Source organism: Myxocyprinus asiaticus, chromosome 28 (genome assembly GCF_019703515.2).
Source record: "Myxocyprinus asiaticus isolate MX2 ecotype Aquarium Trade chromosome 28, UBuf_Myxa_2, whole genome shotgun sequence".
Classification (NCBI taxonomy): Eukaryota; Metazoa; Chordata; class Actinopteri; order Cypriniformes; family Catostomidae; genus Myxocyprinus; species Myxocyprinus asiaticus.
The window spans coordinates 6,692,693-6,764,781 of NC_059371.1; the positions used below are offsets into that span (position 1 = coordinate 6,692,693).

Here is a 72,089-nt window from a genome sequence, read left to right on the forward strand (position 1 = left end):
GAGAAATAAAAGGCTAAAAATTACATTAAGAGCCCCAACATTTATTATATAGGCTATGCTGAGGTCAACTTTAGCACCATAAGGAGGAAAATTAAATTCAGCTTCTTTATTAAAGGTGCACTAATTGCCTGTGTGGTTGTGGACTATAAATATCCACTTTCGCATTCACATTCTTCTTCTTTGTTTTTGGTGATTGGCATTCTTCTTGCATATCACCACTAACTGGACAGGGAAGATAATTTATTGTAAAAATATTGACCTGTTTCTCACCCTCACCAACCATATCACTTCTGAAGAATGTGAAGATATATCTTCACATACAATGCAAGTGAATGGTGGCCAGAACTTTGAAGCTCCAGAAAGCACATAAAGGCAGCATAAAAGTAATCCATATGGATTACTTTTATGCTGCCTTTATGTGCTTTTTGGAGCTTCAAAGTTCTGGCCACCATTCACTAGCATTGTATGGACTAACAGAGCTATTATTCTAAATATCTTCATTTGTGTTCAGCAGAAGAAAGAAAGTCATACACATCTGGGATGGCATGAGGATGAGTAAACGATGAGGTCGTTTTCATTTTTGGGTAAACTATTGCTTTAAAGATGCTACTGTAGAAATCACAATTGGCAGTCAGCCATGATTAATTTGATCCATGAGTGAAAGTGTTCAATAACAGGGTGTTACTGAGATTAAGCGAGTTGTATTCCAGAGCCCTTCTTCCAGGTGAACCTACAAGTTTAGCATAAAATAGCATAACGCGGCGCTCCCGCAGACATTCTATCACGGTACACTGACAAGGAGACCAGAGGACGTTCTTTTTGAATGGATGTCTATGGAGGTGATGCTTGAGTGTGCTGAATAAACTGCTTTTGTGAGGAAACAGCTCATCACTTAATTAATTGACTGTCTGTATGCTAATCTTCAACATGTTTTACACTAAACAATCCTTTTGGAATGAACAATGTGTGGAGTTTACTATGATAAAATTGCTGTTTTTAAGAGAAGTAATGACGATTTTGCGACAAGTAAGTGTCAGTATACGGCTCGGCTCAACCCATTCATTTGTATGGTATCCGCAAACGGTGACTTACTGTCGTAACGCGCTTTGTTGACCGTTGTGCTCTCACCTATGGGAAAAGAGCAGGTTGTCATTTTTGTCTGGAAGATCTCTATATTCAGCCGTTCATGTGATCCTAACATGGCCGCCCCAATGAGGGGACCGTCTCCATGTAGAATAAAATAGCTTTTATGAGGTTACTCATATGGCTCTTTTGAGTAGTCATCATATACACGTTTCAAAATTACTATTAATTTCTCTGGAAGCATAATTATTTATTTATTTATTTATTTATTTTTTAATAAAGAGAAATTACTGATTGCACCTTTAACAACAATTAGAACACGATCAGTCATCAAACATCCCAATTAAACAAAGCTATACCAAACATCATAAAACCTATTATAATAAATGCAACATTTAACAATTAGCTTTTAGTGAAATGACTCCGGATGAAGGTGTACAGCAGATGAGCAGTTCCTGTCAGACACAAAGTCTGTCAGCAAACGGTTCATTTTTCCAATTCCAAACTTGTGATAGGCTTTTATTTTCAGGAAAATGACTTGTTCAAATCTTTCGTTAAGGAAAGAAACACTGTGTGTGGATCGATTCTCGCAGTAAAACATCATCATCGGAAGTCGATCCGCCCATTCCAACAGAAGAACACAGCAGCACTTCACATCAGTGAATAGAAGACAATCAGTACATTTATTTACGGGGATCAAACAGGGTTTGCGCTCATAAAGCCTCTATATTGCTGGTTGTAGTGACTAGAAATGAAGGTAAAGCTTGAGGCGGACGCTGATTCGCCTTCACAGAGTTTCTCAAACAGTGGTGAGGGCAGTGAAGCAAACAACCTCTCCGACAGTGATTTTGTCGTTGTCAAGCTTGAAGATGAAGATGAAGATCAAGCATCTGAAACCGAAATGGATCTGAGTATTTTCGCTCCTGTCGAGTCCGAGTGTGAGGAAGATGAACTTTCAGACTCGGATTCATCCGGTGTTTCCACATGGAGAAGAAAACACCACGAAGAGCAGCAAGGTTTCACCTACATCTAATTCATTTAATATGTGTGTTTATTTGTTAAGTTTGTGTCAGTCTGTAAACACTAACAAAATATCAAAGCTGTATGAAGTCAGTTCCCCTGAGTAACTAACCACAGGTGTAGTTCATCACATTAACTTTGAACATGTTCCTCTAACGTTTGACAACCAGAAAGCGTCCGATTACATTTTGTCTCAAGGTATGTAGGGGAGCCTGGGGCTAGTCGTCACACTTTTTCCTCCAGGGAATATTTCTCTGGATCGGTTTATTTTTGAAAGTACTTTTTCTGAGTTGCCACATTCCTTAAAGTTTTGGTTACAAAAAAAGCAATTGAACATTTCCCCCGTTTTTGCTCTGGAAAAAAGTTAAAATTCATTGAACGCATGTTGATATTTTTTTGACAACATGCCCAAAAAGCACCACAAAATCTATGCCTCACAAAAAAAGTAACTCTTGGCTTAACTTAATTCAACTGTGGACAGTGGTTCCACATATTTGAAACGAGTTTTCTTAACTTAAAATTAATATGTAACCTCAACTCAAATATGTCCTGTAGATGGAACCTAAATTAATTGGGTAAATACAACAAAGTTAGACATGACAATGTAACACAAATAAAAAAAGGGATTTTTCCCCTTTTTCTCCCAATTTGTAATGCCCAATTCCCAATTTGCTCTAAGTCCTCGTGGTTGCACAGTGATTCGCCTCAGTCCGGGTGGTGGAGTACGAATCCCAGTTGCCTCCTCGTCTGAGACAGTCAACCTGCGCATCTTATCACGTGGCTTGTTGAACGCGTTGCCACGGAGACATAGCGCGTGTAGCGCGTGTTCAAGCCATCCACCGCGGCAACCACGCTCAATTCACCATGCGCCCCACCGAGAACAAACCACATTATAGCGACCACGAGGAGGTTACCCCATGTGACTCTACCCTCCCTAGCAACCGGGCCAATTTGGTTGCTTACCTGGCTGGAGTCACTCAGCACTCCCTGGGATTCAAACTAGCGAACTCCAGGGGTGGTAGCCAGCGTATTTTACCACTGAGCTACCCAGGCCGCCCACTCAAATTAATTTCTTTAATTTCTTTATATGTTGGCTAGTGATAATTCATGTTATTAACATGCTAAATACATGTTGGTGGTGAGCACTACAGAGTGCAGTGTGGTAGCTATGCTATGGTAAGTACAGCAATTCCTCAAAACTGAAAGTATGTGAACATACCTGTTCTCATCCTAAGCTCAAGCTCCACTCCACCATATAATGGTAACCGCCAAAACTCAAACACAACACAAGCTCTTCTAAATCTCAACATAAAACATTACACTAACAAGTGTCCCCTTTATATTCATCTTGCACAAAAATGCATAAAATAACACTTCATTTTAACATTTACTCTCCCTATCGAGTCCAAGGCAAATCATGCTTGAAACTAGAAATCCCCAGACCAGTTTCATCAGTGCTACATTAACACCACAAAAAGTATTCACATTGCCCCAACTCCTTTTTTGAGTGTATGCCTGCATTAAACAACCTATTCTAGACTATTCTGCAAAGTTTAAAAAGAAAAACCATTACGAGGCACAAAACCATTCATGAAACAACAAAATGGAGAAAGTTGCGAACATAAATACCATACCATTGTTTTGGCCAACAAATACAAATTGTATCAAACGTTACAACCTGCCCCAGTAACAATGTGACAACATGCCCTGACCTGATTTTTATTAAAAATATGTTTTGGTGCATATATGCCTTTGTCATTAACAATTTTTATTGATTCCATACTCAAATTAACACAAATAGTACATGAAAACACGGAATCAACATTTATCTATATATGCCCCCCCTCCCGTCACCCAACATACAAATCAGTGGTCAGACATTGTATAACTACAGACACATATATAAACAGATAGTCCAAAGAAAATACTCTGACATAAATAGACAAAATTAACAAACAAATAAGAAAAAGGGTACCGCATATGAATTAATTTACATATATATATATATATAAAACCATTTAAACTATAAGTCTCTCTCCACTGCTCCTCCACAAGAGCCCTCCAAAAAGGCCAAATAGTTGCCCCACTTTTTATCAAACAACCCCTGGTTGCTTAGCCTTCTATACGACACCTCCTCAAATGCCGCCACCCTGCCCATCTCTGTGCACCACTCCTGAAATGAGGGCGCTCCAGCCGACTTCCATGCTCTAAGGATGACCTGCCCTTCAATCATAACACTGGCTAGGACCCAATTATTTATTAACTTATCCCCTATATTAATGACTGCCCCATTGCCTAAAATACAGAGTCTGGGCAAAATGAAATTTGAGTGCCCAATACGTCACACATAAAACTCTGAACCTTCAACCAAAATTCTTGGATCTTAACACACCACCAAAAAACATGGGTTGTGTCTCCATCTTCTGATGGGTATCGCCAACAGATAGGTGTGTCTTTAAGACCAAGTCTATACAATCTAGAGGGGGTCCAATAGAATTTATGTAAAATCTTGAATTGCATAAGGCGCACCCTTGCATCTCTAGATGTAGACTTGATGTTTTTTAGAATCCTAGCCCACACTCCCTCCTCCAATACCAAGTTTAAATCTTTCTCCCAAAATCTCGAGAGAAGTTGAAGCTCCATCTCCCAGACTCTGCATTAGCAGAGAGTGATACACTGATGCCTCATGGCCTTTTCCAAAAGCAGTAATCACCACTTCCAGAGGATCTGCCCCTTTAGGGGGTTGTGTGCTACTCCCAAAAAACAGTACAGAGTAGGTGGCGCTGCTGTAAATACCTAAAGAATTGAGATCTGGGAATGCCAAAATGTTAAAACATATTTTCAAAGGATCTCAACACTCCACTCTCATATAGGTCACCGAGCGTATTAACTTCCCTCACAATCCACTCTGTCTAGCATATTAATACATAATACACATCAGCCATATGCTTGAAGCAACATTTAAATAAATGTCTGAATTAAACACTCTGGACACATTTGTCCATATCACGTGCAAATGCAAGATAATGGGGTGTAACTTAACTTCTCTGATTAGTATGATAGGCTTTGCAATGGCGAAATAGGAGCAAGAACTTCCTGTTCAATACAAAACCAGGGAGAGGCTATCTCAGGTGGAAGCGACCAATGAGCCAAATGTCTGAGACCGAATGCATAATAATAAAACAAAATCTTGGGTAGGCCTAGCCCACCTTTGTCAATCGGCCTATGCAACTTACTGAAGTGTAAACTGGGACGTTTACCATTCCAAATGAAGGACTTCGCTATGTTATCAAATTGCTTGAAATAAGTGAGGGGGACATCTATAGGGAGAGACTGTAGCAGGTAGTTGAATTTTGGAATACAATTCATTTTAATAACATTAACCTTCCCAATCATAGATAAATGTAATGAAGCCCACCTGCCCACATCGCTCGAAAACATTTTTATTAAAGGGTCAAAATTAACTCTAACTAAATCACACAAATTTGCTGGGAATAAAATACCCAAATACTTAATGCCCTGTTTGTGCCACTAGAAGGCGCCCGGCTGAAAAGCCGTCACCTGGCAGTACGCTGTCAGAGCCAAAGCTTCGGATTTACACCAATTCATTCTGTAACGAGAACTTAGAAAAGGAATTAATAATTCTGTGGAGGCAAGGCATAGATCTAATGGGGTCGGAGACGAATAATAAAATATAATCTGCGTAAAGCAAAAGCTTATGCGCCACACCTCCTGCCATCACTCCTGGAAAATCATCCTCCTTTCTTATCGCAGCTGCTAATGGTTCCAGGGCAAGACAGAACAATAATGAGGAAAGAGGGCAACCCTGCCGTGTGCCCCTATCCAGAGTAAAATAATCTGAAATTAATCCATTTGTTTGTACCGCCGCTACCGGGTGTCTATAAAGTAACGTAATCCATCCAATAAAAGTATTGCCGAACCCATACATTTCCAAAATCTTAAAAAGATAATCCCATTCTACCATATCAAACGCCTTTTCGGCATCAAGTGATCCGGCCACTGAGAACCACCTCAAGTGCCTCCTAAGCCATGCCCACAGAGGATACTGAGGACCAGTTGGTCTCCATATAAACATTGATTTCAGCCTTTAGCATTTGTTGGAATTCAGGATTTTGCAAAAGGGAAACATTAATGCGACAACTATATGATTTCTTTTTCTCCATATGTGCAACACTTCTAAACACACCAGGGCATAATCTAAGACTAAGATGTTTCCAATTGAGCAATCAACAACATATGAAATGAGGGACTTATATATATATAAAACAAAATCTATTCTAGAGTAAATCTTATTGACCTGATGAAAAAAAATGTATAGTCCCTACCAGATGGGTTCAAAAGTCTCCAAATAACTGTAAGACCAAGATATTTACACATCTTGTGAAGCGTTACTGTTGCACTATCCCTTCAAGATCTATAAAAAAGCCCTGATCATCAACGTTAGGTGCATAAATATTAGCCAAAATAAGACTTTGTCCCTGAATTTCAGTTAAAACAATAATAACTCTTCCTAATTTATCTTTACTCTGTTTGAGACATTTGAATTGTAGATATTTACTTATCAGTGTAATGACTCCCCTGCTCTCACTCGAGCCAGTACTATAAAAAAATACCCACCACATATCTTTCCAACTTTTTCAGCTTCCTGCAGAGAAAGGTGCATTTCTTGAAGAAACACTATCATATTTATATGCTTAAGAAGAGAAATAACCTTCTTTTTATGGGGTGCCCCAACCTATTCACATTCCACATGGAGAGAGACAATCCACTCATATAAACATTTGACATTTTGACATATAATAAAAAATAGATTGTGTATCAAAGACATATAAACTTGACACGTCAAAGATTATAAAGACCACATTCCAACATTAGTGCAACAATCAAACCCCAAACATCCCCTAGAACAAAAAAAACAAAAAACAGAAAAAAGAAAAACATGCACATTAACCCCGCGCACGACAGCGCCAAGTGGCGTCCATCCCTCCAAACTCAAACAGTCCATGCAAGCCTACGAGAGCCCCCGTGACAACCTTGCCATCGGATTGCTCAAGTCCAGTGTTTCAGTACAAATTTTGTGAGGCAGAATTACATAACAGAAAATAATCTATAAAACAAACTCCAGCCAATAGGCAGAATAAACACAAAGAGCATGTAGATTCATGCACAAAACTGTCCTGAAGGTGTGTTATTCTACAAAATAAACTCCAGCCGATAGGCGGAGCCAGCACAAACATAGCACGCAGATTCTTCAAACAGTCAAGTGAATGTTCAGTGAGCCGGTCCACTCGGTGGCAGCATGAGTGCAAGCAAATGACGTACTCCAATGACTTTGCAAGAAATACTCCACAAAATATACTCCAGTCGATAGGCGGAACCAGCACAAAAAGCATGCGCAGATTCTTCAAATAGTCAAGCGAATGTTCAGTGAGCCGGTCCACACGGCTGCAACATGAGTAACATAAGATGACTTGCTCCATTGACTTTATGAAGGACATCGCTTGTTGTGGGCATGTGAATGTTTTACGTCCATCCTTAGCATCTGTTCTCAATTTGGCCTGGAATATCAGTGCAAAAGCGACCTTCCGTTGATGTAAAAGTTTCTTGCATTCCTTGAATCGATCACGTTTCTCTCTTGTCGAGTTTGTAAAGTCTGGGACCAAGAAAATGCTGTGGTTCTTCCAAGAAAGCCTACCTTTACTCCTCGCCTCGCGTAACACAAGATCTTTATTGGATGATCTCAGAAATTTGATCGGGGCCTGTCTCCCTCCGCGGATCGCCGAGCCGGAACCCTGTGAGCTCGCTCGATTTCCAGCTTATGGCCTGCCATGTCGAGCAGACTTGGAAAGAGCCCATCCAGGAATTCCACCATATCCTATCCCTCCACTCCCTCCGGGACTCCCACGATATGGACGTTATTCCGCTGGCTACAGTTTTCCATGTCCTTCAACTTCTCCCAGACACACTCTGGAGTGAGAAAATCTGCACCAAAAAAAGCTAAATATCATGCAGGGGTTGCTGTCAGAAACCACATAGATGGTCTGCATCAAGCCAACTGTAGCTGTACTGAAGTTTACAAGACCCTAAAGGCAGATAAAAACCCTATTTCTCTATCAGTGATTTAGAGAATAGGTCAACGCTTTGAAACAACAGGTGATGTTTCCAGAAAGAAAGGATCTGTAAGGCCCAAAGCCTCTTCTTGCAGGGATGACCACCTGCTGAAATTGACAGTTCTCAAAGACAAGCAAAAAAGCCTACAACAACTGTCAGCAGAATTCAAGACCTCAGAAAACAAGACTCTTTCCAGAAGAACGATAACCAGAAGGTTATCTAAAGCAGGTTTTGTTTCTTTCTAGAAGATGTGTTAAAAAGCCATCTCAAAAAAACCTCAAAGACAGAATTACGTTTTTGGAAAGTTTGATACAGAGTGGTTCAGCAGAGTTATGTGGAGTGATTTTAAATGTAATTTTTCTCATAGACTCCCTAATTTCTGTCTCAGATAACCAGGAGGATTCTGCGACCCCTGAGAATCAGTCTTCCAGCAGGAGTCTTAAAGGATGCCAAGAAACGAGCAAGAACTTGGTGGCTAAGCAAAGACGAAAGCAGAATCCAGTATGCAGTGCAGAAAACAGGGTATTATGATTGTTCATTTTAATTTTCAGAACTTCAACGACCTACTGTGGAGTCTTATATGTGAGGAATGTTATATAGAAGACTGTGAGACATTGAGCATTGCACATGTTAGGTCAGTTTAAGGATCATTTCCTTTTAAGAAGAAATAAATCAAAGACTCTTTGATTCGTCTTCATCAGTATTATGTTCTCATTTTTAAAAGTTGGAAAAGGAAAGTTTTGTAGGATTGTCTAATAATTGATAGTGCATATCTTATTTGAGCATCCGGTGCTCATGCCAGGAGAGCAGAACAGTGAGCATTGCTCAGTTGGCCTTGCTTTCAGATAGCAAATACACTTCTGTGTTCTATTCCATTCAATACTGTTTGTCTTTTAAAGGAATATTCTGGGTTCAATACAAGTTGAGCTCAATCGACAGCATTTGTGGCATAATTTTGATTACCACAAAAATTTATATTGACTTGCCCCTCCTTTTCTTTAAACAATGCAAAAATCTGGGTTCCAGTGAGGCACTTACAATGGAAGAGAATGGGGCCAATCCTGAAACATTAAAATACTCACTTTTTCAAAAGTATAGTCAGAAAACATAAACAATATGTGTTAACATGATTTTAGTGTGATAAAATCACTTGCTAACCTTTTATCTGTGTAAAGTTATAGCCAATTTTACAACTTTGTCGCCATGATAATGTAATGACAACAAACCCTAAAATAACTGTAAAAATGACAATTTATACAACTTTACCGTTCAAACAATAAACACGTATTAACAAAAGAATGAAAGTGCTTTTATAAAATAAGCTTCATATTTCTGCCTTTATACTATCTAAAAATGGGCCTCATTCACTTCCATTGTAAGTGCCTCACTGTAACCTTTTTTTAAAGGAGGTACGAGTCGAAATAAATTTTTGTGATATAATTATGCCACAAATGCTGTCGATTGAGCTTAACTTGTATTGAACCTGGAAAATTCCTTTAAATCTTTATATTCTATGATTCATGTTAGATTTTGTTCTAAAAACATCCTATCCATATATGATAAAGTCATGTATATTTTTTTCTTGTTTATCATTTAAACTATTCTTTTTATTCATTTACTTGCGTTACTTTGATATATATTGATATTTTACATGCGTCATTGATAAATATGGTTTTCTGAGGTGATAAAAATAAGAAATATTTGAAAAATCTAGTTTAAAACACATGTCAGGTTAGTAGGACCATGGACTATGTCCATGTTGGTTTCACAATGTTTGAAAAAACATTTTTGGTTTAATGATAATTTTAACTTAATATCATTTTTGTGTAACTATCAAGTAAAAGGTATTAAAATGCTTCCCTTGTGGCTTGAATATATGAGTGTGCCTAACTAAACCATTACTTTAAATTAATGTCTACAAATATTTTTCAAGGAAAAACCAGAACCCTTCTAATAGGGGAGCCATCAAGTCAAGTCAAATTTATTTGTATAGCACTTTTCACAACAGACGTTTGTTTCAAAGCAGCTGCACAGGAAATTACACTAGAACAGAAAATGAATTAATATAATGCCAATATTAGTTATTTATGTTTAGAACTATTAGTGGTTAAAATTAGTAAACTAAGTAAGTGTTGTGGGTCAATGGTTAAACAAAATTATTTTGTATGAATTATACGTTTTTGTGTTAAAGCCCTTGAAGTCATCCCAAATGAACTGAGGAAATACACGTAGATGCACTAGTCCATTAATTCATTTTCTATGTAGTTCACTTTTTAAGAGAGTGTTTTCCCTCCTTTGATCAAGTTGATATAGGTATCATTCAGTGAGGAGCATTGCAGTCCGGATGGAAACTTATGGCAGGTCATTTTGGTGAACTCCACCTGAGCCCATGCTTCAGACAGTGGCTCATGAAGAATTCCATGTCTTTAAGTTTGCATCAATTCATCCTCTGTGAAGTCTGTCTTAGTAGACTGAAGTGAACTCTGGCTGGCTCATGCTGCAGTTGGTCATCACTCAGCGACACAGTGGAAATCGGACATCAGGCAGGACCGGAGATGGATCTGGCAGGCTCTGGTTTAGACGGAAAGAAATAGAATAAAATGAGCATAGATGCCATTCACTTTAAAGCAGGGTTAAAGAATAAGAGAAGTGTTTTTGGTTCCGACAGGCCTAACTAAAGTAGCATAACTATGAATTGAGGGATAAATTAGGTGTATGCCTGGCTGACTAGAGAAGTCTTTAGTCTAGATTTAATCTGAGCGAGTGTGTCTGAGTTCCTGACTCTGCTAGGGAGACTATTCCATAGTTTAGGAGACAAATATGAAAATGATCTCCCTCCTTTTGTGAATTTTGATATTCTTGGTATTGTTAACAGGCCGGAGTTTTGCGATCGTAGTGAGCGTGATGGATTATAGTGTGATAGAAGGTCACTTAAGTACTTTGGAGCTAGACCTTAACCTACAAGCTTAGCCTAAAATAGCATAACACGGCGCTCCCGTAGACATTCTGTGGTGGTACACTGGTAAGGAATCCAGATGATGTTATTTTTAAATGGGTGTTTATGGAGGAGATGCCTCAGTGTGCTGAATAAACTGTTTTTGTGAGGAAACAGCACATCATTTAATGAATTGACCGCCTGTCTGCTATTCTTCAACATGTTTTACACAAAACAATCCTTTTGGAATGAACTATGTGTGCAGTTTACTATGATAAATTGCCTTTTTTTAGAAGTCGCAGACGATTTTGCAACGGGTAGGTGTCACTTTACGGCTCTCCCCATTTATTTGTATGGTGTCCACAAATGGTGACTTGCTGTCGTAACATGCAAGTTGACCGTTATGCTCTCTTGTATTTTAGAGCCGCAGAGGTTGTTATCTCCATATATATAAAATAAACTCTGATAAAACGTATTTGTTTATACAAATATCATGTACTTTACACCAAATTACCTTTTTATAAATCAGATACACGATCAGCCACAACATTAAAACCACCTTCCTAATATAGGTCCCCCGTGGTTATCATGCCACAGTCATGCCACAGTCCAGATCACTGAGATCACATTTTTTCCTCATTCTGATGGCTGATGTGAACATTAACTGAAGCTCCTGACCCGTATCTGCATGATTTTATGCACTGCTGCCACACGATTGGCTGATTAATAGCATGTATGATGGTTGGTGTCAGATGGGCTGGTTTGAGTATTTCTGTAACTGCTGATCTCCTGGGATTTTCATGCACAACAGTCTCTAGAATTTACTCTGAATGGTGCCAAAAACAAAAAACATCCAGTGAGCGGCAGTTCTGTGGACAGAAATGTCTTGTTGATGAGAGAGGTCAACAGAGAATGGCCAGACTGGTTTGAACTGACAAAGTCTACAGTAACTCAGATAACCGCTCTGTACAATTGTGGTGAGAAGAATATCATCTTAGAATGCTATTCTGAGATGCGGGTTGGTGCTGTTTTGGCGGCACAAGGGGGGACCTACACAATATTAGGCACTTTTTTTTCATACTGTTTCCAAATGGTTACATCACATGACATTTTTATTATTTTGATTGATTTTCATGACCGTAATTGTTTTGTGTGAATTGAATTTGAGAAAAAATTGTGTCATGTCTCACATGACCCACATTCCTATTTCCCCCCCTTAATATATGCTTTAATGTAGTTGTAATAAGTACCATGTTCAGGTTTGTTTCTTCTGGTGCAAGGGAAAGTTTCTGCATTATCTTCAAGTGTAAGGGACAGACTTTACCCTTTGGGACTTTTTCAAATACCTAACTAACTTGGAGTATCAGATAAATAATGTTTTGTTCAGTAAACAAAGAGCAGAGTTCTCTTAGCATTAACAATGTTTTTCTCTTTCAAAGGGCGTGAATTTAGGACTCCCACCTGAGGATCTCGCATGTTACCAAGCTGTGCCTCTATCAGATTCAGCCCGAGCTCCTGCAGAGATGTCTGGACTGGATACTGCAATCAGCCCTCTCGCTGCCATGGAACCGCCTGTATTTCCAAACACACCAGTTCTGGTTTGTTGAATCGCTTATGTTTCGATAAGCGTTGAAGTGGACACCGGTCAATGATCATTTCATATTTGTATCCACAAAATAGTCATGTTTATTTCATGGCTCTCTGGAATACTTGATTCTGTGTGGTCAATAGCAGTATTGCGCAGTCAAATATTTTTGCAGAAAAATTCTGGATGGAAACACCAAGATGCAATTATAATCTCCAAAATGCGCATAAAACGTATATGCTCACTGGAGGCAGATGTATTTTTTTTATTCGATGATAAGACATGCATAGCTCCTCAAATGTTGGTCTGTTTATTCTCAAATGTCAATATAATATCTTAGGTATCCTCTATTACCTCCCAGAACTGTGTGGCACGCTTTCGAGACGTAAGGCTTCTGCTGCTGAACGTTAGCAAACATGAAGTTTGACAGAGGGTTTTGTCTGCGTGCTCTAAACCACAAGTCATTTTTTTACATTTAATAAAAGAGCCACAGTGGCTTCAATTTCCATTTTCATTTCTATTTTGCTCCAGTTTCCCCAGTGATGATTTTGTTCTCTGCTTTAAGTGCAAAATCTTAATATCGCAAAAACAGTGTGCAAATAAATTAAAATCAGAATCTGACTTAATGAATCTGAAAGTATCCTCCTACTGTGTTCTGCGGAGCTGTGCTTGAGTTCTGTCTCTCCGTGGTCTCTAAAAGTAAGCTAATAAAATAGTTTAAACTACAATCAATATTTTATACCCGTGTATATATTTATTTGGTATATATTTATTTAGCCGTGTAATAAGCGAGATATTGTACAGTCAGCTGGTCATTTTCACAAATGAAACACTGGCAGGTTAATCAGAACTCTTCAAAGCCAAAGTGTGTCTTCTTTCATAATAAAATAATTTCCAATCAAATCAGTATTCATGTTCATTTATTTATTTGGCAAGTAGACATGTAATGACTGGGATGATGTACAGTCAGGTCAATATCGCAAAATACACCCATTTAGGGTGATACAAGTCCTGATTACCTATTTTGTAATTTTTTTTATTTTTTTTTTAGCAATAATGAATATAGTATAGTATATAATAAATCCTTATAATAATGTTGTACATATCAGTGTGTTTTCACTTTAATTTCCTATTTTTCTTCTAATTCAGAGCAAATCTGTTGTTGGCGAGGATCAGCAGAACATATTGCTTGAAGTCCTGAATCATTGTAGAGTAAGAGCTCAGTTTCAGCTTTTTTCTTTTTCTAAAACACATTCTGATTCCTATTTAGAAAATGTTGTGTTAAAGTGAACATGAAACAACATTCACAACCAATTTTACTTCCATAATGTAATGTGACATATCAGAGTAAAACTGAACATTAAATTTGTCAGAATTGTTTGGATTGTGAAAGAGATGTCATCCCATCCGAGAATTTGCATGTAATTGTTGAGAAATACTCCCCTTCTGAAACACCACTGGCACTTATTGTTTGAAACGTGTGCTACCTTGATGTTGGAGCAAGTTATTGCAAAGAAAGATTACAAAAACAGGTTTTTTTCTTTAGAATAGTGTGCACTGATAAATCATGCACAATAAGGACAAGAAATGTGTATTACGAGAGTAAATGGGTCCATTTTGGACTTTTTGGATTTTTTAATGTAATATGCAGGCAATGGAACTAGTAGCTGATTTTATATGTTAAATGTACCGATTTCCTGACCCAAAATCATTGTTTGTGACTTGCAGTACCTGCATGAAGCAGTGCAGAGGCTTGAACAGAAGGTTGACAGACAAATGGCAAATGAGGTGCAGTAAAGATTGACTTTTATTTGCTTTAAACTGAGTGACACACTGAATATCATTATTCAAGCTATCTTTCTTTTACTGGTGCTATCACTGACGGTATGCTTCAGTGGCTGTACAACAATATCAGGAACATTGTTCGTCCTTTTAATTTAATGAAGCACTTGGATTATTTAAGGTTTATTTAATTCACTTGGTTTATTTCTCTTCCACTTAAAGCCACCCTATCAAAGGAGCTCAGCAAAGCAGAAAAATGGCCCAAAGGTTTGTCTACTTTACTGTTTATTTTCCACTTTTAGTTACAGTGTATATATTCCCCATAGTAATCTCCCCACCCTGTCACTCTACTTTTGCACAGAATCTCAATTGATTTCATTTGTTTTCTTTCCAAAACCATTTCTGCAAACACAAATCTTATTCATAGAAATTCACAAATTCAGTTCATCAAGAGTTTAATGATTAATTAGCATAATTGTGTGTGTATAAGATCTGAACAATAAAGTCGTACAATAGGGTAAGAGTGGGTAAATGTTAAGGAGAGGGATAAAGACATTTTATAATTTAGGAATCTGTTTCGTACACTTCTTTTGGCCTAACTTTTCCAGTGATATGAATTCAAATTTTTTGTAAGCGCATCTACATAAAATCATAATTCAGATATATTTAATAATTTCCAAACTGAAATTTCTTTCCTGTACACAAATGAGGATAAACAGAAGCATAAAATACCTTCATGTACAGTTTATGAAAGTCTACAAATAGAACATAAATATTAAATAACCTAAATAATCTGTACTGTTGTTACATATACTGTTGAGACAAAGTTAAAAAAATAAGATTTGAACAAAAATAACCTGATCCAAGACACCATATTTTCTAATTATAATTTATACATAATTGATGTCGGCCAGTCAAACATGCTGCACACCAAAACACATGCCATGCTTACACACAAACAGATGACATCAGTCGTAGAGACGGTAGTGTAGCGTTTTCAAGTTCCCTATTTAGAATATTTAGATTTACAAATGTTTTTATGCAGCCAGTTTAAATATTCTGTCCCATCATAACATTATTATTCTAACAAAGACCACACTGTCAAACGCAACTTCTCACATGCCCACAGAATGACATTTCATCATATTTGTATTAAAAACATTCAGTCAGTGAACCGGATAATTGCAAGTATCAAAAATATCCACAGATAGACCGTTGCTAATAGTAATGAATGAATAGAATACAACAGGCATATTGTTTTACTCACTGACTAAAAACTGTTTATTTGTACAGTATACAGCATAAAGTTACAAAGAGATTTGTAGATCCTGAGGAGGGATGCACCGATATCACTTTTTCTTCCGATCCGATTCGATACCTGAAATTTCAATATTGGCCGATACCGATCCCAATCCGATACCAGAGTATAACTAAAAATTATTTCAATATAAATGTATAGCCTATTAAGAAAAACTTAAACATGTCTGCTGGATAATGTAGCAGCAAAATTAACAGTAAATCCAGTGTAAGACATCAGTAGAAATGATGCATGATTTTCTGGGCTTTTAAAGAATTTAAATCTCTTTTTATTCACTTTAGTTGTAAGATATTAGTCCACTTTTCATTCACACTGTTATTTTTTGGCACCCAGTCAACTTAAATATTGTTGTAATTTGTATACAAATAATAATGATACAAATGATAAATTAGTATTGTTGACTTTTAGATTTTATAATACAATATATATTTAAGTTGTGCACCTTTAAATGTAAAACTCTCAGGCTCTTATTTTGACAGTTGGAACACTCCAGGAAGTCCTGTAAGTGTCTGTATGTGAGCTAGTTCACAGTAGTTTAACTTCTTATTCAAAATTTGGTGAAATGCTCCTGCGGTGCCATTCTACAGTGCATCCGGAAAGTATTCACAGCGCTTTACTTTTTCCACATTTTATTATGTTACAGCCTTATTCCAAAATGGATTAAATTCATTATTTTCCTCAAAATTCTACAAATAATACCCCATAATGACAATGTGAAAGAAGTTTGTTTGAAATCTTTGCAAATGTATTAAAAATAAAAAATGAAAAAAAAAATCACATGTACATAAATATTCACAGCCTTTGCCATGACACTCAAAATTGAGCTCAGGTGCATCCTGTTTCCACTGATCATCCTTGAGATGTTTCTACAACTTGATTGGAGTCCACCTGTGGTAAATTCAGTTGATTGGACATGATTTGGAAAGGTACACACCTGTCTATATAAGGTCCCACAGTTAACAGTGCATGTCAGAGCACAAACCAAGCCATGAAGTCCAAGGAATTGTCTTTAGACCTCCGAGACAGGATTGTATCGAGGCACAGATCTGGGGAAGGGTACAGAAAAATTTCTGCAGCATTGAAGGTCCCAATGAGCACAGTGGCCTCCATCATCCATAAATGGAAGAAGTTTGGAACCACCAGGACTCTTCCTAGAGCTGGCCGCCTGGCCAAACTGAGCGATCATGGGGGAGAAGGGCCTTGGTCAGGGAGGTGACCAAGAACCCGATGGTCACTCTGACAAAGCTCCAGCATTTCTCTGAGGAGAGAGGAGAACCTTCCAGAAGAACAACCATCTCTGCAGCACTCCACAAAGCAGGCCTGTATGGTAGAGTGGCCAGAAGGAAGCCACTCCTCAGCAAAAGGCACCTGAAGGACTCTCAGACCATGAGAAACAAAGATTGAACTCTTTGGCCTGAATGGCAAGCATCATGTCTGGAGGAAACCAGGCACCGCTCATCACCTGGCCAATACCATCCCTACAGTGAAGCATGGTGGTGGCAGCATCATGCTGTGGGGATGTTTTTCAGCGGCAGGAACTGGGAGACTAGTCAGGATCGAGGGAAAGATGAATGCAGCAATGTACAGAGACATCCTTGATGAAAATCTGCTCCAGAGCACTCTGGACCTCAGACTGGGGCGAAGGTTCATCTTCCAACAGGACAATGACCCTGAGCACACAGCCAAGATAACAAAGGAGTGGCTACGGGACAACTCTGTGAATGTCCTTGAGTGGCCCAGCCAGAGCCCAGACTTGAAACCCGATTGAACATCTCTGGAGAGATCTGAAAATGGCTGTGCACCGACGCTCCCCATCCAACCTGATGGAGCTTGAGAGGTCCTGCAAAGAAGAATGGGAGAAACTGCCCAAAAATATGTGTGCCAAGCTTGTAGCATCATATTCAAAAAGACTTGAGGCTGTAATTGGTGCCAAAGGTGCTTCAACAAAGTATTTAGCAAAGGCTGTGAATACTTATGTACATGTGATTTTTTTTTATTTTTAATAAATTTCAAACAAACTTCTTTCACGTTGTCATTATGGGGTATTGTTTGTAGAATTTTGAGGAAAATAATGAATTTAATCCATTTTGGAATAAGGCTGTAACATAACAAAATGTGGAAAAAGTGAAGCGCTGTGAATACTTTCCGGATGCACTGTAAATGCATGTTATAAGCAAACCGAACTATTGAGCATCTACATCTGAGATTTTTTTTGGGTGTGGCGCTCAAACATTGTGCATCACTCTGAGAGTTGAAAGTAGCCGTGTGCACATCACCAGCCTACGGGTGCTATGTACTGTATGTGTGTCAACAGTGCCGGATCATTCAATAACGCGCTGCGCATGCAGACTGTATATTTACTTATTAAACAGCCTTTTGCAATTCACAAAGCTATCACATATTTTCACATGGCTTTGAATAAATTGAACAAGTCATATGGACTACTTTAATGGTGCTTTATGGTTCTTTGTCATTTTTGGAGATTGACAGTAACGAACATGACTAACACACAGTATTGAATTTGGTTCTGGCTTGTCAGACCGATACCCAATCCATCTAAAAATGTCACTATCAGTAAACTTCCTACCAATTCTGTAAGCATAAAACTTAGGATTCCAGAAAAGTTTTTTTTTCCTCTTGTTCCTTAAACAACATTATCTGATTAGGTCCCAAGCATCGTGTCATCTGGAGTTTACTTATGCAATCTACCCAACAGCAGATTACATTTCTAACCTATTACTGAGGTATTCACATAGCTGGTATTTATAAATGTTTGGGTTCTCACGCTCATGGAAACTGGAAATATGGAAATACTGGAACTCATGGAAATATCAGTGAATTTTAAAATTGTGATTTTAATGCATGGAAAAGCCATGGCAATTGATAAAATCTTAAAAGTCATGGTAATTTCTATAGTGAAAGTACATTTTTCTAGTCTTCCTCTGCTCTGAAAATATCTCATCAGCTAAATGTTGCTCATCTGTAGACTAAGGGGCCATGCAGAACGAACATGATCTTGCGCTTCTAAAAAGGCTAGACGCAGCTCACAGAATAGAACAGAACACAGGTGTCTCGAGGCGTGTTTTTAAAAGTTGACGTTCTTTTTAAAAAAACGCAGTGCTGCAGTGCGAGACGCTGAAAAAAAGATGTCTATCTAGCACGTTTACAAAGAAAAACAATAAAACGGGGCAGTCGGATGGAAAAACGCGCTCTGTGTGCCCCTAAAACTTGCTCGCAAGTTGATTTGTGAGAGAAACGTTCTTTTGGGTCAGTGATGGGTCAAAGCGACTTACAAATCATCGCTAATCATTAGTGAATTGGTGTGAATCAGAATTATTAAAAAAATATATTTTTCTAGTAATCACAAATTCCTGGAAAAGTCACGGAATTTCATTGATCAAAAAGTTTTGGTCTTTTATATAAGTTAATATGTGTCTCACATCTCTTAGAGACAGGCGTCTCTACCTGTTGAAGAAGAGCAGCTGTCCTGGTCTTTGACCCAGCGTCTTGGTCCACCAGTCCAGAGAAACCCACAGTGGATCCCTCCCTGGAAACTGAGCAGTGCTGAGAGAGGCCCGGGCAGAGCAGATCTTCAACAGCTTGACAACTACAGCCAACAGTTGGCCAAACCCCCTGGTGGTGGGCGAGGGAGAGGCAGGGGTAGAGGACGTGGTTGTCGGGGGCACAACAGCAGATCCAAACCTCAATCTCAGACTCCTCATCTTGCTCAGCTCACGTCAAATCCTATCGAAGATGGAATCTCTACAGGAGAAATGGAGGATCCACAACCATCCAAAGTAATGAAGAAAGACTCTCGGCATAACACGGGGTCAAAGGGTCAGCAGAAAAAGAGGAAAAACTTGGCTCAGGTGGACGGGGCTGAAGTTGAAACAAAGATGGTGTCCAACAAAAAAAAAGTCACACCTCAAGTTGACCTGGACACTAAAGGTAGGATGCAGGCTAAATTCCACATTAAATCAGAATTGACTTGGGCTGGGTAAAAAAACTGATTTTCTGATGCATCGTGATCTTCACTTCAACAATCAGTAGTGATTCTTAAATACCAAGATCAATCTTTTGCGCTATGTGGTAACCCTCCACAATGTGCGTAAATCACTCATAATGTGACCAAATTTCATGCTGTGCGACTTAAAATGTCTGTGATTAGCCACTAGCTGGTACACTGCCCAAATTTACTCACCAGTGATTGTATAGTAGTGGCGAAGAACTTCACAGAGATCCTTTCACAGCAAGTTGAAAGTTAAAGTTTGGTTTGATGTGATCCGTGTAATGTGAGTCCAAAGATGAGATCCACGCAATCTGTTTGTCATTGAATAATCTCTCTTTTAATACCCTTTCTGTTCTTTACAGTCAGTTGTTGACCAATATAAAGAAAACTGGAATCAGTTTATTCTAATCATATATATAATTTGAATCCTCTCTTGTTAATGTGCGCTCAGCCAAAACATTCGAGTCCTCTTATAAGAACTAAACGAAATAAAACAGGGAAACACAGAGGGGAAAAAACATCAAAATCACATCACATCTGTCCGCTGTGTACATATTTTTTGTTTACAATTTCTGCAAGTGTCTAGCCAGAGGCTAAATTTCTTAACTTGCATGTGGCATTGCTATGCAGTCCGGTTAAACCCTCAAGCCTTTATTTTGATGGAAAATGGAGGGAAATGAAGTTTCTGTTGTTTGTAGTTGAGTTGACAACAGCCCTTTTAATACAGTGAAATGCTTTCATCTCCCTTTCTGTCCACAAAAGCCCGGTGTCATGGGGTTAAAGGTGCACTCAGTACGTTTTTGTTAATTAAAAGAATTTTACACACAGACATGAATAGCATTTTTTATTATTATTATTATTTGATGAAAATTAAGCACACACAGATTAGATGAAAACTCCAGTCATGTCAGTAACCTAATAAAAGCTGTTTAATTTTACATGGAGTGGGTCGCCCACTCATGGAGTCTCCCATGTTGACAGCACATGACCCTGTGTCATGCAACTGAGTTACTACCACTAATAATGGTAATAATAACATGTTTACTTTATATAACGCTTTCAGCTAATGGTCAAACATAAAAGTACATGTAAACAAGACAAGCAAAAACAAAACAAACACAAAATTCTTACTACGGAGACTGACTCAACAGTATAGTCCTGAGTGATGGTATGGTATTGATAAAAAGGATTGTAATCCACCAGACAGTCCGGAAAGAATGAGTGCAGGTAAAAACAAAACGTCCAAACAAGAGGTCCCTGCAGGAGTCATGAAACAAACCGCTACTACCTGCAGCTGTCATGGCAGGGATCACAGATAAACGGAGCAACCAGAACCCTTCTTATAGGGGAGCCTACTAGGGATGGGCATTTTTGTAATTTTGTCTACTCGAGTACTCTGTTAATTACTCGAGTACTTGTCGAGTACTCGAGGGGCGATTACATGTTATTATATATACAGTTATGAACATATCTGACAAACGTCTATGGCTGCTGCATTGTGCCTTGGTGTTCTAGTGTATCGTCTATTCATTATTATAGGCTGTTATAAAATAATATGTTACAAAATGTACAAAAGGTTCAAAATATAGTGCATCATATATTATCATTATGTGAAGATTCGCTGACCAAATCTGAAAGAATGTGCCCAACGCACGTCTGTCTGTTCTTCCTTCAGGTTACCGTAGTAATCTTAGTAAGCACGCACCAGTTTTTTTAGTGACTGTCTGAACCGTCTATTTTCTAATAACAGGAGACGCCATAACCATTGCGTTTTAATATGCGTGTTAAATTGAAGTTCAGTTTGAAGACGCTGCATTGTGTTCCATTTAGCTGTGCTCTATCTAGCTGTTTGAAACACTCGCCTGCTGTATATGCGTTGCTTCCGCATGTTGAGTCCACTGCTACACGCGCTCGGTGTGTGTGTGTGTCCCCAAATGCTCGCTCTTGTGAGGAAATCCGCGATGCTATGTATTGTTGTTGCTGTGATTCATGAAGCATTCCATTCAACTCGGAGAGTTTGAATTTCCACCTTTCAACTGGGGAAAGTGCAATGGAATGACACTTTATATTGGACATCTAACTTGGAAACTCGTGCAGAAATCTTCAACTCCCATTTCGTTGAGATGCAGGTGCGTGTTACTTCACGCAGGGCAGGGAGGTTTACGGTCAGTGACACATTTACTTTTATTAAATAATATCCATGAAATGAGATCTTACATGAAATGAAGCAAACGTGTTTAGCAAACGTTTTGCAGAGACGGGTTCAAAACACGGTTAATTACACTCTTTTGATTATCGTAACGATAGCATTGCAGTGTTGTAGCAGTTTGGTTGTTATGAGACGTTTCTGACAATCAATGTACCCCTCAAAACCACAATGTAATCAATCTCAAAATGAAAAATAAGCTCCCTCTTTGTTTGTGTGTTTAGTTGTCAGGTAATTGTCACTGGATTTAGAATTAAGTGAAAAGTCACATCATGCATGATCACTATTGATCATCGTTTTCATGATCGATCATTGCTGCCACGTCCGAGTACTTGAGTACTCATGCCCATCCCTAGAGCCTACAAGTTTAGCATAAAATAGCATAACACAGTGCTCCTGTTGACATTCTATGGCAGTACACTGGGGAGGAGACAAGAGGACGTTCTTTTCGAATGGATGTCTATGGAGGAGATGCTTGTGTATGCTGAATAAACTGCTTTTGTGAGGAAGCAGCTCATCATTTAATGAATTGACTGTCTGTCTGCTAATCCTCAACATGTTTTACAGTAAACAATCCTTTTAGAATGAACAATGTGTGGAGTTTACTACGATAAATTGCTGTTTTATAAGAGAAGACACGGACGATTTCGGGACAGGTGGGGTCACTTTACGAATCTCCCCACTTATTTATATGGTATCTGCAAACAGTTAGTTAACTGCTGTAACCCGCTAGCTGACCGTTAGTCAGTAGTATTGCCAAGTACTACTGTGACTGACAGGACAAATAAGAGCCATCTAAAAACTTGCCGAGTGCACCTTTAAAAGGAATATTCTGGGTTCAATACAAGTTAAGCTCAGTCGACAGCAATTGTGGCATAATGTTGATTACCACAAAAATTAATTTCGACTCGTCCCTCCTTTTCTTCCTTTTTTTCTCCCCAATTTGGAATGCCCAATTCCCAAAGCGCTCCAAGTCCTCGTGGTGGCGTAGTGACTCGCCTCAATCCAGGTGGCAGAGGACTAATCTCAGTTGCCTTCGCATCTGAGACAGTCAATCCGTGCATCTTATCACGTGGCTTGTTGAGCGCGTTACCGCGGAGACGTAGTGCGTGTGGAGGCTTCACGCTATTCTCCGTGGCATCCATGCACAACTTACCACGCACCCCACCGAGAGCGAGAACCACACATTACAGCGACCACGAGGAGGTTACCGCATGTGACTCTACCCTCCCTAGCAACCAGGCCAATTTGGTTGCTTAAGAGACCTGGCTGGAGTCACTCAGCACGCCCTGGATTCCAACTCGTGACTCCAGGGGTGATAGTCAGTGTCGATACTCGCTGAGCTACCCAGGCCTCCTCGTCCCTCCTTTTCTTAGAAAAAAAAAAAAAAAACAAAAAAAGCATAAATCTGGGTTACAGTTTGGCACTTACAATGGAAGTGAATGGGGGCCAATCTGTAAATGTTAAAATACTCACGCCACAAGACATAAACAGTATGTATGTTAACATGATTGCAGTGTGATAAAATCACTTATTAACCTTTTCTGTGTAAAGTTATAGCCAATTTTACAACTTCATTGCCTTAAATGTAATGTCAACAATTCTTAAAACCCTAAAATGACTAAAACATTACAATTTAAACAACTTCACAGCTCAAATAATACACAAGTTTTAACAGAAGAATTAATGTAAGAGCTTTTATCAAATTAAAAGCTTCACATTCCTGCCATCAAATCCTCCAAAAATTGTCCCCATTCACTTCCATTTTAAGTTCTTCACTGTAACCTTGATTTGTTGCTGCTTTTTGTAAAGCTACACTATGTAACTTTTCTTTAGTCAGAAAATAACAAAATGTTATTAATGAGAGAGTGCAACAAAAATCCATCTTCCAAACCATGTCTTTACCCAAATACACTTTGATAAACCTAAAATAATAATTTATATTTTAGAGCTGTTGGGACGGATTTCGCAAGTAATTGCATACATACGTCATTGGCCCGTGCGTGTCACGTCATATCTGTACACAGAGAAAATAAGATCCGGCTACTGTAGTGTGTGTATGGTGTGGGAGTAGCGTGAAGCTGAAATTTTGTTATCAAAACGAATGAGAAAAATTGACCATGGATCAATCAAAATGGCAAACCTCTGGGGAATCACTGGTTGTAAAAACAAAGAAACCCTGAACGGAGCAGAGTCTACAAGCAAAAAGGGAAAGTGACAGAGTCCGTAATAAAACCCGAATCAACATCGGCTTGGCTTTTCAGAGGTGGTGACAACTCCAAAATCTGAAAGGATTTAAAAGCGACCCAGAGATGTCTTTTTTCTTACTCAACAGGTAAGATATTTTATTGACATGGTTTATGTCTAGTTGTGTAATCACACACACACGTCTGTAGTGAAATATAATAATTATACTGTAATCGGAGCAGAACATTTCACTTGCTAGCACGTGTGTATTTTTCTTTATAATGGCAATAATGTATATAAATAAATCCTTTAGTGCTAGACTTGCCAAGGACATGTGAGTCTTGAAATGATGTTGACCACTGGTTGGTAACAATGACAATCTATAAATTAGTTACTACCATGGTCTATTTGGCCAAAATATCCTGCAGTTATAAAAACTTTACAACTTTTGACCTTAGACTAGCCATCGTTATGTCTAATGTTAACGAACGTTGCCTAACTTTTGTAACATCTATTTAAAAACATCAATGTTTCCAAAAAGTCAAAACAACAGCATAAGATATGGCACTTACCTGCTCAGATAACATGTTTTCAGATATCCATCGTTTACTTTCTTTCGTTATTTATTTGTCCATTCGCTCTGATAAGATGTCCTGTATCTACGTGTACACCGGTGCCTCGATCCACATTCATCCGCGCAGAGGAGCAGAACCGAAGCACAACTAAAATAATGTTCTTCTGCAAGATGCATGCAGTTTTATTTTTTTAGCCACTAGAGGGCCAAAAGTTACATAGTGTAGCTTTAAAGAAAAGGAGGGACGAGTCAAAATAAATTTTTGTGGTAATCAACATTATGCCACAAATGCTGTCGATTGAGCTTAACTTGTATTGAACCTGGAATATTCCTTTAATATAGATTTATATAGTAAATTGTAGCAGCCAAACATTATATAAATGTGCCATTAAAGTGAATCTGGAGAGTAATATAATGCGCTCAGCACGTTAGCACACTGAACCGAACTCCGAGCACATCTGTCACTCAGGACATCAGATAGATATTATTTGTGTGCCCTCGCGGTTTGATAATTGCACTGGGTCATATTGCGATTTTGATATTATTTCAATGGTTAGTACAGCCCTGTTGTAAATAGTACAATTTATGAATGTAAACATGTAACAAAATATACTGTATTTTACTGCAATAGAATGTGCAATTACAACATCATATTTGTTGGTGGAATCCATTGATTTGTACACATAAAAAAAAAAAAAAAAGCTAAAATGTGACAAATTATGAAAAACAAAAAAATAAAAAGTGTAACAAATACTTTCGTAAACTACCTAGTCAGAAGGTCCTCTGTTGAATTAATTTGAGAAAGAACTCCTTTCACATGTAAGCAAAAAGGATGTTATATCTAAAATATTTACCTATATAATTCTGAATCGATTTGAACCAGGAAATCTGTCACAATACTCAGCCCTAAAATTGACCCTATAGTTTCTTAGAACATGTTCCTGGTCTTATTGTGCACGACTCATCATTTGTAATCTTTCATCAAAATATAATAACTTGCTCTGACAAAGAAACCACATTTTCCGAATGATGTCACCAAACTGTCTTTTATTTTATTTTTTAACCCCTCACCTTCAACTACCTCTCTACATTCTAGTATGAAATACCCACTTTCACAATCCATTCAATTCCCAATGGATAAAATAAAGTCCTGTTCTACTTCATATTCTGTTTCACCTGGCAATATGTCACATTACGGAAGTAAAATGGGACTTGAACGGTATAACATAACTTCTTGAATTATTTTAGGGAGGTTACTATATAATGTACTCTGCTGTATTGTGTTAACATGAATAATGTTTTCTAATTTTCCTTTTAATTTCCAGTGTTGTTAAAAATAGATCAGTGAATGGCAACTTTTTTTTTTTCTCTCAGTAATGATCGGAAGCTCCTTGCGGAAAGTGTGGATCCCGATGTCTGTGTACAAGGAGGTGTTTAAGGAGATTGAGCCCCAGAAGGCCGTAGTGCCTGTGCTACATGCTCTCTTTCCTATCAGCACTCTGTCCTGCAGTGCTGTCACAGGCAACCCCATAAAAGGCATCCAGCAACTCGACCCGAACATAATAGAGGCCCTTCGAGGTAGAACATCTCTTCTGGTACCTCTGAACATGCGGCTCAGAGTGCGTAATGCAATGACCCCGTTTACACCTGGTATTAACATCTGACTTGTGGACAGAGCTGAATACAGGTGTAAATGGGAAGAAAAATGTTTTTGTGATCCAATCACTCCGTAATGGTTTCTCCAACCTATCAGGCAGCGCTTTCCTGGAAATGTGCTTTATTTAGCACTAAGAATGACAAAGGTGCTGTTCAAAATTTGTTTTGGAAAAAGGGAACAGTTATCATTTAAATGTAGTGAAAGTGTAAATGGAAGCATTAAATAGCACAATGAATTAACCCCTATATTATTTACATTTAAATATTTGACAGACAATATTTAAAGTAGTCTATAAATAAGCCTATATTTTTTGAGTATGTGTTCCCTGGGCATCGAACCCATGACTTTGCCATTGTTTGCAAAACAAATTTTGATGGTATTTTTTTGAGTTGATAGTATACATGCTGTCTATTTGATTTAATTCATACTGTATTGTGTTTTTTAGAGTTTCTTGCTGAGATGTACCCACAGTATGATGTCAGCGTGAGAGGTGTGACCTGGGCACAGTGTCTTGGAGTGATCAATAACATCACCAAAAACCTCAAGAAAAAGGCTGGAACATCACATCTGACAGAGGTGGGTTTGTCCACAAAGCCAGCTGGTTCTTGGCCCTGTTCAATCTAGGACTGAGTTTACCTACAACATATGAGTGCTTTTTCTGCCTATATATATATATACAGTTGTGCTCAAAAGTTTGCATACCCTGGCAGAAATTGTGAAATTTTTCCATTAATTTTGAAAATATTTTTTTAATTTTGTCTTTTATTTAAGGATAGTGATCATATGAAGCCATTTATTATCACATAGTTGTTTGGCTCCTTTTTAAATCATAATGATGACAGAAATCACCCAAATGTCCCTGATCAAAAGTTTACATACCCTTGAATGTTTGGCCTTGTTACAGACACACAAGGTGACACACACAGGTTTAAATGGCAATTAAAGGTTAATTTCCCACACCTGTGGCTTTTTAAATTGCAATTAGTGTCTGTGTATAAATAGTCAATGAGTTTGTTAGCTCTCACGTGGATGCACTGAGCAGGCTACATACTGAGCTATGGGGAACTGTCAAAAGACCTGTAACAAGGTAATGGAACTTTATAAAGATGGAAAAGGATATAAAAAGATATCCAAAGCCTTGAAAATGCCAGTCAGTACTGTTCAATCACTTATTAAGAAGTGGAAAATTCTGGGATCTCTTGATACCAAGCCAAGGTCAGGTAGACCAAGAAAGATTTCAGACACAACTGCCAGAAGAATTGTTCGGGATACAAAGAAAAACCCACAGGTAACCTCAGGAGAAATACAGGCTGCTCTGGAAAAAGACGTTGTGGTTGTTTCAAGGAGCACAATATGACAATACTTGAACAAAAATGAGATGCATGGTCGAGTTGCCAGAAAGAAGCCTTTACTGTGCCAATGCCACAAAAAAGCCTGGTTACAATATGCCCGACAACACCTTGACACGCCTCACAGCTTCTGGCACACTGTAATTTGGAGTGACGAGACCAAAATGCATGCAGCATGTTATCAGAAAATACTGGCAGACAATTTGCATTCTTCTGTACGAAAGCTGCGCATGGGACGCTCTTGGACTTTCCAGCATGACAATGACCCTAAGCACAAGGCCAAGTTGACCCTCCAGCGGTAACAGCAGAAAAAGGTGAAGGTTCTGGAGTGGCCATCACAGTCTCCTGATCTTAATATCATCGAGCCACTCTGGGGAGATCTCAAATGTGCGGTTCATGCAAGACGACCAAAGACTTTGCATGACCTGGAGGCATTTTGCCAAGACGAATGGGCAGCTATACCACCTGCAAGAATTTGGGGCCTCATAGACAACTATTACAAAAGACTGCACGCTGTCATTGATGCTAAAGGGGGCAATACACAGTATTAAGAACTAAGGCTAATGGGACTTTTGAACAGGGGTCATTTCATTTTTTTCTTTGTTGCCATGTTTTGTTTTATGATTGTGCCATTCTGTTATAACCTACAGTTGAATATGAATCCCATAAGAAATAAAAGAAATGTGTTTTGCCTGCTCACACGTTTTCTTTAAAAATGGTACATATATTTCCAATTCTCCAAGGGTATGCAAACTTTTGAGCACAACTGTGTGTGTGTGTGTGTGTGCGTGTGTGTGTGTGTATATGTATATATATATATATATATATATATATATATATATATATATGTATATATATATATGTATATATATATATATATATATATATATATATATATATATATGTGTGTGTATATAATACAGTTGAAGTCAGAAGTTTACAAACAATTAGATTTAAACTCATTTTTTAACCACTCCACAGATTTAATATAAGCAAACTATAGTTTTGGGAAGTCATTTAGGACATCAACGTGCATGACATGAGTAATTTTTCCAACAATTGTTTACAGACAGATTGTTTCACATTTAATTGACTATATCACAATTCCAGTGGGTCAGAAGTTCACATTAAGTTAACTGTGCCTTTAAGCAGCTTGGAATATTCCAGAAAATTATGTCAAGCCTTTAGACAATTTGCAGAGGTGTTCCTATGGATGTATTTTAAGGCCTACCTTCAAACTCAGTGCCTCTTTGCTTGACGTCATGGGAAAATCAAAAGAAATCAGCCAAGACCTCAGAAAAAGAATTGTGGACCTCCACAAGTCTGGTTCATCCTTAGGAGCAATTTCCAAACACCTGAAGGCACCACATTAATCTGTACAAACAATAGTACGCAAGTATAAACACCATGGGACCACACAGCCATCATACCGCTCAGGAAGCAGACGCATACTGTCTCCTATAGATGAACATAGTTTTGTGCGAAAAGTGCAAATGAATCCCAGAACAACAGCAAAGGACCTTGTGAAGATGCTGGAATAAACAGGTAGATAAGTATCTATATCCACAGTAAAACGAGTCCTATATCGGCATGACCTGAAAGGCTGCTCAGCAAGGAAGAAGCCACTGCTCCAAAACTGCCATTAAAAAAGCCATACTACAGTTTGCAAGTGCACATGGGTCAAAGATCTTAGTTTTTGGAGAAATGTCCTCTGGTCTGATGAAACAAAAATTTAACTGTTTGGCCATAATTGCCATCGTTATGTTTGGAGGAAAAAAGGGTGAGGCTTAAAGGGTGAGGCTTGCAAGCGGAAGAACACCATCCCAACCGTGAAGCATGGGGGTGGCAGCATCATGTTGTGGGGGTGCTTTGCTGCAGGAGGGACTGGCGCACTTCAGAAAATAGATGGCATCAATGTGGATATATTGAAGCAACATCTCAAGACATCAGCCAGGAAGTTAAAGCTCAGTCGCAAATGGGTCTTCCAAATGGACAGTGACCCCAAGCATGCCTCCAAAGTTGTGGCAAAATGGCTTAAGGACAACAAAGTCAAGGTATTGGAGTGGCCATCACAAAGCCCTGACCTCAATCCTATAAAAAATGTGTGGGCAGAACTGAAAAAGCATGTGCGAGCAAGGAGGCCTACAAACCTGACTCAGTTACACCAGTTCTGTCGGGAAGAATGGACCAAAATTCCAGCAACTTGTTGTAAGAAGCTTGTGGAAAGCTACCCAAAATATTTGACCCAAGTACAAACAATTTAAAGGCAATGCTACCAAATACTAACAAAGTGTATGTAAACTTCTGACCCACTGGGAATGTGATGAAAGTAATAAAAGCTGAAATAAATTATTTTCTCTTCTATTATTCTGACATTTCACATTCTTAAAATAAAGTAGTGATCCTAACTGACCTAAAGACAGGGAATGTTTTCTATGATTATATTTCAGGAATCGTGAAAAACTGAGTTTAAATGTATTTGGCTAAGGTGTATGTAAACTTCTGACTTCAACTGTATATACACCAATCTGCAACAACATTAAAACCACCTGCCTAATATTATGTAGGTCCCCTTCGTGCCGCCAAAACAGCGCCAACCTGCATCTCAGAATAGCATTCTTAGATTATATTCTTCTCACCACAATTGTACAGAGCGGTTATCTGAGTTACCGTAGACTTTGTCAGTTCGAACCAGTCTGGCCATTCTCTGTTGACCTCTCTTATCATCAAGGTGTTTCTGTCCACAGAACTGCCGCTCACTGGATGTTTTTGTTTTTGGCACCATTCGGAGTAAATTCTAGAGACTGCTGTGTGTGAAAACCCCAGGAGATCAGCAGTTACAGAAATACTCAAACCAGCCCATCTGGCACCAACAATCATGCCACGGTCCAAATCACTGAGATCACATTTATTTTTCCCCCATTCTGATGGTTGATATGAAAATTAACTGAAGCTGCTGACCTGTATCTGCATGATTTTATGCACTGCACTGCTGCCACATGATTGGCTGAATAGATAATCGCATGGATGATTGTTGGTGCCAGATGGGCTGGTTTGAGTATTTCTGTATCTGCTGATCTCCTGGGATTTTCACACACAACAGTCTCTAGAATTTACTACTGTATATATACAGTACTGTGCAAAAGTTTTAGGCACTTGTGAAAAATGTTGCATAGTGAGGATGTCTCATTAAAAATAATGACATAAATAGTTTTCATTTATTAATTAACATCATACAAAGTCCAGTAAACATAAAGATAAATCAATATTCGGATTGACCACCTTTGCCTTCAAAACAGCACCAATTCTCCTATGTTCACCTGGACACAGTTTTTCTTTGTTGTTGGCAGATAGGATGTACCAAGTTTCTTGGAGAATTCATCACAGTTCTTCAATCTATTTAGGCTGTCTCAATTGCTTCTGTCTCTTTATGTAATCCCAGACTGACTCAATGTTCAGTGGGGGACTTTGTGGGGGCCATGACATCTGTTGCAGGGCTCCCTGTTCTTCTATTCTAGTCTTTTCTATTTGCAAAAGTAATGTTTGGGAGTCTAACATTTATATTTCCTATTGACACACTAAAGCTGAAGATATAAATAACCATCTTAACACAAATGCTTTTGTGAAACATCTTAAGTGCCTAAGACTTTTTCACAGTACTGTGTGTGTATATATAATGTACACACATATATACAGTTGAAGTCAGAAGTTTACATACATCTTAGCCAAATACATTTAAACTCAGTTTTTCACAATTCCTGACATTTAATCGTAGAAAACATTCCCTGTCTTAGGTCAGTTAGGATCACTACTTTATTTTAAGAATGTTAAATGTCAGAATAATAGTAGAGAGAATGATTTATTTCAGCTTTTATTTCTTTCATCACATTTCCAGTGGGTCAGAAGTTTACATACACTTTGTTAGTATTTGGTTGCATTGGGGTCATTGTCCATTTGGAAGACCCATTTGCGACCGAGCTTTAACTTCCTGGCTGATGTCTTAAGATGTTGCTTCAATATATCCACATCATTTTCCTTCCTCATGATGCCATCTATTTTGTGAAGTGCACCAGTCCCTCCTGTAGCAAAGCACCCCCACAACTTGATGCTTCCACCCCCATGCTTCATGGTTGGGATGGTGTTCTTCTGCTTGCGAGCCTCACCCTTTTTACTCCAAACATAACGATGGTCATTATGGCCAAACAGTTTATACTTGCGTTTATACTTGCATGCGTTTGGAAATTTCTCCCAAGGATTAACCAGACTTGTGGAGGTCCACAATTTCTTTTCTGAGGTCTTGGCTGATTTCTTTTGAATTTCCCATGACGTCAAGCAAAGAGGCACTGAGTTTGAAGTTAGGCCACAGGTACACCTCCAGCTGACTCCAATTAGCCTATCAGAAACTAATTGGCTAGTTGCCTAAAGGCTTGACATCATTTTCTGGAATCTTTCAAGCTGCTTAAAGGCACAGTTAACTTAGTGTATGTAAAATTCTGACCCACTGGAGTTGTGATATAATCAATTAAAAGTGAAACAATCTGTTGGAAAAATTACTCATGTCATGCTCAAAGTAGATTTTCTAAACGACTTGCCAAAACTATAGTTTGCTAATATTAAATCTGTGGAGTGCTTAAAAAATGAGTTTTAATGACTTCGACCTAAATGTATTTAAACTTCTGACTTCAAACGTGTGTGTATGTGTGTATATATATATATATATATATGTGCCGAAAATGGACATGAAAATGTACTATAAAACAGGATTGACTCTGCTGCTCTTTATTTCAGGTTGGTGGAAGACCAGCACTTGCATCATTTCCACAGTGTTTTTAAATCCTGACTGAAATATCCTGACGTAAATTAATACTCCACTTGCAACACTACTATTCTAAACATGTTTTATCCATTTCAGCTGTACACAATCTTTTTGTTCTCTTTTCCATAGCTGCTAATATTCAAAAATTTGTATTCACAGTGAATAAACATATATTTTTGTGAATGATTATTTTGCCAAATAAAAGTGATTTTTGCAGTTTCTGCTTGGTTGAAAATAATTTATATTTTAACAATTCATAAATAATACATAAAAACCACTACAAATAACAATTTAAAAATATTAGTCCTGTATTTTAGAAAAACATAAAACTACCAGTACCATCTATGACAGCATTTCTCAACATAAAAAGATACTCCGAGTCAGTCCTATCAGCTTTCCAAACTGAATCTCTAATTGAGGATTGTTTTGAGTTAAGCAGTCTCAGCGCTGGCATTTCTCTTTCTTTATGCGCATCTTGTGCTCATATCGAAACTTGCGGATGGTGCTGTTTATGGCTTCTACGCAAATTTTCCAGTCGCATCCACCTTCTTCCAGACTCATCCAGGGGAAACGCTCCAACAGGTGCTCTAAAGCAGAGAAGAGATGAAAGCGATATGACTGGTGTTGGGAACAGAGAATCAGTTTCTTTTTTTCTTTTTTCACAACCATTTCAATGATTTTTATACTAGAACTGAATGAACTTTATGACGTTTGGTTCTGTTTACAATTCTGGAATGCTTAATCTCACCCAGTGTAGAGCGGTTTTGCACTTAATTAACATTTTTTTTTGACCAATACTGATTATTTTTAAAATGTCTGATTTGCAGACATTTTTGCAGAACTGATTTTAATCAGACTATCAGTCACAATAAAAGCATAATATGCATTACTAATAAATTCACAACTTTATGCCATTATACTTGTGCAAATTTGTTTTGCAAAATAAATGGTCACATATGTAATATCGTCTTATATATATCTTGTTTCTCATTACTGTTATGTTCAAGTTTGAGTAATTTATGCAAACAATAACTTGTTACTTTACCTGTGATCACAGTTGTTTTTTTGTTAAATGCACAGTGGTGTAATGGTGTTATTGGATGCTATTCTTTAGAAACCCAACAATTAATGCCATTTATTGGCACCTGATATTTAAGAACCGATAACGGAGTAGAAAAGTGTAATAACTGGTTGAGAATACTGCTCAAATCGTTCACTAAGAAAACAATAACTGAAAAGGTCTCTGAAATCTGGGATTTTTTTTTAATTATTTTTTTTTTCCACTTTTGCAAAGTAGACTTGGTTAACTTTGTTTCTCAATCATTTCCTGGAATACCACTTACACTACACATTTTTGATGTCTCCCTTATTTGACACACCCAATTGAGATCATAGAGCAGTCTACTAATTAGCTTGTCAGTTAAATCAAGTGTGTTACAGAAGACTTCCCAAATGTGTAGTGTCAGTGGTCCTCAGGAATGGATTGAGAAACACCGCTCTAAACTATAATCTATATGCTCCAAGTACATAAAAACACAGCGCACATAAATATTATGTTAAAGTAATGGCATTTTTCGTTATATTTTGTGATTTCAATAGAAAGTGAATGCAAATGTCACCTTTGCCAGGGACTGTCATACTGGCAGACAAAATGTGTAGGACTGGGGCATAAAATTGGCAATGCAATTTTGTTTGACTGCTCTCCTCACCTCGTAGTGCAGATATTCTGTTGCGGTCGAGGGGCTGAATCCCGTGCCGTGCACCACCGTAAACATTACTGCGTAGCAGCACATCCTCTGGGAAGAGGAATTTGATGAGATATCGAGCGATGAGCTCAGGACGCGTTCTCAGATGTGCTGCAGACAAGGCAAACTCAGGAACCTTCACATCTCGATGAGGAGGGCCGAGATACACTGAAGAACAGTTCAAAATACATTCATTAAAGATTGTTCTGAGTTTATACTACCTTTGTGATTTTGGTCCTTCATTTGCATTGTATGGACCTACAGAGCTGAAATATTCCTTCTAAAAATCTTTATTTGTGTTCTGCAGAATGAAGAGTAATACACATCTGGGATGACATGAGGGTGAGCAATTGATGAGAGAATTTACATTTTTGGGTGAACTATCCCTTTAAAGCTTTCCAGTCCTGGTCTTTAACCCCTTAGACACTGGCCCTGTTTACACTCATTGTACTGTTGTTGTTTGTATTATGTAGTAAATGATTTTCTGTGGTAATCAAAACTATGCCACGAATGGTGTCAATAGAACTTAACTTGTATGGAACCCAGAACATTCCTTTTAAGGTAATAAGAGTGGGTGTCTCACCTATGGGAATACTGTTAGTAAATTTAGAGTCAGTGGGTATGTTACAGTCTGATACTGTTTTCATCCTGCTCTTGAGTGTTTCCTGTTGTTTCTGGTCACTGTCACTGTCAGACAGTTCGACATCAATCTCAGCGGTGGGTTCACATGTAACTGTTGTAGTTGCTGCTTCTGATGGAACTTGTTCTTTGTCCTTCATTTTTAGCTGTGAAAAAAAGAGATCAAAACATCTAATCAACACTAAACTACTTTGTAATGAACATTTTTGCTCCTTGAACTGTTTTTATTAAAAGCAAAGATGCTGAAGCATTTTGTTTGATTGATTCTCTAGGTAAGACAACGATAACAAAGTAGAAAATAGATGGGGTACCTAACAAATGCACAACAAAAACGTAGTTTGGAAGTTGCACAGTTGCCAGAATTTGACTCCCCTGTGAGCATGTATGCATTGCTGTTGTTAGAGAAGACTTTCTTTCAGCCTCACCATCCTTGTCTTGTCCATGAACCGAAAGTAGCGGGACGTTGAGTTCATCACAGACAGACAAACTTTCCAGTCTTTGCCTTTCTCACGAAGGTCATATTTTGGGTACCTCTTTACTGCCCACTCTGTGGAAATCCATCATTGTTAAAACTGTTGACTTGCAGAAGATAAAAACATATAACAGTTTGATATAAAACAAGATAAATTAGCAAAAAGTGGATTCTATATCAGTTGCTGAATAATTTTCAGATTATGATTCACATTCTGGTTAAGCCTTTTTTCTAGAAAAGAGATTTACATGCTCCGCAGCTATTGGAATATTCCTGTGCACATAATCAGCATATTACGATCCACATTCTAGTTCGTAAGCCTTTATTCTGGAAAAGAGATTTACATGCTCCGCAGCTATTGGAATATTCCTGTTTTCATAATCAGCATATTACAATCCATATTCTGGTTAAGCCTCTTTTTTTCTGGAAAAGAGATTATATGCTCTGCAGCTACTGGAATATTCCTGTACACATAATAATCATATTACGATCTACATTCTGGTTAAGCGTTTTTTCTGGAAAAGAGATTTACATGCTCTGCAGCAATTAGAATATTCCTGTTTTCATAATCGGCATATTACAATCCATATTCTGGTTCGTAAGCCTTTATTCTGGAAAAGAGATTTACATGCTCCGCAGCTATTGGAATATTCCTGTTTTCATAATCAGCATATTACAATCCATATTCTGGTTAAGCCTCTTTTTTTCTGGAAAAGAGATTATATGCTCTGCAGCTACTGGAATATTCCTGTACACATAATAATCATATTACGATCTACATTCTGGTTAAGCGTTTTTTCTGGAAAAGAGATTTACATGCTCTGCAGCAATTAGAATATTCCTGTTTTCATAATCGGCATATTACAATCCATATTCTGGTTCGTAAGCCTTTATTCTGGAAAAGAGATTTACATGCTCCGCAGCTATTGGAATATTCCTGTTTTCATAATCAGCATATTACAATCCATATTCTGGTTAAGCCTCTTTTTTTCTGGAAAAGAGATTATATGCTCTGCAGCTACTGGAATATTCCTGTACACATAATAATCATATTACGATCTACATTCTGGTTAAGCATTTCTTCTGGAAAAGAGATTTACATGCTCCGCAGCTATTGGAATACTCCTGTTTACATAATCAGCATATTACGATCCACATTCCGATTCTTAAGCCTTTATTCTGGACTATTGCAATATTCCTGTATACATAATAGCCAAATTCCAAACAAACTAGGACATGCACATTCTTTTCAAGCTAGTCTCTTTTGCCTTTTATTATATTTAGTCAGAGCCATATTTGAGCCATATAAATAAACTCATTAAAAAAATCATTAATTCTCATTCATGTCTTTAACAATAACACACAATTGAAAAATGCAAAATGTTGTTCATGACTTTTCTTTTAATGTTTGTAAATTGTTAGTAAAATGAGTTTCTTCAATAGCTTGACTTTGACAACTGTATGACATTGACAACTGAATGTAATATCACACTACATTTAAAGGGTTAGTTCACCCAAAAATGAAAATTCTCATTTAAAATTATTTACTCACTCTCATGCGATCCCAGATGTGTGTGACTTACTTTCTTCAGCAGAGCACAAATTAAGATTTTTAAAAGAATATTTCAGCTCTGTAGGTCCTCACAATGCAAGCGAATGGTGACCAGAAAAGGCAGTATAAAAGTAATCCTATTAGAAACCAGTGGTTAAATCCATATCTTCTAAAGCAATATGATAGGTGTCAGTGAGAAATTGTCCTTCTTTATTGCGCACTGCGTGAAGGCTAAAAATAGGCGCGTGTGTGTGTAAACAGAGCAGCCATTCAATAATGTGCTGGAGCTGCGTGTGCATTTTATATATTTACTTATTAAACACAGCCTTTTGTGATTCACAGAGCTATCGCACATCTTCAAGTGGCTTTCAATAAAATGCACGAGTCATATGAACTGCTTTGATTGTGTTTTAATGGTTCTTTTATGTCATTTTTGAGCTTGACAGTAACGAACATGACTAACACACAGTATCGGATTTGGATCGGGCTTGTCGGACCGATACCCGATCCATCTAAAAGCTTCAGTATCAGAGCCGATACCGATCCAGGTATCGGATCGGCGCATCCCTACTTCTGAGCTCTGGCCACCATTTATTTGCACTGTGAGGACCAACAGAGCTGAGATATTTTTCTAAAAATCTTAATTTTTGTTCTGCTGAAGAAAGAAAGTCATACACATCTGGAATGGCATGAGGGTGAGTAAATGATGAGAGTAATTTTCATTTTTATGTGAACTATCACTTTAACTGTATTTAAACATGCGCAAATATGAATTTGTTCAGTTACGTTGGATTTTCCCAAGAAGGTGTTTACATGACTGAAAATTCTGATAATAAGCTTATTTTTCTTATTCAGATTTCTAGCATCTGGTTTAATATGGTCATGGCAGTAGTGTTAATGTGTTACGGCATTATGGCAAACAGGTTCATGGTATTTACATAATCGAATGTGACCATTTTCTGATTAATAACAGAATATTCTAGTGCATTATAAAACAGTAATTTATCAAATATGGCTCCATTACATTCAGCTCACCTCTGATGGCATTGATCTTGTTTGGGTCGAGTCTCTTCAGACATCTGACTGGGTTTCCAGTGGTGCTGCTTTGAGAAAGTTCCTCCGTTGTGAAGATGTTCCGTAACAGGTACCGCACTGCTGCACTGGGTCGTGCCATTTTACCTGCCCTCTGCAGCACACAATTTGAAAGGAAGACCTTTCTCTCAGAGTTACCCAGACACCCTACAAGGTTAGAAACAGACACAAGTGACAGCACAATAGAGGGATTCAGATTGTCATATTGCTGGATGGCATCATTGTCCTGGCACGAAATCCTTCAATTCACGGATTCTAAATTAATTGTAACTATTTTATTTAAAGGGGTCACATCATACAATTTTTTCCCACTGAGGTCCACTTTTCATGTTAGTCATTTTGCATGATCATGCTTAAGCTGGTCCCATAGAATCGTATTACTGTACTTAAGTTTTTGCTAAATGCTTTTTACGTGGCTTGTGGCAAGTATTGTGGCAGTTTCCTGGTGAAATGAACACTAGAGGTGCTACAACAACAACTTTTTTTTCACTTTCACACAAATCAGGAGTTAAACGGCAGATTATCAGTTCATAAGCAATTTTCACCCAGTTCCTCATACAATGCTATCTTATTACATCACAAAACTTACAATATAGAATGACTTCAGGCAATGCATTTTAACGTTTGCATTACATAACAACTACATTTACAAATGTATTCAAACGCGATCAAACTGTGCTCTATTGACAGAGCATTGCACTTAAGATTCAAAGGACTGGGATACAAGCGGAAAGTGTCATAGAAGCACCACCAGGGTTTCTGCAGGTTCGAAGGAATGAAATTTAAGTCTTTTTAAGGCCGAATAAAATAGAAATTTAAGACCACTTTTGCAATAATAATAATAATATAAAATAATAAAATAATTCTTTAACTGGTAAATACAAAACCACTGAGACTACTTGGATGTCTCTGGACATGTTTTTTATCTTTTATTGTGCATTTGTGTTTTCTTTTTTAAATAAGTTAATATAACATTAAAACTCTAAATGAATTCATTAAGAATGCACGTAGCCTAAAGTATGTAACCTATATTGTGACCCTTCTCTTTAGTCTCTTGCTTTCCAGCAAGATGTGACGCAATAGACCAATGCTTTGGCAATGTCACCACTTATGTCAAACACGGAAGTGGTGGCAAAAACCATGCATAAAAAGTCAACTTTTATTACGTTGTTGAAAAATGATTCCGAGTGCTCTCGTTGACTGCTGTGGCTTCAAGCCATCAACAGAGCTGACTGGACTGAGGAGATCATTTCAACTCACAACTTTGCAGCAAAAATTTATAGCGAACATGATTACCTCGTTTTATTATCGTAATTGTATCGCTAAGAATATGTTTGTATTTATGATGGTTTCGTGTCATACTTTCGTTTAATCATCTAATCTGTCAAATCTAACACAACAGTCAGTGGGCTTTCTGCCACCACTTACTGCGCATGCGCTGACGTTCTTGTAAACAAGAGGATTGGTTTATAGACCTTATGTTTAATTTTTAATGGGAATGGAAATGAAGCTGTGAGGGATAGAATTACCATCTCTTCAATGGTATGCACGGTATAAATCTGTAAAAAGCTCCAATATCCCATCTGATTTTCCACAATTCATGTTGTCTGGAGTTTTTGTCTACTGAGTGACCTTGCCAATGTTTTGTCTGCGGAACGATCCAAAAACACAAACTGCAGTACAGCCCATTGAAGAGACTGTACGTCTATCCCTCACAGCCTCGTTGTCATTCTCGTCAAAAATTAAATATGGTGCTGCTGTGAATAAGGTCTAGCATGTGCCGAAGAACATTTATATATTTGTTCTTGGCAGATACCTTTACCAAATACGTTAACAGGTAGTTAAATTTAAAAATGAAATTTCTGTCATCACTGCTCACCTTTGAGCCTGTATGAATTTTCTCTGCCGTAGAACAAAAAAGGAGATGTTAAGCAAAACGTTTAGTCTCATTCACTGTCACTGCATCTTGTTTTTCATTCAATGAAAGTGAATGGTGACTAAAACTCCCTAATATCTCCTCCTGATATCCACTGAAATAAGAAAGTCATACAGGTTTGCAACAGCATGAAGGTAAGTAAGTGATGACAATTTTCATTTCTGTGTGAAATATCTCAAGTAAGTCAAAACTTGTCAGTTACCTTAAAAATGGCCATTTAAAGTTGACAATATGTATTGAAAATATTAACAGATTAAATTATGAAAGAGAACTGTGCTGCATAATTAGTTATGATGTAACAGACTGTATACTAAATATTAAATATAGATGATATATTGTCATATCATGTATATTATTAATTTTATAATTTTATATAATTATATTATTATTGTTTTGTATATTATTACAACATTTTTTAAACTGACTGATTGAGATGGCAGAGAAAATACTTGTATATGTCAGATGGAGCTCAAGAGAGATGGAGATGAGAGATATAACAGGTGTAACTCTGCAGCTGAGTAGTTCTGCTAGCTTTACAATTATTGTCAAATGTAATGTAAAATAAGGAAGCGCCAAGATTTGAAAGGCGTCAAAAGACGCTCCAACCTCGCGCGCTTGCAAATTGTCACGTTGACAGCTTTGTCAATCGTTAGCGCATCGCTCGCTTAAAGAGACGCAAAATAATGCCATTTGCATTTCTGATTAATGGGTTTATGAAGGTTTATACATGTGTAACATCGTAAGTCGCTCACGCTAAACTCTAAATGACGTATGCACGAGAGAGAGAGATGATTTTGATTCTGCTGTTTTAAGCGTCGTCTCTATTTACGGCGTGAAATTTAAGATTTCTTGTAATTTATTTAAGATATTTAAGACTTTTTAAGGACCCGTGGAAACCCTGACCACAAAATGATGTGGTTGCTTAAGTAATTGTGTTTCATGTTACATTTGCTTTTTATGACGCTGTCAGTTAGGTTTTGGTTTAGGGTAGGGAGGTCAGTCGGTTTTGTTGATTTAAACTCAATAGAGCATTAACTTTAAAAGCCACATCTGTTTGAGAGGAAATGATACACATTAATACACAGTTGCCATTTCACCTCGAAATTGCCACAATACATGAAATTAACCAGCACAGCACTTTAATGCGCTCACACGTGAGCTGCGGGTTTACTGTCAGGTCTAATATAGGTTGTGTTATGTTTTGCGTTCCGTCACAATTATTTTAGGTTCCTTTCAACAGCTTTATCTCTCCCTTACGAAACATTAATCATGGTTTTACGATTGGTAACCATAGCTAAACTATGACCACAAAGTCAAACCATAACCACAAAATTTAACATCTTACAGCAGCTATATTTTAACCATGACATTTGTACTAACACGTAGTGCAGGAAAACCAAACCTGTAGTAAAAACATGGTAAATTTTGTGCCTACTATGGTTTTATTACAAATATCATAGCTGGTTACTGTAGTAAAATCATGGTTCATTTTCATAAGGGATGGATAAAGTTTTTGCGAGTGAATGCAAACTACTATGAGGGAACATAAACAATAGAAGAACAAAACTATATAAATAATCTATATAAATCTATATACATTTCCTCCCTGTCCTCTAAGGGGCTCTGTACAATCCAAGGATTTTTGAGTTCTGAAACGTACAGTACTGTATGATAATACAGTGAATTTTTTATTTGAAAAGAAAAAAATCCTCATGAAAAATGAAGCCAGTGTTTTCAAATCAGTTGATAAAAACCAAGCTAGAACACCATTCAAGGGTGAGATATTAGGCTTGGTTGATTTAACTACAAACAATCAGCATCTAAGAGCTGAAAAAAGAACATCTTAGGCAAACATTTAAGAAAGACCTGAGCCTTACTTATGTTTGCAGGATCTGCACTTGAAGCTGAGCTGCTTGTTTGAGCTTGACTCTTTACTCGCTCCTTCAGTTGCTGCATCAGAGTCATTTTATTTGTGCTGAAAGACGGTCCTTGTGTTGAATTGCGGGTTGTTGCTGTGGCCTTTGCCGAGCTGTGGCACTGGTTCTGGATAACAAGCCGTGGAGGGCTGGGGACCTCTGGTCCAGGAGAGAGTGTAGGAGGTTTCCTGCTCTCCACAGATGAAAGCGGAGAGGAAGAGGAACTATGAACCAGGTGAGGCATGGAGGAGGCAGCATCGGGGGTGAGCGAGCCTTCGGTCTTGGGCTGGCAGTTGTCTGTATAGCTGGATGACACATGCGTCCTCTAATGCAAGAGGAAGAAAGTGAAGAAGTTTATTTGCAGGAAGGACTAAAGACGAGTCAAATTTAAGATCAATGATTATGGCTGGGTGGTATAACAGTACATAACCGTGTCAACCGGATTCTGCTATACCGTTTTTAACACCGTAGATACTGTATATCTGCTTGGCAGGCAGTGGACAGAACGCTTATATGAGCATTGAGTTTTATGTTATGTTCATGTGAGAACAATAAAGAAACATGGCGTTATGCAAAAATTCAGTGCATTCACAAGTTTTATTAAAACGTGACTCGTCAAGTCAGAATTTAGGAGTTGGAACTATCTGTTTGGTAATACTAGCTTAAAGGGACAATTCATGCAGAAATGAAAATTCTTATTATTATTTACTCATCCTCATGCCATCCCAGGTGTGTATGACTTTCTTTAGCAGAACACATTTGAAGAAAAATATCTTAGCTCAGTAGGTCCTTAAAATGCAAGTGAATGGAGATCAGATTTTTTTAAGCTCCAATAATCACAGCAAGTCAGCATAAATGTCATCCATACAACTCTATCTTGGATGTTGAAAGTGTGTTGTTTTTACCTGAGAGATGAGGGCTGTATTCTGATGAAGGGTCTGAATGCTTGCTACTTTAGCCTGCAGTATCTCAAACTTTTCATCAAGTTTCAAAATGGCTCCATATGTAACCTGCACAAAGGCACCTGATTGTATTTTCAGTACTGCAGTAGATGTGGCCAAGTAAATTGTAGAGACTAAAATTAAAGACAATTACTGTCTGTTTACGCTGTTTGTACATTAATACTGTCCTATTAGAAATATCCTATTGGATTCTATTGGATTCTTAATAAGAACAGAACAAACAAAAAAGCAAAGAATTTCAAAATTGCCGTAACAATACCTGACAGTATGCAAGAATCTCTCCTAGAGTTCTCTGCAGATCGGCTCCATACATGTCGGTTGTAAGGGCGTTCTCCTGCATGCACAACAACAGGCTTTAGAAAGAAAAATAACTTACAATATGACAAAAGAAATAATAACTTGAAGTGAATGGATGAATAATACTTTTGAAGAGTCTTCACCTCATTTGAATCACATGGTATTTCATGTGTGATGTCATTAATAAGAACTTCATCTCCTGCCTCCTCGGACATCTAGGAGAAATAAGAAGTTGTGAGTATCATTCAACCCCACATTTTACACACACTAGGGACTAAAAAGTATTTTTGACTGTAAATTGAAAACATTCCAGTATCCAATGGTAGCAGTTTATAAATAATTAAATATACTGCATATTTACATTGTATTAATGAATGAAAGTATATCAAATAAATCTATATCAAGTTATATTTAATACATAAATAGGGCTCAACAATAAGGAAGGCCTGCCGGCCAGTGTAAGCTTTGAATTTCACAAATCTGTTAAAACTCATTTGAATACTCACCTTGATGCTTGACGCTGCAAGGAATATGATGAGTTCATTCAAACTGAAGCAGAGGGTGCTTCGACTAAAAAGGCCAATTAGCCATCATACAGAATTCAGTTTAATGTGAGCCTAACAGAAGCCAATTAAGGATTCAGTTAATGTGAATTAGGAAAGTTAATGCAAGTTAATAATGTGCTTTTTGTTTCAGTGTTTTGTTTATAACTGAGGCCAGTTACTCTGAAACATGAAAGACATGTAGAGACATCAAGAATAAAGTAGCATAATAAAGAAACCACCAAATTATCTGTATCGGTAATATTGTTTTCTAAATAATGGGATATCAGTATCGGTCCATCCCTTATCGGTCCATTCTTTATTTGTTGATCTTGTGTTTTCATGTCTTGCATACTTAAAGGAATATTCTGGTTGAGCTCAATCGACAGTATTTGTGGCATAATATTGATAACCACAAAAATGAATTTCGACTCGTCTCTCCTTTTCTTTAAAAAAATACAGTGAGGCACTTAGAAATGGAAGTGAATGGGGCCAATTTTAGAGGGTTTAAAGGCAAAAATATGAAGGTTATAATTTTATAAAAGCACTTGCATTAATTCTTCTGTTAAAACTTGTGTATTATTTGAGCTGTAAAGTTGTTTGAATAATGTTTTTTGCAGGATGACAGGGTTTATGAAATTACAACATCATGAAGTTGTAAAATTGGCAATAACGTTACACAGAAAATGTTAGTAAGCAATTTTATCACACTAAAATCATGTTTACACGCATATTGTTCATTTCTTGTGGCTGTACCTTTGAAACAGTGAGTATTTTAACATTTACAGATTGGCCCGCATTCACTTCCATTGTAAGTGCCTCACTATAACCCCGATTTTTCCTTGTTTTTAAAGAAAAGAAGGGATGAGTCGAAATGTGTTTTTTTTTTTGTTTGTTTTTTTGGTAATCAACATTACCAAATGCTGCAGATTGAGCTCAACTTGTATTGATCCACAAATATGCCTTTAAACCTTTGGTGTTCTGGGATGTATTGAACATTGTCATTGTGAATAATATGCTGATTTTTGTCAAAATTGTAAAAAAGACTTCAGTAAGGCTGCTTTGAAAATTACAAACTAATCAGTATTTTAGTTTTTAATATACTGTTAGTTTGTAGTTTATCAGTATATTAGTTGGTAATATAAATCATATGTCATCGTTTTCTAGCAAATGTATAATTGCCACAAAGTTGCACTGTAGCTGCATCATTTTTTTTTTTTTTTTGGTAGAGAAACATATACATATTTTTGGCACATATAAAAGTACATACTGTGGCGCATACAACAATATACATTTTTTTTGCAGGACCAGTGAAAATCTGAACTACTGGCCAACAATCCTCATCGTTGAGCCATACACTACCGGTCAAAAGTTTTGAAATACTTGACTGAAATGTTTCTCATGATCTTAAAAATCTTTTGATCCGAAGGCATATGCTTAAATGTTTGAAATTAGTTTTGTAGACAAAAATATAATTGTGCCACCATATTCATTTATTTCATTATAAAACTAAAATGTAATGTAAAAAACAAATGTTTTTGAAATTGATAACTTGGACCAAATAATAAAGAAAAGCAGTCAATAAGTGCCCAACATAGATGGGAACTCCTTCAATACTGTTTAAAAAGCATCCCAGGGTGATACCTCAAGAAGCTGGTTGAGAAAATGTCAAGAGTACATGTCTGCAAATTCTAGGCAAAGGGTGACTACTTTGAAGATGCTAAAATATAACACAGTTTTGATTTATTTTGGATTTTGTTTAGTCACAACATAATTCCCATAGTTCCATTAATGTTATTCCAGAGTTTTGATGACTTTACTATTATTCTAAAATGTGAAAAAAAATAAAAAAAATAAAAAAAAATAACATTATAATAAAGAATGAGTGTTTCAAGACTTTTGGCCGGTAGTGTACATTAACAATGTAATGCATATAAATTATTTCTTTAATTATAAATTTATAAAACACATCCCTGTAGTATTCCTGTCCACTAACTATGAAAATGTACTGTGTGATACAGTACCATACTGTCACTGAGGGGACTGGCGCCTCTGGATCTCATCACTGCTGTGCTGTGATTGTTCATGATTGGACTGCCCTCTTCTGCCTCAGCCTTCAAACTGCACCATCCCCGGATAATATTCCTCTCATTGTTCACTGCCATTGGAAATAAGGCAAATTGGGTAACCTCCCCAATAATCAAAAGTAGCAAGCAAGCAAACCCAACCCCCCCCAATCTACACCCCTGCTACCAAAAATACTTTTTTCCTGATCCGTAGTCAATGGCATAAAATTGAACAAAAAATAATCAAATGTACTTCTTTAAAGAAATGGTAAAATTATAATAGGCCACCATGGAATTGTGGACATGCGGTAGCACCGTGTTTTTATTTGAAGTGCCTTTAGTTCCATCTTAATACCATGGTACATATAATAATCAGTACCGTGTTATTACCATCTGATTGCACTGTCCCATGGTACTGCCCCAGTTGTTATCCAAAGCCATGGTCAAAAGAATAGAATACAATTGAACACAATAGAGTCAAGTCATTAAATTGATCAGGCAAAGCGTTTAGGGTCCGTTTGATGTCTGTAAGAGATACTAACGACAGAAGACGACCACTACAAGGCGTTTCAGACCTTGAAAAGAGCGTACACTCCCTCCGTCAATAATCACAAGCCTTTACTCATAGTGGCCTATTTTACTGCACAGCGTTCGCTTTTGAACGTTCACTGTGCATCAAATGAGGAACGGTGTAATGAATCAATGCATATCGAAATAAACGATAGTTTGTGTGTTTTTAGAGTCAGGAAATTGTAATAATGCAATAACAAAACAAAAACATCATTTTATGTTTCCTTTTAAGTAAGTATCATTTTAAACGTTTGATATAGGTATCATAAAGAGAGGCACTTGTACCGTTTACAGACATGCTCGGTCCACTGCTGTCCCTCTCGTTGGGTTTATTCGGTTAAACAAAATGAAACCTATTATTTAGCTTTAAAATATATTATTGTAAGGGTTAATTTAGGTTCGGCTGTTGTTGTCGTTCGGGGTATTTAGGTTAGACTCAAACCACGCCCGTTCTGTGCGCTTTCATTCGTGCTGCGCATGTCTGAACGCAGCGTGGCGTTCAGTTCTCAAGCGTTCCTGACGCTTCTGACAAAAACAGCCATGACAATGAGAGGCGCGTAGCTGTGTCAGACATTGTCAGGTGCGATAGGCTTGATTAATGACTGTTCTGTTTTACCTATTTACTGCGTTTTGAAAAATAAATTGCAATTAAACGTTCTCAGTTTAATTTTTCAGGCGTTAAATATACTGTCCACCCAGCTGCTGAAACAGAGAGGCGTTATCAAGTGATATCTGTTACTTTTCTCAACGCTGGCAGGCTGGACGAATCCCAGTCGTCGGTGATGACTGACAAAGGCATTTTTTTTAATCGTTTTATAGATATTGCTGGGGCGTATTTTCATTTATATGGCAGGTACCAGTCATTGTAAATGATAGATTGAAATGAGCACACTTAATAGTGTACAGTTGTCTCCAGTAACACTAAAAAACGTCCTGACATTTGAATGAGGCTCAAAGGAGGATTGGACTTTCTGAGCCACCAAGCGCCCCCATGAGGAAGACAAATGTTTTATTTATTTATTTATTTGTTTATTTATTTATTTTATATATATTTCTTGGTTTGCTTTATTTCCAGTACAAAATTGAAGCAAATGCATTAGCAATAATAAATGTGTTATTTGTGTTGGGCAAGCTAAGCTACCAGCTACTCATCAGAAAAATGTGTTAAGCTAAGCTAAAAGCTACACTTCAGAGAAAGTAGCAAGTTACACTACGAGCTACATACCAAAAGTAGCTTGCTACATTTAAGCTACATCATTTTTTCCCCAACCAGATGCACAGAGCATAGGACAAAACATCTTAAAGACTTATTCAGATTATGTTTATCAAAGCCATACAGCATAGTACAGTATAGTGCAATACAGTATACAAGTATGCAGTATAGTGCATGTAAAAAATATGTAAATTCATATTTACAAACCTTATACAAACCCATGTGTTCAAAATGAAAAATCACTATTTTTGCATTGTGTTTTTCATATTTATACTACTACCTCTATAAATACCCATTTGAACATAATTTCCTTTGCACATTCCAGTATAACAACTCCGTGTACATATACTATTCATCTTATCCTGTAATTCAGTGTCTTGCTGTTGTATTTCAGCATGTACTGGAAGTTTCTGGTCAGAGGCAAAATTTCTTATGTTTGTGTGAGCACATCTGGGCAATAACAGTGTGATATCTGATGGTATCAGATGGTAATACCATGGTACTTTGAGATACCATTACCATATTTATGTACTATTCTGTATTTACATGGTGTTTCAAAGTACTTTTACATTTATTCATTTGGCAGACACTTTTATCCAAAGCGACTTAAAAAAGAGGAATAATACATCATACGCGATTCATTTTAAGGAGACAGTGGTGCAAATAGTGCTGCATTACAAAGTTTCACTAGCATCAGAAAAGTAGTATCCAAGGCAGAATAGAGTGCAACAAGAATATACTGTGTGTATATATACACCAATCAGCTACAACATTAAAACCACCTGCCTAATATTGTGTAGGTCCCCCTCGTGCCACCAAAACTGCGCCAAGCCCCATCTCAGAATAGCATTCAGAGATGATATACTTCTCAACACAATTGTACAGAGCGGTTATCTGAGTTACCGTAGACTTTGTCAGTTCGAATCAGTCTGGCCATTCTCTGTTGGACTCTCTCATCAATAAGACATTTCCATCCACAGAACTGCTGCTCACTGGATGTTTTTTGTTTTTGGCACCATTCAGAGTAAATTCTAGAGACTGTTTTGTGTGAAAATCCCAGGAGATCAGCAGTTACAGAAATACTCAAACCAGCCCATCTGACACCAACCAATCATCCATGCGATTATCTAATCAGCCAATCGTGTGGCAGCAGTGTAGTGCATAAAATCATGCAGATACTGGTCAGGAGCTTCAGTTAATTTTCACATCAACCATCAGAATGCGGAAAAAATGTGATCTCAGTGATTTGGACCAAGGCATGATTGTTGATGCCAGACGGGCTGGTTTGAGTATTTCTGTAACTGCTAATCTCCTGGGATTTTCATGCAGAGATCTGATTGAAAAATGCCTTTTGATGTGTTTTTGCCATGAATGGTATAAGAGAGACCGGTCTGTTGTATTTTAGTTATGTGGGGTTAAGTGCAGGTTTTTAAAGCAGCGGGTATACTTCAAAGAATACAATGGTACTACCTTGGTAATTTGATATATGATAACCACATTCATATCAAATTTAATGTACATGATGCTTCAAGGTAATTCAAAGAATACCATAGTACTACTAGGGTACTTCACTATATGACTACCTTATTTGTATACCACTGTATTAACATGGTGCTCCCAGGCAATGCTACACGTCCAAAAACATGGTAATACCATGGTACTTTTTTATGTGTTTTTGTGTAGGTTAAGTGTTATTCTGATACTCTTTTAGTGGTAAAATCTTTACCTGCAGTGCCATTCAAGCTGTACACGTGTTGAACTTCATAAAGACCTTAATCACTGGCAAACGATAGGATGCATATGCAGGTTTGGTTTCCATTGACTGTAGATCCATTGCAACCGGCATTATCTTTATTTTCCATATTTTTAAATATTCTGTGATCTTGTTGGCAGCTGAGAGCAATTCATTTGTGAGACGGACATCTTTAGTTCTGATTCAAAACTGGCGATAGTAAACACCGGTGTGATGTATGATGTAGCGATCGATGTAGCTGTTGTCAAAGCTACACCGCTACCAAATCAAAAATATAGCTTTGCTACTGAAAAGCTACTTGATTTATAAACTAGCGAAGCTACCACCTCGCTACTCAGAAATGTAGTTAAGCTAATAGCGAAGCTACTGCCCTTCACTGGTTATTTTTCATGCCAATAAAACAGAATGAAATAGAGAGATAAGGGATATGTTTTTGCATGCAAGTATGGGGAGTATTTGTATATTCATCAAATTTGTGGTCAATTCATTTCAGATTCACTGCTGTAATTCTTTCTTTTCATTTGTTTTTCTAACTTTATCTTTGTACACAATACCAAAGTCCCTTTTAATGCTAAACTGTCTTTGACAATAACAAATATGACTTGTTTATGCCCCAAAAGCAGGGCATTGGGGTAAGTTGTCATAATGGGAACCTACAATTAAACTGCTTATCATTGGCTTTTTATCTAAATGTAATATATAAAACATAAAAATTAATGAAACAGCAAATAGTCCTATATTAAAACCACAAATATTTTAATACATTAAATAGATTTATAAAAATGTACACATATGCGACAAATTCATTATACAGTTGACCCTTGCTTGAATTAATGTTTATGTGGTTTTATTAGTTTTATTTACAAAGTTTATTAGATTGTTATGCTTTCCAGATGAAAATATCTAAAACAGACATCTCGGAGATGTACGTATGTGTGGTATCTGAGGTTGGGTTCACAGTTTTATCATTTTTGAGTAAGTCATTTCCTGCATTCATGAAATGTTTTCAAGAACGTAATTCATAGGCAGAAACAAGTCTTATTATCCCTCATTAAAATGTGCATGTCTACTAATCTACAAAGAGTATCAAGAAAGAGTTTAAGTCTCATAAGCCTTTTTCTCCACTGATGACAAAAAAGCAGATCTATCCAATTCTGCCATCTGCTGAGCTTGACTTTTATCAAGCTATAGAATTTGAAGAAAAGGTTGTGTTAATGGTTTTAACACACATATTTAGTGTCAGATGTCAGGTATTTTTAGCTTAACAAATACCAAATATATTTTCATAATGTTGCAAAAATGTTATGTCAGGGTTACTTCTTTTTGCAACATTGTCATGCATTTTTCATAACTTTTTTAAATAAGTAATTAACTTTTTGTTGAGTAAAATTGTCTACCCTCAGAAAACTTGACCTTGTATTAGACTTCCTGTGTGTGCGCTGCCTCACTCAAGGGGTCAAGGTTTGGCTGGTTAGCATGGTGCATGAACCACTGGACGAAAACTATTTGAATTCTGCCATCTTTGATCATGGACATATTTGTTTATTTATTTATTTAGCCACTCACCGTAAATGCCATGTCACTTATCACTCTGGATCTGCCAGAAAATAAAGTCCTGACAAAACTGATTGGCTTATAGCAGTGATTCTCCAACTTTTTCAGTGTAAGGTCCCCACTTGTGTATTGTAATGTACATCCCTTTGTGGCACCCATGTGGACCAAATGGGCCCCATTCATCTGAGCAATCAAATATGCTATCAGTATGGGTGCTTCCCATTTCTTAAATTGTGCATCCTTGTGTCCTCGCTCCTCAAGCCTGTGACCTGGAAAACAATTAAAATCCGGCATCATTAAGAATGCATCAATTATCTAAAAGCACCATGAGGAAGCGAGGATCGAGGACAGAGAAATCTTCCCTAGGATGCTTGAGCGAGGAAGCCAAGTAGCTTCCTATGCGGAAGACTTTTTGGTCGAAGCACATGACGTGTGCATAAATTGTCCTCCCCCAGTTTTAATTCATGTTTTCACCTTTGCGGTTTGAATAAACCATAGCTGTCACATACTTTTAACAGTGCTTATAGAATTATCAATTTGTATTATGAATATATTAATAAATCAAGTTTCAACAACATAACGTGAAGCACTTTGATGTACTGCAGCTGTGCAGAGATGGCACTTTGAAGTGACATCTGAGTGAGCAGGACATTTCATTTTACAAATCCTTCTTGCTTTGATTCCTCCATCCTCATTTCCTCTCCTTGCATCCTTTCCTCGTTTCCTAAGAGCTAGAAAACTAGGAAAGGAAGCAAGGAAAGGAAACAAGGATGCACAATTTCAGAAATGAAAAGCACCCCGTCAGCATAATGCTGCAGTTACAACAACTACTAATAGGGGTTTACTCCAGAAACTAAACCAGCTGGCCCAAAGAGTCAAAACACATAAACTCAGCAAAAAAAGAAACATCCCTTTTTCAAAACACTGTATTTTAAAGATAATTTAGTAAAAATCCAAATAACTTTACAGATCTTTATTGTAAAGGGTTTAAACAGTGTTTTCCATGCTTGTTCAATGAACCATAAACAATTAATGAACATGCACCTGTGGAACGGTCGTTAAGACACTAACAGCTTACAGAGGGTAGGCAATTAAGGTCACAGTTATAAAAACTTAGGACACTAAAGAGACCTTTCTACTGACTCTGAAAAACACCAAAAGAAAGATGCCCAGGGTCCCTGCTCATCTGAGTGAACGTGCCTTAGGCATGCTGCATGGAGGCATGAGGACTGCAGATGTGGCCAGGGCAATAAATTGCAATGTCTGTACTGTGAGACGCCTAAGACAGCGCTACAGGGAGACAGGAAGGACAGCTGATCGTCCTCGCAGTGGCAGACCACGTGTAACAACACCTGTACAGGATCGGTACATCCGAATATCACACCTGCGGGACAGGTACAGGATGGCAACAACAACTGCCCGAGTTACACCAGGAATGCACAATCCCTCCATCAGTGCTCAGACTGTCTGCAATAGGCTGAGAGAGGCTGGACTGAGGGCTTGTAGGCCTGTTGTAAGGCAGGTCCTTACCAGACATCACCGGCAACAACGTCGCCTATGGGCACAAACCCACCTCCGCTGTAGTCTTCGCTGAGTTCAGCCTGGTATACAAGTATAAATTATATAAGTACTGTTTTGTTTCTAAAAATAATCAATCATTTGGGTTCAGAAGAACTTTATTTGTCGACTGGAGTCGTGTGGATTATTTTGATGCACCCTAAATATGCATTTTGGACCGTCCAAAAATGGAGGACATTCACTTGCATTTAGAGGAGGCCTGAAATGAAATCTTAAAAATCTTAAATTCTGTTTTGATGAAGAAAGACACTCAGCAAATTATCAGCAAATTTTCATTTTTGGGTGAACTATTCCTTTAATTTGCCCTATAACAAACCTAGTTTGTCCAGACCAACAGAGTCAGCAAACTCAGCCTGATCTCACAGGCGATTGGCTGTAAATAACATGAAAATAGTTTCACTTTGCTTCATTCTCATTCTCTACAGTGTGTTTTAGTAAAATATGCAGGTATCACCTTCATCTACTGTATATTGCAACATGTTGTGTGCCTCCCCTACGATCTGCTATCATTAAATAATCTTGTCAACAACTCTCTGCTCATTAACATGAGGAAGAGAGGCAACTGTAGCGCAGTGAGCAAGAAGGCGCAAAAATAAATAAATCATGTTTGGTGCATGATTTATTTATTAGAGAAAAAATATTTAAGGATATATAACTCCGAAAGCCCAGAGCTATCTACACTCGTGAGCGCTTGCTTCCAGCGCTCTCGGTTGGTATGTCTCATGGCATAGGCCAGATGAAAACTCCTGGTAGGGTCCACTAGGGTGGGCTGGACTTGTGACTGGGTGGGCCAGGCCTTGAAAAGAAGCATTACAACAGCTTTGACGTCAGTGATGTCAAAAGTGACTTATGTTTTTCCCCACTTTCCGTGGCTTTTTAAAAAATGCAACAGAAAGAACTGTTTGAATGTGCCGCTTCTGTTGTTAAGGAAAATTTGGTCGAAAACTTGGCCCATCCATTTTTATTGAGGTCCACCCAACAGTAATTTCCTGGCTACGCCCTTGAGAAGGACCTGGACGTTCAACAAGCTACAGACAGGTATACTTGTAGAGACTGAACAGCAGCCAGAGAAAATAATAGTTTTGAGATTTTAAGCTTCAGCTAATCAAACTTCAGCATTCAATATGTACCTGTATGTATAGTGTCTAATGTACACTTAAGATTCTCTTGCCAATAAAGTTTGAATTGAATCTGCCCATTTGATCCTATTATTAAAGCCCAATGGAAGATGCCAGAAGATTTTGCCCAAACTGTAATTACAATATGTCTACTGACTTTATGGCATGTAAAAATGTGTCTAATTAACTCTTTCTGCAAAATGTACATATTAAAATATAGTGAAAGATGACAAACCAATTTCTTGCAAGTTCTTTGAGACCATGTTTGTTGTACCATGTACCATAATTTAATCACGGTTTATTGCGATGAATTAGTTTAAAAAAAATTATTCACAGCCCTCATTATTATATTAAAAATGTTAACATGTAGAGGAAGCTCTCTGGGGTAAGATGACCTTGCTTATGGTTAAATCTGTATATTAAATTACGATACAACAAAGAATTTTTAATTACACAACACCAAACCCTAGCATTACAGCTGTAGAAAATAGCAGTCACTAACATTTCATTGTGCCAACCAACTTAATTACACTGCCACCACTTTAAACAGTTCTGAAGATGCAATAAAACCAATTTTGAACTAAAAAGTAAAAAAAAAAAACGTAATTTGTGAATGTGTATGTGGTGGCAGAACTGAAATGATGCTGACGGTTTTATGTGTCCCTTTATCTTTTGATGTTTTGCGAGTTTGCGTACTGATAAAAATAAATATATGGCAGGGCAAGCCATCGCAAGGGCACAACCAATAGGCTATGAGTCAAAAGTCCAATTGCAAAAATTGTTTACTCTTGCAGTGGTTTTGCATGTTGTATTCAAACATGTAGCTATTTTTTTTTTTTTTTTTTTTTACTAAACAAGTAAAACCACACTTGACATATTAATGCAAGGATCTATACATTTACTACATAATGAAGGTTGATCGGGAGGTCGGGGCAGGTTGTCACATTGTGTTTTATATGTCAACATGATCTCATGAGAATTTGTATGTATTCTTATGTAAAGTTTGGTTCTAGCAAGCGTACTTTTTTTTAAAATTTTATTTTTATTTTTTTACATTTGCACACTGAAACGTAAAATATTGATGTATTAACAGGGATAATTTACACAAAAATAAAAATTCTCTCATAATTTACTGGCGGCCAAAAGTTTTAAATTATGTACAGATTTTGCTCTGATGGAAAGAAATTGTTACTTTTATTCACCAAAGTGGCATTCAGCTGATCACAATGTATAGTCAGGACATTAATAACATGAAACATTACTATTACAATTTGAAAAAAATGTTCAGAACTTCTTAAACTACTTCAAAGAGTTCTCATCAAAAAATCCTCCACGTGCAACAATGACAATGACTTTGCAGATCCTTGGCATTCTAGCTGTCAGTTTGTCCAGATACTCAGGTGACATTTCACCCCACACTTCCTGAAGCACTTGCCATGGATGTGGCTGTCTTGTCGGGCACTTCTCAACACAATCTTGTTGATCCCACGAAAGCTCAATGGGGTTAAGATCCATAACACTCTTTTCCAATTATCTGTTGTCCAATGTCTGTGTTTCTTTGCCCACTCTAACCTTTTCTTTTTGTTTTTCTGTTTCAAAAGTGGCTTTTTCTTTGCAATTCTTCCCATAAGGCCTGCACCCCTGAGTCTTCTCTTTACTGTTGTACATGAAACTGGTGTTGAGCGGGTAGAATTCAATGAAGCTGTCAGCTGAGGACATGTGAGGAGTCTATTTCTCAAACTAGAGACTCTGATGTACTTATCCTCTTGTTTAGTTGTACATCTGGCCTTCCACATCTCTTTCTGTCCTTGTTAGAGCCAGTTGTTCTTTGTCTTTGAAGACTGTAGTGTACACCTTTGTATGAAATCTTCAGTTTTTTGGCAATTTCAAGCATTGTATATCCTTCATTCCTCAAAACAATGATTGATGGATGAGTTTCTAGAGAAAGCTGTTTCTTTTTTTGCCATTTTGGACCTAATACTGACTTTAAGACATGCCAGTCTATTGCATACTGTGGCAACTTAAAAACAAACACAAAGACAGTTAAGCTTCATTTAATGAACCAAATATCTTTCAGCTGTGTTTGATATAATGGCAAGTGATTTTCTAGTACCAAATGATCAATTTAGCATGATTACTCAAGGATAAGGTGTTGGAGTGATGGCTGCTGGAAATGGGGCCTGTCTAGATTTGATCAAAAATGACTTTTATCAAATAGTGATGGTTGTGTTTTTTTACATCAGTAATGTCCTGACTATACTTTGTGATCAGTTGAATGACACTTTGGTGAATTCTGAAATAGCCGTGAAATTCAAGGCTGATGCTCTGTTTGCACTGAGTAATGAGGTCAGACGCACCACACTGGCTCAGTAAGATTTCCCAAGAATCCCGATGTCTAAAAAAAATGCAGAAAATTGTTCAATGTATTACTTAAAATTAGTAATTTATAATAACATTTTGTAATTGATGTTATGTTAATAATAAACTATAATTTAGAAGTCTTTTAATTAAAAAAAGGTCACCATGAATGGGATGCATAGTGTGCAGTCCAGCTATAATTTAAGCAGTTCCAAGTGAGTGTTTGTGTTGTATGTATACATTGTATGCTGACAAATGTATAGACAATTAAGACCATGCAGATAGTTTAACATCTTAAGTTAAACCCCAGTAATCACGGGGCTCTTAGACAGTGGGTTCCAGTGCATTTGCGCCATGTCTACACTGTTGGTAGTTATGCCTCTGGTTCAGTACTATCACATTTACTTTAAACAGTTGATGCATTTACCCAATATGATGTTATAATGATTTAATTTGGTTCTGTGTGATTTTTGCTGCCCTATTCAAAATTTTTAAGGATTGTATCACTTTAACCAAGACTAAACTTTAAAATATTAAAATGAATAACAATTTGTAATCATTTAACCATTCATTAAGCAATTTTTTATTTTATTTTGTTTGCCATAGAACACAAAAGGAGTTTTCAGAATATGTCAAAAAAAACAAAAAACAAACACAAAATAACCCACAAAAGCACCATAAAACAATTGTAAAAGTAATCAATTTAATTTGTTTGCTTTAATCCAAATCTTCAGATAGCTTTGTGTGAGGAATAGACCCAAATTCAAGCCTTTTATTCAATGGTCTCTGCCTCCATCTGCCGTACCGCCCAGCGTAACCGTCAACCAGCATTGGTTTTGTTTTTATATTTCAACAATTAGTGCCTCAAAAAGCAATGCAACTGGTTTTACAACAGTGATGTCGAATGCTCATTGGCTCTGAATTAAATTGGACTCCTTCATGGAGTGGATCAGGAGAAGATTTTCAGCAATTAATAACTTCAACTTCACTCTCTACCTCACACGAAGCTTTTTCATGCTGTCAGGGAGCACTTCAAATGCAGTGCATCATCCTTTGGACTACTTTTGTACTGAATTTTGTAATATATATATATACACACAGTTGAAGTCAGAGGTTTACATTCACCTTAGCCAAATACATTTAAACTCAGTTTTTCACAAGTCCTGACATTTAATAATAGAAAACATTCCCTGTCTTAGGTCAGTTAGGATCACTACTTCATTTTAAGAATGTGATATGTCAGAATAATAGTAGAGAGAATGGTTTATTTCAGCTTTTATTTCTTTCATCACATTCTTTCAGGTCAGAAGTTTACATACACATTTTTAGTATTTGGTAGCATTGTCTTTAAATTGTTTAACTTGGGTCAAATGTTTTGGGTAGCCTTCCACAAGCTTCTCACAATAAGTTGCTGGAATTTTAGTCCATTCCTCCAGACAGAACTGGTGTAACTGAGTCAGGTTTGAAGACCTCCTTGCTCGCACATGCTTTTTCAGTTCTGCCCACAAATATTCTATCGGATTGTGGTCAGGGCTTTGTGATGGCCACTCCAATACCTTGCCTTTGTTGTCCTTAAGCCATTTTGCCACATCTATGGAGATATGCTTGGGGTCATTGTCCATTTGGAAGACCCATTTTCAACTGAGCTTTAATTTCCTGGCTGATGTCTTGAGATGTTGCTTCAATATATCTACATAATTTTCCTTCCTCATGATGCCATCTATTTTGTGAAGTGCACCAGTCCCTCCTGCAGCAAAGCACCCCCACAACATGATGCTGCCACCCCCATGCTTCATGGCTGGGATGGTGTTCTTCGGCTTGAGATCAAAAGTAAGATTTTTGACCCATTTGCACTTGCAAACCGTAGTCTGGCTTTTTTATGGCAGTTTTGGAGCAGTGGCTTCTTCCTTGCTGAGCAGCTTTCAGGTTATGTCGATATAGGACTCGTTTTACTGTGGATATAGATACTTGTCTACCTGTTTCCTCCAGCATCTTCACAAGGTCCTTTGCTGTTGTTCTGGGATTGATATGTACTTTTCGCACACAAACTACGTTCATCTCTAGGAGACAGAATGTGTTTCTTTTTTCTGAGCGGTGTTATGGCTGCATGGTCCCATGGTGTTTATACATGCGTACTATTGTTTGTACAGATGAACGTGGTACCTCAGGCGTTTAGAAATTGCTCCCAAGGATGAACCAGACTTGTGGAGTTCCACAATTGTTTTTCTGAGGTCTTGGCTGATTTCTTTTGATTTTCCCATGATGTCAAGCAAAGAGGCACTGAGTTTGAAGGTAGGTATTAAAAAAACATCCACAGGTACACCTCCAATTCAGTACACCTCCTATCAGAAGCTAATTGGCTAATTGTCTAAAGGCTTGACATTATTTTCTGGAATTTTCCAAGCTGCTTAAAGGCACAGTTAACTTAGTGTATGTAAACTTCTGACCCACTGGATTTGTGAAATAGTCAATAAAAAGTGAAACAATATGTTGGTAAACAATTGTTGGAACAATTACTTGTGTCATTCACAAAGTAGATGTCCTAAACGACTTGTCAAAACTATAGCTAGCTAATATTAAATATGTGGACTGGTTAAAAAAAGAGTATTAATGACTTCAGCCCAAGTGTATGTAAACATCTGACTTCAACTGTGTGTGTGTGTATGTGTGTGTATAGATATATATATATATATATATATATATATATATATATATATATATATATATATATATATATCACCTTGAACAAAACTGAAAATGACAAATAAGTATTTTGTTTGCAATCAAATGGGATCATTTCCAGGATATTCATTAGCTATATAAATTTGCAACATTAAGAAAAGTATTAAATATTAGGCACAAATTGCCTCAAAATGAACCTTTAGATATTACACACAATGATCTCATGGAACAGGAAAATTTGGCAGTGCATATTGACAACCAGTTTCTGGTATGCCAGCAGGTTTGTTTTGTTTGTTTCGTCATTTTCTCTCCCTCGTGTTTCGCGGGTGCACTCAACTGGCATGATCAATGTTTCCATGGGAAAACCATTCATTGTTCTCAGCGTGGTGCCCAATCATGCCACTGATTAGCTTGTTGAGCAACACCTATTCCAAACTGATTTCACTCCCTACATGTGCCATCATGTTTCTCTGTTTCTTGGCTAGATTGTTATACTAAATTGAGTACTATCCTCGCTCTTCTTGTCTAGCTGGTCCTGTCTTGTTACTCTGTTGGTTGGTTGTGTAACCCAGATGTAAAATCAGAGTAAATGGCATTTTAATTTATAAGCTTACAATTAAATAAAAAGTGCATATTTAACTAAAATATGTGAAGAAACTAAAGGCAAGTAACTAGAAACAGAATGAAAACCAAAGAGTCAGAAAAATATGCAAAATTGTATATTTATTATTAATACTTGCAAATATATGTAAAAACATATTGCAGATAAACTTGACCAATTAGAGTCTGGATCAGTGCTGCAAATGTGATTTATCCAAACAGCCAATCTTGCTCTAGCCGCTGACCCACCCTAGAGTTAACACAGACAAAAAGAGAACAGACGAAGAAGCGAAGATCAACGAGATGCCGATCAACTGCGCTGTTAAGAATTTATAGCAGCAAAAGTCTGAAAAATAGAAAAGATTAGTTTAATCTTAAACTAAAGCTCTAGAAAAAGAGAAAAATACTTACCTGAGAGTGAATCCTGGGAAGTTGCAACGGCGAGTTTCTGTGAACTGCCAGATCATTGTTGCGCACAAGGTGTACACTAAAACTGTAAATAATAAATCTTTAAGAATAAATATTAATGTTGAAGGGAAATTAGTTTCAAATCAGAAGGAGGAAGCAGAGAATTTTAATCAGTATTTTACAACTGTGGCCAATGAATTAGTTAAACAACTTCCTGTGCAACATGTTATATATAATGAAAAACAAGTGCAGGCATACTATGCTCAATGTGGAATCGTTCAAAATTCTTTTTTGTTAAATAAAGTTAGTGAGAGTGAAGTTTTTAGATATCTTAGTGAGCTTAAAATAAATAAAGCTACATGTAACCCCAGTTACAAACAGTACTAAGATGTGACTGAATAATGCAAATGAGCAGAATGTAATTATTTTTATGAGCAGTAAAACAGCCAATGAAAATATGTTGTACCTGGGAGAACTGACCAATGATAATTGAGAATGTTGTTTAGCGCATTTTCATTTTCTGGAATTCGCATGCGGTTGAGTTTTTTTTCTCTCCACTTTCATTCCACTCTGAAGAAATGTGAGAATTTGATTAGTCAAATAGCATATTAGGTAAATATTGAAGTGAGATTTATTTAGACACAATTTTACATGTGAAAATGGAATATTTAGTGTGAAAAGAGACTGTTTATTTAGTTGCTAAGAATTACGCGGCTGCTGAGAAGAAGCCTCGTTAACGCATAACGCGTTACTAATGCATTAAAAGTTGTTTTATGAAGACAATAAAGAGTTTATAGTGAGAATTTAATTTTTATGAGATGTTTGAGCAAAAGACCAAGTGGAAATGGAGTTCCTTTGGAGTTACAGGGATTAAAACGGTCAAGTTCATCAGTGGCCTTGGTGAGTTAAAACTGTTATTTCATGTACTAATCTGTTGTAGAATGTTCATATAACTGAAATGTAAAATGAAAGAGAGTTGTATATAAGTTTCCTTTATTAATTGTGAATGTAGGATGTGAGGCCACATGAGATGAACGCATGCTTACATGTTCGTATGTAAAATATAATGGCCATTTTGATATTGAGTTGAACTGCGGTAATTGATGTGATGCATGTGTATCACGAAAACATTACTAATGATGGTTTTGTGACCTTGTATTCAAGGTCAGGTTTTTTCCTGTTTATTATTTGTTTGGATTTGGTTTCATCATCTTCCTGCCTGGTGAATGCTGTGTGCTGATGAGCTGACGTTACATTGAAGCGACGTTTACCGGAGTGTAGTTCTTGGACTTCTAGTATTCGTTCAAATTCCTGCATTCGTGGAGGGAGTTGGGACTGGCGAGCCACAAGGAGCTAACATCGAGTTGTGATTGAATAACATTGTCGTTGCCGAGTTGGACGGAAGGAAACTGAACCAACAGCACATATACCTGTATTTCTCTGGTTCTTTTGGAGGAACTAAATCAAAGAGGAAGACAATACAGTTGTTGTTCGAAGATTTCAGCGTGAATTTCATGTGAAATTATTTTGATTTAATTTGTGGTTTTTTTTTTTATTTGTATTGTTTGATCAAGTGTCTTTATTTATTTATTTATATATATATATATATATATATATATATATATATATATATATATATATATATATATATATTTTACAAATTGAAACAGGAAGGGAAATTTTTTGCATAAATTTCAAGAAGTACCAAATAAGTGAATTTACTTTCTAAAATTAATTCTAGAGTGAATTTATTACTCAAAAGTTGAACTCAGAGTATCACTGGAGTTGGTTCACATTATAGTCCTTAACCGGTTGAAGGAGTACGGCTTAAAACTTTCTCCCGAGAAGTGGAAATTTTTTCAGATGTCCATACGGTATCTGGGTCATGTCATGTCTCAACATGGTGTGAGTACTGACCCAAGTAAAATAGAAGCCGTAAAAACCTGGCCAAAACCGCAGAATCTTAGAGAGTTGAAATCCTTTTTAGGATTTGCCGGGTATTACCGGAGATTTGTACAGGACTTTCTTCAAAAATCGTTAGACCCCTAAATGATCTCACGCCAGGTATCCCCCAGTTAGGAGGAGAACTAAGTGTAAGGAAGTAAATCGGCCCTACTTCAACCCAAAAGAGCCATAGGGGATAGATGGACCGCTGAATGCCAACAAGCGTTTAAAACCATCATGGACAAACTGACAACTGCTCCAATTCTGGGCTATGCTGATCCCAAGCTACCTTACCTGTTGCATACTGATGCCAGCACCACCGGGCTCGGTGCTGCTTTGCATCAGGAGCAGGAGGGACAGCTAAGAGACATTGCGTATACCAGTCGGGGTTTGACTCGGAGTGAAGCTAAGTATCCAGCTCATAAGCTGGAGTTTTAGTGCTGAAGTGGCAGTCACTGTTAAGTTTAGTGACTTAACGTATGGGAGCGAATTCACGGTGGTGACTGATAATAATCCCCTAACATATGTCCTGACTTCGGCAAAACTCGACGCCACTAGCTACAGGTGGTTGTCTAGTCTGTCCACTTTCAATGTCAAAATCCAATATCGAGCAGGTGCTCAGAATCAGGACGCAGACCAGGGATGATTTGGAGTCCCAGAAGGAATGGGAACGCATAAAGCAGTTCACGTTAAATCATCTGGGTGAGGCCGAACAGGGATAGCAGGTTATGCTTCCTGAGGTGGTGAAAGCCATCTGTGAGAGGCATCAGATTTACCAACCTTCTCCTGTAGCCTTAGTTGAGTCCTTAGGTGTGACTACAGAAGCATTACCCCAGGCATTTATGGATGAGTGTGACCATGGCCTACCTGTCATTCCTAGATTGTTTGAGGATGATTTAGTGCGTAGAAAGAGGGAAGACCCTGAAATAAGGGAGGTCATTGAATACCTAGAGTCTAACAACAAACCACCCAGTGTGAAAAGGAAGCCACTGAACATGGTTTTGTGGCTTAAGGAATGGAGTAAGTTTGAAATGAGAAATGGGTTATTGTATCAGAAGCATCTGGATCAAGGAAGAGTACAAAGACAGCTAGCATTGCCTAGAGATCTCAGAGAGATGGTACTTACCTGTTTGCTCAATGATATGGGTCACATAGGGGTGGAGAGGACTCTTGACCTTCTTCGTTCCCGTTTTTATTGGCCATGAATGGCCAGTGCTGTGGAAAGGAAGATCAGGACTTGTAAGCATTGTGTCAGAAGAAAGTCCCCGGTGCAGAAGGCTGCTCCATCGGTAAACATACAGACCAGCAGACCATTAGAGTTAGTCTGTATGGACTTCCTGTCAGTAGAACCCGACAGCAGCAACATGAAAGACATCTTGGTTATCACTGACCACTTTACGAAGTATGCTGTTGCAATTCCCACTTGAAATCAAAAAGCTCAGACGGTTGCTAAGTTCCTCTGGGACCATTTTTTAGTACATTATGGTTTCCCAGAGAAGCTACACAGTGACCAAGGGCCGGATTTTGAGTCTCACACCATCCGCGAATTGTGTAAAATTGCTGGCATTCGTAAAGTGAGAACAATGCCATACCATCATAGGGGAAACCCAGTAGAACAGTTTAACAGGACTCTGCTGCAAATGCTGGGTACCCTGGAGAACAAACAGAAAGCTCATCAGAAAGAGTATGTCAAGCCACTGGTGCATGCGTACAATTGCACCAGGAACGATGTTACGGACTACTCACCTTATGAGCTAATGTTTGGAAGGCAGACTCGGTTGCCACTGGACATTGCTTTTGGGATCTTGAACGATGAACCGTATCAATCTCATTCAAAGTATGTAACCTAGGTTAGAAGAAAGCTAAAAATTGGCTTTGGAAAATAGCATGAAAGTAGCCGAGCGGAATAAAAAGAGGTTTGACGGGAATGTGGTGGCTTCTGTTTTGATATGATATGATATGATATGATATGATGAAATGAGACTGTAACATTTCATGGAAAGGAGGATACTGGGGCCGGCTTGAAAAAACACTTAGACATTTATTGTTGAACTTTTCAGTCACACACAATAAGGCCGCTTTTCAGCAGTACACAAAAGGTTTGCTTTTCAGCTTCACTACACATAAACTCTGTTGGATTTTCAGCTCAACACACAAACACAAACAGCTTCACGCATCTTTCTCTCCTGTCTGCCGCTCTCTCCTCTCCTTAAGTACTCCCGCCGCCCCTTGCTGGAACGCGAGACCGGTCATTCGAAAGTCATTCGCCACTTGTCTTCCCAGCCTCGTTCTGCCCAGACGACGCCCTGCTCATCACACAGACCAATACCGTCTTTGCCTTCAGTCTCCCTATAATTTTAAATTAATTGCCTAGCAACACAGAAACCATGTTATTTGACTTCACTCAGTTGCTAACTTGAAATCCACAAATATTAGCCCAACATTTAATGAAGGTCTATTTGTAAAGCTACTGAAAATTTTTTTTTTCCAAATAAATGGAATAATAAAAATAAAAAAGAATACAGCCTAAGTTAACATTTAAGTTACCTTGATTCTTGAGGAGGCTCACAGCTCAGCATCCACTTCGGCCTACAAGGAAAGAAAATGTGTAGAGGTTTAATACAAGTTTGCAGATTTCATTAGCTAACTTAATATCCAGTATCTTGCTAACTTCATGTCCATGTATTAGCCTTAACTTAATTGTGGATAAAAGTTACAGCTAGCCACTAGTTTATTCAGGTGCATATAAGAATAACATTATATTTACCAGATCAGGGCGCTTAACATAAACAACAGTTAACAACACACTTAGAAACAGTAGGACTGCCGTCGAGTGAAAAGAGTTACCAGCTAACGTTAACATTATTGTACTGCTTTGACATTAACGTTACACTATCAGGCAGTGATGCTAATGGCGTTCAAAAATGTGCACGAAGCACTGGGAAAAGCAACACTTTGCACGTTACCCTGAATGTAAAAACAGCGCAGCCTAATGATTAAGCATTTTCTTCATTATGATATCCTTACAAGATTCAAAAAGCAAATGAGTTTTGAAAAGCTTTTTGGTTTACTTACAAGTTGCTCCATGTGTTATCTCCCGTCGCTTGCGAGTGCCAGCCATATTGGATAGATTTTTCTGGTAACGTCGGTCAGGGAAGATCCGCAACATCATGATGTAGATGACGTCAGTGTGCGATACTCAGTACACTTAAAAATAATCACTGAAGTAGCAGTGTATACTCAGAAATGGTGAGCCACACAAAAATAAAAATAAAATATAGCCACAAGTGACTATCGTCGGGGGCCAAGCACATATGGTGAGATGACCAAAATAAACAAATTTGACCGAAAAGATCCTGTGGATGCTGTGGACAGCTATTTTGGTGTGACATTTCACCTGCTTTGAGCACAGTTGCAAAAATAGGATTGTCTTAAGTTATAGCGCCCCCTTGCATCAAAATTGAATGAAACTCATTATGTTACCTCAGAGTGTTCTCTAGTCCATGTATACAAATTTGTTAAGTTTGAAAATTGTGCTCACAAGATGTAGGCTAATTAGTCATTATAGGCCACGGCCAAAACATATTTGCTTATATCTTTGGAATGATTCGACGCATCAAAATTATTTTGATAACATTTTGTCAGGAGGGTCTGTAGATGATATATACAACATTTCGTGATAATCGGGCAAACGGCCTAGGACTAGTTCGAAAAAGTATGTTTTTCGAATAAAATCGAAATTGTAAAAAAAGCTAATTGCAGAAATAGAAAATAAAGTGACCATATCATTGTGGGGCACTGGTGGATTCAGTGGAGCTACACATTTGGATTGTAGCCTATACGGTTCCAGAGTTATGAGCAAAAATGCAAATTAGCTAATTATACCGCTACCGTGTGGCTGATTGTCACCAAATTTTATATGCAGCTTCGAGTTGACACCCTGCTTGTGTATAGTCATTTCCATAACCCTCTGCCATTCCCAATACAAGTTATAAGGTGCTGAAATTTGATTGGCCGGTGGAGGCCATTTTGTTAATTTTTCAAATAGATTTTTTAAGAATATGTTAGCATTTGAACCAGAGAACATGCATATTTAATTTTAACTTTGTCGCTCAAACGGCTGCAAAGTTATGACAGTTTTTTAGTTGTAGCACCCTAGGGGCGGAATTGTACGAAACTTTGCTGACATCTTCTAAAAGAGAAACTTCAGTTGTAGGTAATATTTCTCTCTGTTAGAAAAAAAAAACAAGCTATCAATCTCTGCCTACCAACCATCCAGTGCCTATCCTTAAACCAATCCTCCAACAGATTAAATAGGAGAGCGATGTGAGAGGTGAGCCACGAGACTGCGTCAGCCGCCCCTCCAGTGCCTTGCCTGGCCTGGTTTCACAAGGGAGGGTCATCTATTTCAATTTGGATGTATGTGCAATGAATACGGATCGTGGAATAGTGGATTAGTTCTTTACCCAAGTGCAGATCCTAGAAGGGGCATGGGAGTTTGCCCATCCAGTCTACATGTATTTTGTGGACTTAGATAAGGCTTATGACCGCACCCCCCAGGGTGTCCTGTGGGAGATGCTGCGGGTGTATGGGGTTCCGGAGCTCATAATGCATGCCATTTTGTTTAGGGCTGCTCCCGACCAAAGATTTTCCTAGTCAACTAGTAGTCATTAGTTTAAGCCATTAGTCAACTAGTTGTCGCACGTTTATGATATTAATTTAATTACTTAAAAATATATATTATGGGAGGCATCAGAAAATGGTTCCAGGGCTGAGAAAGAATGTTATAAGTAACCTTGCTAACACTGTACTACATTACAGAGAAATACTAAACCATACTAATGAACCTTTAAAATAGAAATTTTACAAGTGCATGCATGAAACGAGCCGCAGCAACATTGGCAAAAGCGGTAATGATTCTGAATGTATACTGAACGATATTTGGCCCGTTTTCCCATTAATGTATTAAATTATTATTATTATTAATATTATTATTAGACTATTATTATTATCAAATAATTTGCCTGTAGACACATAGACACATGCTTGAAGAAACACACTTTATTATATTATTAAGAACAGATGACAGAAAAGCATCTATGCGCATGTATGACACGCTGTTTGAACAGAGATGTGCAGTCTCGTGGAACACGTGCATGTAAAAGGTTCTAACTTTTTCTTTGTTTCTGTCTTCTGAATTTTGAAAGAACAGTATAGTCTATGAGTGCTGCAAATGACCTCAGACATCTCAACTCAGGAGGTGCTTTGAGTTCATTTCGCTACATTTCCACAGAGCAGTTCGTTGTGACCACAACTCTGCAGCCTGTACATCTGTGATTAAAACATAAAATAATACAAAAACACGTTCACCTCGAACCATGATTTATATTTCAGTGATTATTATCATTATCATCATTATAATTATTATTTTTACATTTATAATTGTTTTCATTTGTGTAAGTAATTTTCCACCTGCATGTTACTTGCCTGACGGTAAATGGAAAGGTGGTTACTTATATATATATATTATTGTTTTGATCACTTCATTATTTTAATTGCTTTTTCGTTTCATTTGGAGTGCAATTTGAATTTAGAAAAGTATTTGATTTAAGTTTTTCATTTTTTAAATAAATTAATTTTAATGCAAAATCACTAAAGCAAGAATATTCACCGATCCCACAGCCTCGTGAAGGAGGGAACAAAATTAATTTATTCACATACGTCGTATATTTTCCCGGACAATGAAATACCTAACCAGTAGAGAATGCACAGATGAAGTAGGTTCTTTGCCAGAGAGATGTTGCCCTTCATAACTGTTGTGAAGCCATCTTTCAAAAAGCTGAACAACACACATTTTAATTGCACTTAATTTTTTCAGTTTCATTTGAATTTTTAGTTAAAATAAATAAAAAATAAAGTTCAAAGTTTGAAATCAAGATGTCTTGCTTTATTGCGTAGGCTTAACCCTAACCCTGCTTAACAAAAATTACCCCATAGTACCACCTAGCATCCAACCAGCGGTAATACCAATGTTCGTAGGTTTCCTGTGGAGTTTTTTTTCGGCGACCAACCGACCAATCAAAACTTGGTCAACCAAGACTTTTCTCATTGACTAATGTTTGGTCAACTTTTAGGGGGCAGCCCTAATTTTGTCCCTGTTAATTTTATTCACAGACAGGATTGTAAGGTGCAGCTGGTGCTGCAGGTTCTGCCAGAATCATCAGACTGTGACCTCCGGCATGTTCTGGGGTAGTTTGCAACCGTGTATGAAGTGATTGGGATGAGAGTCAGCACTTCCAAATCTGAGTCCATGGTTTTCTGTAGGAAAAGGGTGGATTGTCCTCTCCAGGTACAGAGTGAGCATATTCCCCAAGTGGAGGAACTTAAGTATCTCTGTCTTGTTCCTGAGTTAGGGAAAGTTGGAGCATTACATCAATTTACTGAACCGTCATGGTGAAGAAAAGAGCTAAGCCTAAAAGCCAAAGCTCTCAATTTTCCATTCAACTGTCACCTATGGTCATGAGTTTTGGGTATGAATGAAAGAATAAAATCGCTGATACAAATGGCCAAAGTCAGCTTTCTATGCAGGGTGGTTGGGCTCACCCAAAGTGATAGTGAAGTTAAGATAGAGGCTCGGAGTACAGCCGCTGCTCTTCCGCATTGAAAGTAGCCAGTTGAGGTGGTAAAGGCATCTGGCCAGGATACCTCCTAGACGCCTTCCTGTGGAGGTGTTTCAGGCATGTCTAACTGAGACCCCAGAGCAAACCCAGTACATGCTGGAGGAAATATATCTCTCGGCTGGCCTGGGAACGCCTTGGGATCCCCCAGGACGAGCTGGAGGATGTGGTCAAAAAAAAAAAAAGGATGTATGGGCTGCTCTTCTTAGTCTTCTGCCACTGTTACCCAGAATTAGATAAAAGGCAGAAGATTGATGGATGGACTAAGAGAAAAAATATTTTATAGTAACCAAATATTCTCTCAGAGAATAAAAGTTACATCTGAACTGAACTTTCTCCATGTATCAAGACTATTTCTCCACTGTTACATATTCAATAGGTAAGTGGAAACTCTGTAAGGCACAGAAAAGATGCAGTCCAAAACAAAAGGTGCCAGTCGAAAAAATCTGGTCATCTCATTTTGGTGTTTATTTTGCGCTGTAAACAGAATGGACTGTGCATAATAATGTGATACAGGCTAATAATGACACAATCAAGTCAAATGAATGATAAACCTTTGTTCATTATGGCTGTTTTTTCATTAAATAAAATGTCCATCATGGAATTAGCACCTATTTATTGGGGCAAAACAAAACAACTAAACTGCAATTTGCCACATATGTTTTTGTTTACAAATAAACATTAAATAACAAATCATTAGGTTATGCTATAATTTCTCACCTTGGCTAATTTCCTTGGCTTTTTAATTTTCTGACTATTTTCATCCAATTTTTCATAGCACAAAAGTATTTTGCTGCCAAAGTGAAGTCAAATGTGTTTAGTGTTTCTGTACAACTTGAGATTCACATAAACCTGGTGTCCTTCTCTCCAAAAGATGGCAATGCAAGGTTTTAATGCGATTCTGAAGTGAGAAGCTTCACTGCGGGCAGTGTACGCAAGACAAGAATAACGCAGGCTGTTTATGCAAGTGTGTGGGATACAACACGCTGTAGTTGAAGATTAGGACTCCACAAGCTACGGGAAAATTTAAACCTCTGTGTCAGTGAAGCGCTGTTATCCCTGCATGCCGTCACACTGTACACTTGTTGCATCAACTAAAGGGCTTGCTGACTCATCGTGCTAATATTTTCTCCAGACATTGTGTCCGACAATGTTTGAATTTGTCGGACATTAGGATATTTTAACGGTCAAAAACGGTAATCACTGGCTAACAGAAACCCTGTTGCATACTCCTTTGTATATAGGTGCAGAAAAATGTATGATAGTAATACTAGTAGTTTATTTGGTAATTCGTATAATACATGCCCACTCCAGTCAGTGGCCCTTCAATATCTCTAGTCCACCAACTCTAATAAAATACACCTAAACAAACTAATCAAGGTTTTCATCCTCCAGGATGAGCCTTCAAGTTTAGCAAAAAAGTGTAACACTGCAATACACTGGCATGGAGACACAAGGCCGTTTGTTTTGGTATGGATACCAATGGATGAGATGCTTCTGAAAAAGCTAATCCTTATACATAAACAAACACACAGATCCAAGCTTGCATGCTTACAGTGGGTTTACAGTGCTCATATGGTTGGCACCCATCCTACGATTGGACTCAAGATGGCGCCGAGTATGGCTGCTGCGTTGCGAGCGCCGACACATCTTAGCAATGGTTTGTTTGTTTTGTTTACAATTCTTATGTTTTTTGTCTTGGATGTTGCCTGCCTTATTGTCTACGACAGACAAACACTTTTGGACATTGGCTCAGCGATCTCACACCGTAAACCGGACTTCACATTCCTCAATGCCGACCCGCTGTTTACAAACACGCAAGCGGAGCCCTTTGTCTGGGCAGCACGGCCACGGAAACGCAGGAGGAAAAGGGGAAACAGAGCCGGCGTTCTCATCAGAGTAAGACGCCGCGCAAATCGACCCCCGCTACCCACTATTCTACTGGCAAATGTTCAGTCTCTGGATAACAAGCTCTGCGAGCTGAAAGCGCGGATCTCTTTCCAACGAGAGACGAGGGACTGCTGCGTTATCTGCCATACGGAAACTTGGATGTCTGCGGAGATTCCAGACTCAGCCATTGAACCCGCGGGGTTCTCCATGCTCCAAGCGGACAGAGCGAAAGACCTCTCAGGTAAAACTAGAGGAGGTGGTGTATGTTTTATGATCAACAAATCCTGGTGTGATCAGAGGAACATACATTCTATCAAGTCTTTCTGTTCTCCTGATCTGGAATTTCTTATGCTTCTGTGTCGACCATTCTGGCTACCGAGGGAATTCACAGCGGTCATTATCACTGCTGTGTACATCCCCCCACAAGCCGACACAGACCGGGCACTCAAGGAACTGTATGGGAGTATAAGTGAGCAGGAAACCGCGCACCCTGAGGCCGCGTTCATTGTGACCGGGGACTTTAATAAAGCCAGTTTAAAATCAGTCGCACCAAAATATCATCAGCACATTAGTTTCAACACACGAGGGGACCGGGTTTTGGACCATTGCTACTCTCCGTTCCGGGATGGCTACAAATCCCTCCCCCGCCCACCATTTGGCAAATCGGACCACTCTTCCATTCTGCTTCTGCCCGCTTACAGGCAGAAACTGAAACAGGAAGCACCCACCCTCAGAACGATCCAGTGCTGGTCGGACCAATCAGACTCTACGCTACAAGACTGTTTTGATCGCACGGACTGGGAGATGTTCCGGTCCGCCTCTGATGACGACATCGAGCTTTACGCTGATAGCGTAATGTGCTTCATCAGAACGTGTGTAGAGGAAGTGATTCCGACCAGAACTGTGCGAATCTATCCGAATCAGAAGCCGTGGATCAACAGCGATGTTCGCGCAGCACTTAATGTGCGGACCTCCGCTTTTAATTCCGGGAACGCGGAGGAGCATAAACAAGCCAGTTATGCCCTCCGAAAAACTATCAAAACAGCAAAACGCCAGTACAGGAGTAAGATTGAAGGACAGTTTAACACCACCAACTCTAGAAGCATGTGGCAGGGAATTAACATCATCACGGACTTTAAAGGGAATAAAAACTCCGCCATGAACACCGCTGCCTCTCTACCGGATGAGCTAAATACTTTTTATGCTCGTTTCGAGGGAAATAACACCGCCCTCGCGGAGAGAGCTCTCACGGCCGAAGCTACAGAGGTTAGTTCACTCTCCGTCTCTGTAGCGGATGTAACCCGATCCTTCCGACGGGTGAATATCCGCAAAGCCGCGGGTCCAGACGGCATTCCGGGCCGCGTCATCAGAGCGTGCGCGAACCAGCTGGCTGGTGTTTTTACGGACATTTTCAACCTTTCCCTCTCTTTGTCTGTAGTCCCCACATGCTTTAAAACATCCACCATTGTGCCTGTTCCAAAACAATCGAAAATAACATGTTTAAATGACTGGCGTCCTGTTGCTCTGACCCCCATCATCAGCAAATGTTTTGAGAGACTAATCAGAGATTACATCTGCTCTGTATTACCACTCAATCTTGACCCGCTGCAGTTTGCTTACCGTAACAACCGCTCCACTGATGATGCCATTGCATCTACAATACACACTGCTCTCTCCCACCTGGAAAAAAAGAACACTTATGTGAGAATGCTGTTTGTAGACTACAGCTCAGCATTCAACACCATAGTGCCCTCCAAGCTAGATGAGAAACTCCGGGCTCTGGGCTTAAACAGCTCGCTGTGCAGCTGGATCCTGGACTTCCTGTCAAGCAGACGCCAGGTGGTTAGAATAGGCAGCAACATCTCCTCATCA

General features: G+C 38.0%; 2 protein-coding genes and 1 long non-coding RNA gene across 7 annotated transcripts; 1 reads left to right on the forward strand and 2 right to left on the reverse strand.

The window, feature by feature from the left end:
* Positions 1-1,536: 1,536 nt before the first annotated feature.
* Positions 1,537-32,774, forward strand: si:zfos-905g2.1 (uncharacterized). The gene is made up of 10 exons (XM_051659828.1): positions 1,537-2,099; positions 8,624-8,757; positions 12,610-12,768; positions 13,905-13,967; positions 14,484-14,543; positions 14,760-14,804; positions 19,305-19,803; positions 26,206-26,409; positions 26,934-27,064; positions 32,626-32,774. The coding sequence occupies exons 1-10, from the start codon at positions 1,835-1,837 to the stop codon at positions 32,668-32,670; spliced, it is 1,605 nt and encodes a 534-aa protein (XP_051515788.1). The 5' UTR covers positions 1,537-1,834; the 3' UTR covers positions 32,671-32,774.
* On the reverse strand, positions 32,601-46,903 carry zgc:113423 (uncharacterized protein LOC569178 homolog). Of its 4 annotated transcripts, none has more exons than XM_051659824.1 (11): positions 46,728-46,903; positions 45,831-45,964; positions 43,408-43,479; positions 43,227-43,301; positions 42,911-43,015; positions 41,967-42,330; positions 38,097-38,300; positions 35,463-35,584; positions 34,982-35,183; positions 34,363-34,566; positions 32,601-33,240 (listed from the first exon to the last, which is right to left on the reverse strand). In XM_051659824.1, exons 1-11 carry the CDS (start codon positions 46,738-46,740, stop codon positions 33,095-33,097), a joined length of 1,641 nt encoding a protein of 546 aa, XP_051515784.1. In that variant the 5' UTR covers positions 46,741-46,903; the 3' UTR covers positions 32,601-33,094. The 4 variants fall into 4 exon arrangements, with proteins under 4 accessions (XP_051515784.1, XP_051515786.1, XP_051515787.1 ...); XM_051659826.1 differs by lacking the exon at positions 46,728-46,903 and adding an exon at positions 46,263-46,712; XM_051659827.1 differs by lacking the exon at positions 46,728-46,903 and adding an exon at positions 43,771-43,881 and having other exon boundaries at positions 45,831-45,941.
* Positions 46,904-59,425: 12,522 nt separating this feature from the next.
* LOC127418965 (uncharacterized) lies at positions 59,426-65,122 on the reverse strand. 2 transcript variants are annotated; one of them, XR_007893573.1, is made up of 4 exons: positions 64,198-65,122; positions 60,173-60,276; positions 59,710-59,791; positions 59,426-59,548 (listed from the first exon to the last, which is right to left on the reverse strand). It is a non-coding gene; the product is annotated as an uncharacterized LOC127418965 (long non-coding RNA). The 2 variants fall into 2 exon arrangements; XR_007893572.1 differs by lacking the exon at positions 64,198-65,122 and having other exon boundaries at positions 60,173-61,267.
* Positions 65,123-72,089: the final 6,967 nt, after the last annotated feature.

What these genes read in the sequence shown, in the direction of transcription:
- si:zfos-905g2.1 (XM_051659828.1), top strand. Translation starts at nt 1,835, where the DNA reads ATGAAGGTAAAGCTTGAGGCGGACGCTGATTCGCCTTCACAGAGTTTC. An exon ending in AAGTCCTGAATCATTGTAGA is followed by an intron (nt 13,968 to 14,483) that starts GTAAGAGCTCAG and finishes TGTGACTTGCAG; the next exon opens with TACCTGCATGAAGCAGTGCA. An exon ending in AGTTGACCTGGACACTAAAG is followed by an intron (nt 19,804 to 26,205) that starts GTAGGATGCAGG and finishes TTTTTCTCTCAG; the next exon opens with TAATGATCGGAAGCTCCTTG.
- zgc:113423 (XM_051659824.1), bottom strand. An exon ending in AGATTCTTGCATACTGTCAG is followed by an intron (nt 43,016 to 43,226) that starts GTATTGTTACGG and finishes GCCTTTGTGCAG; the next exon opens with GTTACATATGGAGCCATTTT. An exon ending in CAAGATCAATGCCATCAGAG is followed by an intron (nt 35,585 to 38,096) that starts GTGAGCTGAATG and finishes GGATTTCCACAG; the next exon opens with AGTGGGCAGTAAAGAGGTAC.